This window comes from Aegilops tauschii, chromosome 2 (genome assembly GCF_002575655.3).
Source record: "Aegilops tauschii subsp. strangulata cultivar AL8/78 chromosome 2, Aet v6.0, whole genome shotgun sequence".
Taxonomy (NCBI): domain Eukaryota; kingdom Viridiplantae; phylum Streptophyta; class Magnoliopsida; order Poales; family Poaceae; genus Aegilops; species Aegilops tauschii.
In genome coordinates this window covers 405,891,015-405,962,918 of record NC_053036.3, presented here as the reverse complement: position 1 = coordinate 405,962,918, position 71,904 = coordinate 405,891,015, and the positions used below count along the sequence as shown (strand labels likewise).

Here is a 71,904-nt window from a genome sequence, read left to right as displayed (position 1 = left end):
GGGGATTGTTTGTAGAGCGGTTGGGGGCATATGGCTTTGGTTGGCGAAGAGTTGGCATCTGACACAGCGTTGGACAAGGTCCTGTGCGTCTGCCCGGGCCGTAGGCCAGTAAAATCCTGTACGGAAGGCCTTGCTGACAAGTGCCCGGGCTGCGGCATGGTGCCCACCGGGACCGGCGTGAATTTCTGCCAAGAGTTGCCGCCCCTCCTCCTCGGAGATACACCTTTGAAGGACTCCGGTAGTGCTTTTCTTGTAGAGCTCTCCTTCGTGAACTTTATAGGCCTTCGAGCGCCGGACTATGCGGCGAGCCTCGTTCTGATCTTCTGGGAGCTCCTTCCTATTAAAGTAGGCCAAGAATGGTTCGGTCCAAGGGGCAATTACTGCCATGATGAGGTGGGTCGATGGTGTTACTTTGGTGGTTGAGCCTCCGATGATATCGGCGTGTTCGTTATCTGTGTTTGTGTTCGGAGCGGGATTGTCGTTGCTATCTCCCCCTTGCCATTCCACGGATGGCTTAAAGAGCCTTTCGAGGAAGATGTTAGGTGGGACGGGGTCGCGCTTAGCGTCGATGCGAGCAAGGACGTCTGCCGCCTGGTTACTTTCGCGGGCGATGTGATGAAATTCGAGTCCCTCGAACCGAGCCGACACCTTCAAAACGGCATTGCGATAAGCTGCCATCTTTGGATCTTTGGCATCAAAGTCTCCATTGATTTGGGATATTGCGAGGTTTGAGTCCCCGCGCACCTCCAGGCGTTGTATGCCCATTAATACGGCCATCCAGAGGCCATGTAGCAAGGCCTCGTATTCGGCTGCGTTGTTGGAGTCTATGTATAATATTTGGAGTACGTACTGGACGGTATCTCTTGTGGGGGACGTTAATACGACGCCCGCCCCTAGCCCTGCCAACATCTTGGAGCCGTCAAAATGCATCACCCAGTTGGAATACACGCCGTACTCTTTAGGGAGTTCGGCTTCTGTCCATTCGGCGACGAAGTCGGCTAGTACCTGGGATTTGATGGCTCTACGTGGTTTGTACATGATGTCGAATGGCAGGAGCTCAATGGCCCATTTGGCAATCCGGCCCATTGCATCCCGGTTGTTAATTATATCATTGAGGGGCACTTCGGAGGCCATCGTGATAGAGCACTCCTGAAAGTAGTGCCGCAATTTTCGAGATGCCATGAAGACTGCATATGCTATTTTTTGATAATGAGGGTACCGGGATTTGCATGGTGTGAGGACGGTGGATACGTAGTATACCGGCTTCTGGAGCGGGAATTTGTGTCCGTCCTGTTCTCGTTCGACGACGAGTACAGTGCTCACCACCTGGTGTGTTGCTGATATGTATAAGGGCATTTGTTCGCCGGCGTTTGGCGCGGCCAGGCTTGGGTTGCTTTCCAGAAGGGCTTTTATTTCTTCCAGTCCGGCCGTCGCCGCGTCTGTCCACTCGAAGTTACCGGTGCGCCGTAGAAGGCAATAGAGCGGCAGCGCCTTTTCTCCCAACCTGGAGATGAAGCGGCTTAAAGCTGCCATGCACCCAGTGAGTTTTTGGACCTGCTTGAGTTCGGTTGGCGTAGCCAGTTGTGACAGAGCTCGGATTTTGGCTGGATTTGCTTCAATTCCTCTATTGGAAATGATGAAGCCCAATAGTATACCGGCGGGGACGCCGACGACGCACTTTTCTGGGTTAAGCTTGATGTCGTATGTGCGGAGGTTGTCGAATGTGAGATGCAAGTCGTCTATTAGTGTTTCGACGTGTCTAGTTTTGATTTCGACGTGTCTAGTTTTGATGACGACGTCATCCACGTAGGCCTCCACTGTTTTGCCGATCTGTTTCTCGAGGCATGTTTGGATCATGCGCTGGTAGGTGGCGCCGGCGTTCTTGTGCCCGAAAGGCATGGTGTTGAAGCAAAACGGCCCGTATGGTGTAATGAATGCTGTTGCGGCTTGATCGGACTCCTTCATTTTGATTTGATGGTATCCGGAATATGCATCAAGGAAGCACAGCGAGTCGTGACCTGTGGTAGCGTCAATGATTTGATCAATGCGGGGAAGAGGGAAGGGATCCTTAGGGCAAGCCTTGTTAAGGTCTTTAAAATCGACGCATAGGCGCCAGGATTTATCCTTCTTTGGTACCATTACCAAGTTTGCCAGCCAGTCCGGATGTTTAATGTCTTTGATGAATCCGGCCTCGATGAGTTTGGCTAGCTCCTCCCCCATAGCTTGTCGTTTGGGTTCGGAAAAGCGCCGCAGAGTTTGCTTGACCGGCTTATATCCCTTTAGTATGTTGAGGCTATGTTCGGCCAACTCGCGCGGGATTCCTGGCATATCGGAAGGATGCCAGGCGAATATATCCCAGTTTTCGCGCAGGAAGTCTCGTAGTGCGGCGTCGACTGCAGGGCTGAGTTGTGCTCCGATAGACGCTGTCTTCTTCGGGTCTGTTGGATGGACCTGAAATTTGACTATTTCTTCTGCTGGCTTGAAGGAAGTGCATTTGGGTCGTTTGTCCAGGATCACATCGTCCTTATCCACGGTGGAGCGTAGTGCGCTTAGTTCTTCGGCCGCAAGGGCCTCAGACAATGCCTCGAGGGCCAAGGATGCGCTTTTATTCTCGGCGCAGAGGGCTATGTCTGGATCGCTGACTAGGGTGATTATTCCATTAGGCCCGGGAATTTTTAGCTTCATATACCCATAATGAGGTATGGCTTGAAAGCGCATGAAGGCCTCTCGCCCTAGCAGGGCGTGGTACCCACTGTTGAAAGGGGCCACCTGGAAAGTTATTTCTTCGGACCGATAATTCTCCGGCGTGTCGAACACCACATCCAGTGTAATTTTTCCTGCACACCGAGCTTCCCGGCTAGGAATGATACCTCGAAAGGTTGTGCTGCTTTTCTCGATGCGGCTCCTGTCTATTTCCATCTTGTGGAGTGTGTCCTCGTAAATGAGGTTTAGTCCGCTGCCGCTGTCCATGAGGACTTTTGTGAGTCGAAAGTTGTCCACGATGGGACTGAGGACTAGGGCAGCTGGCGCTCGGACTATTCTGTATTTAGGTTCGTCACTGGCGTTGAAGGTTATGGCCGTGTCGTTACAGGGGTCAATTGCAACGACCTGGCAAACTTCGGCGAGATCGCGCATGGCCCTTTTACGCTTATTGTTTGAAGCGAATGTCTCGAAGACTGCCAATACTCTATTGTCGTCGTTTTCTGGAGGGTGTTGTTCTGGGGTGTCCTTGGTAAGGATGTCCTCGCCGCTCTTGGCTACCTGCCGAAGTATCCAACATGCTCTAAGGCTGTGGGTTGCCACGGTATCCGGCGTCGTGTGTATTTTGCATGGGCCACTGAGCCATCCCTCCAGAACGGTGCCGTGCAACGTAATAGGTTTATGTTTTTTGACTGTTCGGCTGGGCGAGCCACGGGGGCGCGTCCTTTTTGTCTGTAGGGGGAGCCGGGATGGTTCCCAGCAAGCTGCCTAAGTTTTCCAGACGCTTCCCATCGCGCTGTACTTTTGTATGATAGTCGCTAGGTCAGCGAACTTTGGTATGCGGCGGCGATTGATGGTGTTAAGGATACCTTCGTCCGCGCAGTTGTTGGAGAATGCTGTTATCGCGTCTTCGTCGCGGCAGTCTTTTACCTTGTTTTTAACAAGGAGGAATCTAGCCCAGAAGTGGTGGACCGTTTCCTGAGACTGTTGTTTGATGCTCCTGAGAGCATATATGTCCGGGTGGGTGGGTGGAATTGAATCCGAACCCTGACCCGATTTTGGATCCGGAGTTTGGACGTCTACCGGGCCGGACAGTTCGGGCTCCGGGATATCGACTGATTTTTTAGGCTCGTCATCCGACTCTATGTTCGGAGGAAGAGACATGCTCTTCTGCCGAAAAATATCTGGCTCTTCGAGATCGACGATCCGAACATAGTTCGTCTTCAATATAGTGGAAGAGTTGCTCCGCTCCTCGACTACCGCTATCTGATGGGTGGTCGGTGGAGTTTTAATTTCTCTCTGGTCGGGTTTAAGCTCGACCCGATCGTAGTCTGTAGCGACCCCCAAGGCGGCCATGTGATCCAGGAGTTCGTTCAACGACGATAACTCCCTTGGATCCATGCGAGCGGAGTATTCGGGATCAACGTGGAGGCGATTTTCGATGACTTGAGAGGTCATCGTTGGCTTAAGGGCCGAGCCGGCGGTCATGACGAAGCCGCCGAGTCGGAGGGTCTGGCCTGGGGCCAGGGCTCCTCCGGAGATGATATTATCCTTGACAACAAGGCGAGCCATCAACCCTCTTGGCGACGGCACAGTGGAACTCTCAATGAAAGCACCAATGTCGGTGTCAAAACCGGCGGATCTCGGGTAGGGGGTCCCGAACTGTGCGTCTAGGATCGATGGTAACAGGAGACGGGGGACACAATGTTTACCCAGGTTCAGGCCCTCTCTATGGAGGTAATACCCTACTTCCTGCTTGATTGATCTTGATGAATATGAGTGTTACAAGAGTTGATCTACCACGAGATCGTAATGGCTAAACCCTAGAAGTCTAGCCTATGAGTATATGGTAATGAATCTGTCCTATCCGGACTATGCTCTCTGATTTATATAGACACCGGAGAGATCTAGGGTTACATGAGGTCGGTTACATAGGAGGGAATCTTCATAATAGGTCGCCTAGCTTGCCTTCCACGCCAAGTAGAGTCCAATCGGACACGGGTATAGTCTTCGGTCTTCGTGTCTTCGCAGCCCATCAGTCTGGCCCATGGATAACAGGCCGGAGGCCCGAGGACCCCTTAGTCCAGGACTCCTTCAGTGGGCCCCTGGCCTTGATTCTTTCGCCAGTATTTTTTATTATTTCCAAAAATAATCTTCGTGAAGTTTCAGGTCATTCCGAGAACTTTTGTTTCTGCACAAAAATAACACCATAGCAATTCTGCTGAAAACAGCGTCAGTCCGGGTTAGTTCCGTTCAAATCATGCAAGTTAGGGTCCAAAACAAGGGCAAAAGTGTTTGGAAAAGTAGATACGACGGAGACGTATCAACTCCCCAAAGCTTAAACCTTTGCTTGTCCTCGAGCAATTCAGTTGATAAATTGAAAGATAAAGAAAAACTTTTACAAACTCTGTTTGCTCTTGTTGTTGTAAATATGTAAAGCCAGCATTCAAGTTTTCAGCAAAGATTATGAACTAACCATATTCACAATAACACTTAGGTCTCATGTTTACTCATGTCTATGGCATAATCAACTAGCGAGCAATAATAATAAATCTCGGATGACAACACTTTCTCAAAACAATCATGATATGATATAACAAGATGGTATCTCACTAGCCCTTTCTGAGACCGCAAAACATAAATGCAGAGCACCTTTAAAGATCAAGGACTGACTAAACATTGAATTCATGGTAAAAGAGATCCAGTCATAGTCATACCCAATATAAATTAATAGTAATGGATGCAAATGACAGCGGTGCTCTCCAGCTGGTGCTTTTTAATAAGAGGGTGATGACTCAACATAAAAGTAAATAGATAGGCCCTTCGCAGAGGGAAGCAGGGATTTGTAGAGGTGCCAGAGCTCGATTTTAAAGAAGAGATAAATAATATTTTGAGCGGCATACTTTCATTGTCAACATAACAACCAAGAGATGGCGATATCTTCCATGCTACTCACATTATAGGCGGTTCCCAAACAGAATGGTAAAGTTTATACTCCCCCTCCACCAACAAGCATCAATCCATGGCTTGCTCGAAACAACGAGTGCCTCCAACTAACAACAGCCCTAGGGGACTTTTGTTTGCAATTATTTCAATTTGATTTGCATAAAGCATGGGACTGGGCATCCCGGTGACCAGCCATTTTCTCGTGAGTGAGGAGCGGAGTCCACTCCTCTTAAGAATAACCCGTCTAGCATGGAAGATACAGACAGCCCTAGTTGATACATGAGCTATTCGAGCATGCAAAACAGAATTTCATTTCAAGGTTTAGAGTTTGGAACATACACATTTACTTGGAACGGCAGGTAGATACCGCATATATAGGAAGGTATAGTGGACTCATATGGAATAACTTTGGAGTTTAAGGGATTGGATGCACAAGCAGTATTCCCGCTTAGTACAAGTGAAGGCTAGCAAAAGACTGGGAAGCGACCAACTAGAGAGCGACAACAGTCATGAACATGCATTAAAATTAATAAACATTGAGTGCAAGCATGAGTAGGATATAATCCACCATGAACATAAATATTGTGAAGGCTATGTTGATTTTGTTTCAACTACATGTGTGAACATGTGCCAAGTCAAGTCTCTCGAATCATTCAAAGGAGGATACCACCCTATCATACCACATCACAACCATTTTAATAGCATGTTGGCACGCAAGGTAAACCATTATAAACTCCTAGCTAATTAAGCATGGCATAAGTAACTATAATCTCTAATTGTCATTGCAACATGTTTATTCATAATAGGCTGAATCGGGAACGATGAACTAATCATATTTACAAAAACAAGAGAGGTCGAGTTCATACCAGCTTCTCCCATCTCAATCAATCCATCATATATCGTCATTATTGCCTTTCACTTGCACGACCGAACGATGTGAATAATAATAATAGTGCACGTGCATTGGACTAAGCTGGAATCTGCGAGCATTCAATAAACAGGAGAAGACAAGGCAGTATGGGCTCTTGGTTAAATCAACAATAATGCATATAAGAGCCACTCCAACATTTTTATCATGGTCTTCTCCTATCGACCCCCAAAGAAAAGAAAAGAAGTAAAACTATTTACACGGGAAAGCTCCCAACAAGCAAAAGAAGAACAGGAAATCTTTTTGGGTTTTCTTTTAATTAATACTACTACAGCAAGAAAGTAAACTAGCTAAAAGCTACAACTAATTTTTTTGTTTTCTTAAGGTTTTTCAAACACACAAGAAGAAAGCACAAAAAGGAAAATAAACTAGCATGGATATTACAATGAAAAAGTATGAGCACCGACAACTAGCATGAGTGTGTGAACATGAATGTAATGTCGGTGAGAAATACGTACTCCCCCAAGCTTAGGCTTTTGGCCTAAGTTGGTCTACTGCCACGGCTGGCCTGGCGGATATCCAAAGTTGTAGTTGGGGTCGTACTGAGATGAAGCCTCAGGTTGCCACTGGCTGGCCATCTCCTCCGGATCGCACTGGTAAACAGACTGGCGTGAAGGAACAAATTGTGGTTCCGGATCTGGCTCTGTAGCTGAGGTGGGGTTCCGGTAGGCGTGAATGGCCTCCAGCGGAACTAGGTACTTGCCTGCAGATAAGTCAAACAAGGAAGGAGCAGGCAAAGTAATAGTCTCAGGGTGATTTTTATCAAATAACAAACTATAGTTAAGCTCCTTTTTCTTGTTCTTAACAATGAAATCATGTGCAACCATACTCCTGTAGTCTAGAAAAACTGTAGGCAAAAACTTTTCTTCTTTCTCATAATGCCTAATAGGTATGTTAAAGTATGCAGCGAGGCGCGAGGCGAAGATGCCTCCCAAGATGGGGCCTTTAGTACGGTTAAGATTTAACCGCTTTGCAACAATAGCGCCCATACTAAATGTGTCGTCATGAAACAGGGCATGGCACAAAAGAACAATATCAGGGGCACTTAAGTTGCCACAGTTTCCACGACCAATTAAGCATCTACTAGCAAATATTGCAAAGTAACGTAAAACAGGAAAATGTATGCTAGTAATTCATGCATCGGAAACTTTCCTAGTTTCCCCTACAGCAATTGTATCAATAAACCCCTCCACATCGTCACGATGTGGTTCCTCTACGCTACCCAAAGAGGGCAATTTGCAAACCTCACAAAATTCAGAGAGGGGCATCTCCTTATACTCATCATATAAATAAAAATCCACCGAAGGTGGTAACCTCCTAGCGTGGAAATGAAAATTTTGCACAAAGATATTAGTGAGTAAGAGATACTGTTCGTGTTGGTCGCGGAGGAAGTCGGTGAGGCCTGCATTATCAGCCAACTCATAAAAATCATCATAAATCCCGGCTGCTCTCAAGAAATCATCACAAGGCCATTCACATGGCCGAACTTCCGCGATGCGAGGGAGATTATATTTGGGCCTCTCTTCTTCTTCACTTTGCTTATCCTTCGAGCTTTGGCTCGAAGAGCCCCTCAAAAATCTCTTCATCATTTTCTGAAAATTTCTGAAATTTATAGTAACTTCAAATAAAAGTGAACCAAACTCAACAAAATTGATAGCAACTACTCCCACATGTGCCTAGAGACTATATCGTGCATTAGAACTACTTGGAACCATATAAATTTGACATGCAAGCTCAAGAACATGGTCACCTAGGCAGCAAAAATTTGCAATGAATAAAGCACTAGAACAAAAACTAATTGGACCATTGGAGGAGTCACATACTAAGGAACAATCCCCAAAGCAGTTTTGTGAGAGGTGCTTTGAGCAAGGAGATCGAAAATCGCAGCAAAATGAGCAAGAACTCGTGCTTGAGCTGGTTGGTGATTTTTTTTTGGGAGGAAGGTGTGTGTGGTTGCTGGAATAAGTGGAGGGGAGCCACCATGGGCCCACGAGGCAGGGGGGGCGCGTAGGGGGTGGGCGCGCCTTGGACCCTCGTGGCCAGGTGCTCGCTCCCCCTGCTATGTTCTCAGTGCCAGATATTCTCAAATATTCTAGAAAAAATCATATTTCATTTTCGGGGCATTTGGAGAACATTTATTTTCGAGGTATTTTTTTAATTGCATGGATAATTCAGAAAACAGACAGAAAATACTATTTTTGCTTTATTTCAACTAAATAACAGAAAGTAAAAGGAGGGTACAGAGAGTTGTGCCTTCTAACTTCATCCATCCCATGCTCATCAAAAGGAATCCACTAACAAGGTTGATCAAGTCTTGTTAACAAACTCATTCTGAATAACATGGAACCGGGGAAATTTTGAATAACACTATGTTACCTCAACGGGGATATGCACGTCCCCAATAATAAGAATATCATATCTCTTTTTGACAATAGGAAGAGGAAATTCAAAACCTCCAAAAATAATCGATAGAATTTTTCCAATAGAATTGATATTGTGGACTTGAGGTTGTTTCCTCGGAAAGTGTACCGTATGCTCATTGCCATTAACATGAAAAGTGACATTGCCTTTGTTGCAATCAATAACAGCCCCTGCAGTATTCAAAAAGGGTCTTCCAAGAATAATAGACATACTATTGTCCTTGGGAATATCAATAATGACAAAGTCCGTTAAAATAGTAACGTTTGTAACCACAACAGGCACATCCTCACAAATACCGACAGGTATAGCAGTTGATTTATTGGCCATTTGCAAAGATATTTCAGTAGGTGGCAACTTATTCAAATCAAGTCTACAATATAAAGAAAGAGGCATAACACTAACACCGGCTCCAAGATCACATAAAGCAGTTCTAACATAATTTCTTTTAACGGAGCATGGTATAGTGGGTACTCCTGGATCTCCTAACTTCTTTGGTATTCCACCTTTAAAAGTATAATTAGCAAGCATGGTGGAAATTTCAGCTTCCGGTATCTTTCTTTTATTAGTAACAATTTCTTTCATATACTTAGCATAAGGATTCATTTTGAGCATATCAATCAAACGCATACGAAAAAAGATAGGTCTAATCATTTCAGCAAAGCGCTCAAAATCCTCATCATCCTTTTTCTTGGATGGTTTGGGAGTAAAAGGCATGGGCTTCTGAACCCATGGTTCTCTTTCTTTACCGTGCTTCCTAGCAACAAAGTCTCTCTTATCATAACGTTGATTCTTTGATTGTGGGTTATCAAGATCAACAACAGGTTCAATTTCTACATCATTATTATTGCTAGGTTGAGCATCAACATGAACATCATCATTAACATTATCACTAGGTTCATGTTCATTACCAGATTCTGTTTCAGCATCAGAAATAGAAATATCATTGGGATTCTCAAGTGTGTCTACAACAGGTTCACTAGAAGCATGCAAAGTCCTATCATTTTTCTTTTTCTTCTTCTTAGAAGGACTAGGTGCATCAACATTATTTCTTTGAGAATCCTGCTCAATTCTCTTAGGGTGGCCCTCAGGATACAAGGGTTCCTGAGTCACTTTACCCCCTCTAGTTGCAACTCTAACAGCAAAGTCATTATTCTTACTATTCAATTCATTGAGCAAATCATTCTGAGCTTTAAGTACTTGTTCTACTTGAGTGGTAACCATAGAAGCATGTTTACTAATGAGTTTAAGTTCACCTTTAACTCTAGACATATAATCACCCAAGTGTTCAATCATATAAGCCTTGCGTTTTAATTCTCTACCAACATAAGCATTGAAGTTTTCTTGTTTGACAATAAAATTATCAAACTCATCTAAGCATTGGCTAGCAGACTTATAATGAGGAATATCACCTTCATCAAATCTATAAAGAGAATTTACCTTTACTACCCGTGTCGGGTTATCAAGACCATGTGTTTCTTCAACAGGTGGTAAATTAAGACCATGTATTTCTTCAACAGGAGGTAAATTCTTAACATCTTCAGCTTTTATACCTTTTTCTTTCATAGATTTCTTTGCCTCTTGCATATCTTCAGGACTGAGAAATAGAACACCCCTTTTCTTCAGAGTTGGCTTAGGAATTGGTTCAGGAAGTGTCCAATTATTTTCATTGGTCAACATATTATTCAATAGAATTTCAGCTTGATCAACAGTTCTTTCCCTGAAAACACAACCAGCACAACTATCCAGGTGGTCTCTGGAAGCATCGGTTAGTCCATTATAAAAGATATCAAGTATTTCATTTTTCTTGCGAGGATGATCAGGCAAAGCATTAAGTAATTGGAGAAGCCTCCCCAAGCTTGTGGGAGACTCTCTTCTTCAATTTGCACAAAATTATATATTTCCCTTAAAGCAGCTTGTTTCTTATGAGCAGGGAAATATTTAGCAGAGAAGTAATAAATCATATCCTGGGGACTACGCACACAACCAGGATCAAGAGAATTAAACCATATCTTAGCATCACCCTTTAATGAGAACGGAAATAATTTAAGGATATAATAGTAGCGAGTTTTCTCATCATTAGTGAACAGGGTGGCTATATCATTTAATTTAGTAAGATGTGCCACAACAGTTTCAAATTCATAGCCATAGAAAGGATCAGATTCAACCAAAGTAATTATATCAGGATCAACAGAGAATTCATAATCCTTATCAGTAACAAAGATAGGTGAAGTAGCATAAGCAGGATCATATTTCATTCTAGCATTCAGAGATTTTTCTTTTAGCTTAGCTAATAATTTCTTCAGATCACTTCTATCATTGCAAGCAAGAAAGTCTCTAGCAGTTTCTTCATCCATAACATAACCCTCAGGCACAACAGGCAATTCATATCTAGGGGAGAATCTTCATCATCACTTTCATCAATATTATCAGTTTCAATAATTTCATTCTCTCTAGCCCTAGCAAGTTGTTCATCAAGAAATTCACCAAGTGGCGCAGTAGTATCAAGCATAGAAGTAGTTTCATCATAAGTATCATGCATAGCAGAAGTGGCATCATCAATAACATGCGACATATCAGAATTAATAGCAGAAGCAGGTTTAGGTGTCACAAGTTTACTCAAAACAGAAGGTGAATCAAGTGCAAAGCTAGATGGCAGTTCCTTACCTCCCCTCGTAGTTGAGGGATAAATTTTGGTTTTCTCGTCTTTCAAGTTCCTCATAGTGATCAGCAGATATAAATCCCAAGTGACTCAAAGAATAGAGCTATGCTCCCCGACAATGGCGCCGGAAAATAGTCTTGATAACCCACAAGTATAGGGGATCGCAACAGTTTTCGAGGGTAGAGTATTCAACCCAAATTTATTGATTCGACACAAGGGGAGCCAAAGAATATTCTCAAGTATTAGCAGTTGAGTTGTCAATTCAACCACACCTGGATAACTTAATATCTGCAGCAAAGTATTTAGTAGCAAAGTAGTATGGAAGTAATGGTAACGGTGGCAAAAGTAACGGTGGCAAAAGTAACGGTAGCAGTTTTGTAGTGATTGTAACAGCAGCAACGGAAAAGTAAATAAGCGAAGAACAATATGTGAAAAGCTCGTAGGCATTGGATCAGTGATGGAGAATTATGCCGGATGCGATTATTCATGCAACAGTTATAACATAGGGTGACACAGAACTAGCTCCAATTCATCAATGTAATGTAGGCATGTATTCCGAATATAGTCATACGTGCTTATGGAAAAGAACTTGCATGACATCTTTTGTCCTACCCTCCCGTGGCAGCGGGGTCCTATTGGAAACTAAGGGATATTAAGGCCTCCTTTTAATAGAGTACCGGACCAAAGCATTAACACATAGTGAACACATGAACTCCTCAAACTACGGTCATCACCGGGAGTGGTCCCGATTATTGTCACTTCGGGGTTGCCGGATCATAACACATAGTAGGTGACTATAGACTTGCAAGATAGGATCAAGAACACATATATATTCATGAAAACATAATAGGTGCAGATCTGAAATCATGGCACTCGGGCCCTAGTGACAAGCATTGAGCATAGCAAAGTCATAGCAATATCAATCTCAGAACATAATGGATACTAGGGATCAAACCCTAACAAAACTAACTCGATTACATGATAAATCTCATCCAACCCATCACCGTCCAGCAAGCCTACGATGGAATTACTCACGCACGGCGGTGAGCATCATGAAATTGGTGATGGAGGATGGTTAATGATGACGATGGCGATGGATTCCCCTCTCCGGAGCCCCGAACGGACTCCAAATCAGCCTTCCCGAGAGAGATTAGGGCTTGGCGGCGGCTCCATATCGTAAAACACGATGAATCCTTCTCTCTGATTTTTTTCTCCCCAAACACGAATATATAGAGTTGGAGTTGAGGTCGGTGGAGCACCAGGGGGCCCACGAGGCAGGGGGCGCGCCCCCACCCTCGTGGATAGGGTGTGGGCCCCCTGGCCTTGATTCTGTCACCAGTATTTTTTATTATTTCCAAAAATAATATCCGTGAAGTTTCAAGTCATTCCGAGAACTTTTGTTTCTGCACAGAAATAACACAATAGCAATTCTGCTGAAAACAGCGTCAGTCCGGGTTAGTTCCATTCAAATCATGCAAGTTAGGGTCCAAAACAAGGGCAAAAGTGTTTGAAAAGTAGAAACGACGGAGACGTATCACACGCCGTCGTGCTGACGAAGCTCTCCCTCGACACTTAGCTGGATCGAGAGTTCGTGGGACGCCACCGAGCTGAACGTGTGCAGATCGCGGAGGTGCCGTACTTTCGGTACTAGGATCGGTCGGATCATGAAGACGTACGACTACATCAACTGCGTTGTCATAACGCTTCCGCTTTCGGTCTACAAGGGTACGTAGACAACACTCTCCCCTCTCGCTGCTATGCATCACCTAGATGGATCTTGCGTGTGCGTAGGATTTTTTTTTGAAATTACTGCGTTCCCCAACAGTGGCATCCGAGCCAGGTCTATGCGTAGATGTTATATGCATGAGTAGAACACAAAGAGTTGTGGGCGATAATAGTCATACTGCTTACCAGCATGTCATACTTTGATTCGGCGGTATTGTTGGATGAAGCGGCCCGGACCGACATTACGCGTACGCTTACGCGAGACTGGTTCTACCGACGTGCTTCGCACACAGGTGGCTGGCGGGCGTCAGTTTCTCCAACTTTAGTTGAATCGAGTGTGGCTACGCCCAATCCTTGTTGAAGGTTAAAACATCACACTTGACGAAAAATCGTTGTGGTTTTGATGCGTAGGTAAGAATGGTTCTTGCTCAACCCGTAGCAGCCACGTAAAACTTGCAACAACAAAGTAGAGGACATCTAACTTGTTTTTGCATGGCATGTTGTGATGTGATATGGTCAAGACATGATGCTAAATTTTATTGTATGAGATGATCATGTTTTGTAACAGAGTTATCGGCAACTGGCAGGAGCCATATGGTTGTCGCCTTATTGTATGAAATGCAATGGCCATGTAATTGCTTTACTTTATCACTAAACGATAGCGATGGTCGTAGAAGCAATAGTTGGCGAGATGACAATGATGCTTCGATGGAGATCAAGGTGTCAAGCCGGTGACGATGGTGATCATGACGGTGCTTTGGAGATGGAGATCAAAGGCACAAGATGATGATGGCCATATCATATCACTTATATTGATTGCATGTGATGTTTATCCTTTATGCATCTTATTTTTGCTTAGTTCGGCGGTAGCATTATAAGATGATCTCTCACTAAATTTCAAGGTACAAGTGTTCTCCCTGAGTATGCACCGTTGCGAAAGTTCGTCGCGCCGAGACACCACGTGATGATCGGGTGTGATAAGCTCTACGTTCACATACAACGGGGGCAAGCCAGTTTTGCACACGCAGAATACTCGGGTTGAACTTGACGAGCCTAGCATATGAAGATATGGCCTCGGAACACTGAGACCGAAAGGTCGAGCGTGAATCATATAGTAGATATGATCAACATAGTGATGTTCACCATTGAAAACTACTCCATCTCACGTGATGATCGGACATGGTTTAGTTGATTTGGATCACGTGATCACTTAGATGATTAGTGGGATGTCTATCTAAGTGGGAGTTCTTAAGTAATATGATTAATTGAACTTTAATTTATCATCAACTTAGTACCTGATAGTATTTTGCATGTCTATGTTGTTGTAGATAAATGGCCCGTGCTGTTGTTCCATTGAATTTTAATGCGTTCCTAGAGAAAGCTAAGTTGAAAGATGATGGTGGCAATTACACGGACTGGGTTCGTAACTTGAGGATTATCCTCATTGCTGCACAGAAGAATTACGTCCTGGAAGCACCGCTAGGTGCCAAACCTGCTGCAGGAGCAACGCCAGATGTTATGAACGCCTGGCAGAGCAAAGCTGATGACTACTCGATAGTTCAGTGTGCCATGCTTTATGGCTTAGAACCGGGACTTCAACGATGTTTTGAACATCATGGAGCATATGAGATGTTCCAGGAGTTGAAGTTAATATTTCAAGCAAATGCCCGGATTGAGAGATATGAAGTCTCCAATAAGTTCTACAGCTGCAAGATGGAGGAGAATAGTTCTGTCAGTGAGCATATACTCAAAATGTCTGGGTATAACAATCACTTGATTCAACTGGGAGTTAATCTTCCTAATCATAGTGTCATTGACAGAATTCTTCAATCACTGCCACCAAGCTACAAGAGCTTCGTGATGAACTATAATATGCAAGGGGTGGATAAGACAATTCCCGAGCTCTTCGCAATGCTAAAGGCTGCCGAGGTAGAAATCAAGAAAGAGCATCAAGTGTTGATGGTCAACAAGACCACCAGTTTCAAGAAAAAGGGTAAAGGGAAGAAGGGGAACTTCAAGAAGAACGGCAAGCAAGTTGCTCAAGTGAAGAAGCCCAAGTCTGGACCTAAGCCTGAGACTAAGTGCTTCTACCGCAAAGGGACTGGTCACTAGAAGCGGAACTGCCCCAAGTATTTGGCGGATAAGAAGGATGGCAAGGTGAACAAAGGTATATGTGATATACATGTTATTAATGTGTACCTTACTAATGATCGCAGTAGTGCTTGGGTACTTGATACTGGTTCTGTTGCTAATATTTGCAACTCGAAACAAGGACTACGGATTAAGCGAAGATTGGCTAAGGACGAGGTGACAATGCGAGTGGGAAATGGTTCCAAAGTCGATGTGATCGCCGTCGGCACGCTGCCTCTACATCTACCTTCAGGATTAGTTTAGACCTGAATAATTGTTATTTGGTGCCAGCGTTAAGCATGAACATTATATCTGGATCTTGTTTGATGCGAGACGGTTATTCATTTAAATCAGAGAATAATGGTTGTTCTATTTATATGAGTAATATCTTTTATGGTCATGCACCCTTGAAGAGTGGTCTATTTTTGTTGAATCTTGATAGTAGTGACACACATATTCATAATATTGAAGCCAAAAGATGCAGAGTTGATAATGATAGTGCAACTTATTTGTGGCACTGCCGTTTAGGTCATATTGGTGTAAAGCGCATGAAGAAACTCCATTCTGATGGACTTTTGGAATCACTTGGTACTTGCGAACCATGCCTCATGGGCAAGATGACTAAAACTCCGTTCTCCGGAAGAATGGAGCGAGCAACGGATTTGTTGGAAATCATACACACTGATGTATGTGGTCCGATGAATATTGAAGCTCGCGGCGGGTATCGTTATTTTCTCACCTTCACAGATGATTTGAGCAGATATGGGTATATCTACTTAATGAAACATAAGTCTGAAACATTTGAAAAGTTCAAAGAATTTCAGAGTGAAGTGGAAAATCATCGTAACAAGAAAATAAAGTTTCTACGATCTGATCATGGAGGAGAATATTTGAGTTATGAGTTTGGTCTTCATTTGAAACAATGCGGAATAGTTTCGCAACTCATGCCACCTGGAACACTGCAACGTAATGGTGTGTCCGAATGTCGTAATCGTACTTTACTAGATATGGTGCGATCTATGATGTCTCTTACTAATTTACCGCTATCGTTTTGGGGTTATGCTTTAGAGACGGCTACATTCACGTTAAATAGGGCACCATCTAAATCCGTTGAGACGACACCTTATGAACTGTGGTTTGGCAAGAAACCCAAGTTGTCGTTTCTTAAAGTTTGGGGCTGCGATGCTTATGTGAAAAAGCTTCAACCTGATAAGCTCGAACCCAAATCGGAGAAATGTGTCTTCATAGGATACCCAAAGGAGACTGTTGGGTACACCTTCTATCACAGATCCGAAGGCAAGACATTCGTTGCTAAGAATGGATCCTTCCTAGAGAAGGAGTTTCTCTCGAAAGAAGTGAGTGAGAGGAAAGAAGAACTTGATGAGGTAACTATACCTACTCCCTTATTGGAAAGTAGTTCATCACAGAAATCAGTTCTTGTGACTCCTACACCAATTAGTGAGGAAGCAAATGATGATGATCATATAACTTCAGATCAAGTTACTACCAAACCTCGTAGGTCAACCAGAGTAAGATCCGCACCAGAGTGGTACGATAATCCAGTTCTGGAGGTCATGTTACTTGACCATGACGAACCTACGAACTATGAGGAAGCGATGATGAGCCCAGATTCCGTGAAATGGCTTGAGGCCATGAAATCTGAGATGGGATCCATGTATGAGAACAAAGTGTGGACTCTGGTTGACTTGCCCGATGATCGGCAAGCCATCGAGAATAAATGGATCTTCAAGAAGAAGACTGACGCTGACGGTAATGTTACTGTCTACAAAGCTCGACTTGTTGCGAAAGGTTTTCGACAAGTTCAAGGAGTTGACTACGATGAGACCTTCTCGCCCGTAGCGATGCTTAAGTCCGTCCGGATCATGTTAGCAATTGCTGCATTTTATGATTATGAAATTTGGCAAATGGATGTAAAGACTGCATTCCTGAATGGATTTCTGGAAGAAGAGTTGTATATGATGCAACCTGAAGGTTTTATCAATCCAAAGGATGCTAACAAAGTGTGCAAGCTCCAGCGATCCATTTATGGACTGGTCCAAGCATCTCGGAGTTGGAATAAACGTTTTGATAGTGTGATCAAAGCATATGGTTTTATACAGACTTTTGGAGAAGCCTGTATTTACAAGAAAGTGAGTGGGAGCTCTGTAGAATTTCTAATATTATATGTGGATGACATATTGTTGATTGGAAATGATATAGAATTTCTGAATAGCGTAAAACGATACTTGAATAAAAGTTTTTCAATGAAAGACCTCGGTGAAGCTGCTTATATATTAGGCATCAAGATCTATAGAGATAGATCAAGACGCTTAATTGGACTTCACAAAGCACATACCTTGATAAAGTTTTGAACAAATTCAAAATGGATCAAGCAAAGAAAGGGTTCTTGCCTGTGTTACAAGGTATGAAATTGAGTCAGACTCAATGCCCGACCACTGCAGAAGATAGAGAGAAAATGAAAGTCATTCCCTATGCTTCAACCATAGGTTCTATCATGTATGCAATGCTGTGTACCAGACCTGATGTGTGCCTTGCTATTAGTTTAGCAGGGAGGTACCAAAGTAATCCAGGAGTGGATCACTGGACAGCGGTCAAGAACATCCTGAAATACCTGAAAAGGACTAAGGATATGTTTCTCGTTTATGGAGGTGACAAAGAGCTCGCCGTAAATGGTTACGTTGATGCAAGCTTTGACACTGATCCAGATGACTCTAAGTCACAAACCGGATACATGTTTATATTGAACGGTGGAGCTGTCAGTTGGTGCAGTTCTAAGCAAAGCGTCGTGGCGGGATCAACGTGTGAAGCGGAGTACATAGCTGCTTCAGAAGCAGCAAATGAAGGAGTCTGGATGAAGGAGTTCATATCCGATCTAGGTGTCATACCTAGTGCATCGGGTCCAATGAAAATCTTTTGTGACAATACTGGTGCAATTTCCTTGGCAAAGGAATCCAGGTTTCACAAGAGAACCAAGCACATCAAAAGACGCTTCAATTCCATCCGCGATCAAGTCAAGGAGGGATACATAGAGATTTGCAAGATACATCCTGATCTGAATGTTGTAGACCTGTTGACTAAGCCTCTCTCACGAGCAAAACATGATCAGCACCAAGACTCCATGGGTGTTAGAATCATTACTGTGTAATCTAGATTATTGACTCTAGTGCAAGTGGGAGACTGAAGGAAATATGCCCTAGAGGCAATAATAAAGTTGTTATTTATATTTCCTTGTATCATGATAAATGTTTATTATTCATGCTAGAATTGTATTAACCGGAAACTTAGTACATGTGTGAATACATAGACAAACAGAGTGTCACTAGTATGCCTCTACTTGACTAGCTCGTTGAATCAAAGATGGTTAAGTTTCCTAGCCATGGGCATGAGTTGTCATTTGGTTAATGGGATCACATCATTAGAGAATGATGTGGTTGACTTGACCCATTCCGTTAGCCTAGAACTTGATCGTTTAGTTTATTTGCTATTGCTTTCTTCATGACTTATACATGTTCCTATGACTATGAGATTATGCAACTCCCGAATACCGGAGGAACACTTAGTGTGCTACCAAACGTCACAACATAACTGGGTGATTATAAAGGTGCTCTACAGGTGTCTCCAATGATGTTTGTTGAGTTGGCATAGATCGAGATTAGGATTTGTCACTCCGATTGTCGGAGAGGTATCTCTGGGCCCTCTCGGTAATGCACATCACTACAAGCCTTGCAAGCAATGTGACTAATGACTTAGTTGCGAGATGATGCATTACAGAACGAGTAAAGAGACTTGCCGGTAACGAGATTGAACTAGGTATTGAGATACCGACGATCGAATCTCGGGCAAGTAACATACCGATGACAAAGGGAACAACGTATGTTGTTATGCGGTTTGACCGATAAAGATCTTCGTAGAATATGTGGGAGCCAATATGAACATACAGGTTCCGCTATTGGTTATTGACCGGAGACGTGTCTCGGTCATGTCTACATAGTTCTCGAACCCGTAGGGTCCGCATGCTTAACGGGTGACGATCGGTATTATGAGTTTATGTGTTTTGATGTACCGAAGGTAGTTCAGAGTCCCGGATATGATCACGGACATGACGAGGAGTCTCTAAATGGTCGAGACATAAAGATTGATATATTGGACGGATATATTCGGACACCGGAAGTGTTCCGGATGATTTCGGAGAATACTGGAGTGTCGGAGGGTTACCGGACCCCCCCCCCCCCCGGGAACTAGTGGGCCTAGATGGGCCTTAGTGGAGAGAGAGAGGGAGGGGCTGCCAGGGCAGGCCGCGCGCCCCCTCCCCCTTGAGTCCGAATTGGACTAGGAGGGGGGTGGCGCCCCCCTTTCCTTCCCCTCTCCCACTCCTTCCTTCCCCATCCTAGTAGGACTAGGAAAGGAGGAATCCTACTCATACTAGGAGGAGGATTCCTCCCCTCCTTGGCGCGCCCTAGGGTCGGCCGGCCTCCCACTTGCTCCTTTATATACGGGGGCAGGGGGCACCCTAGAACACACAACAGACAACTGTCTTAGCCGTGTGCGGTGCCCCCCTCCACCATAATCCACCTCGGTCATATCGTCGTAGTGCTTAGGCGAAGCCCTGCGCCGGTAACTTAATCATCACCGTTTCTACCTCTTAAGCACTGCGTTGGTTTTCCCTTGAAGAGGAAAGGGTGATGCAGCAAAGTAGCGTAAGTATTTCCCTCAGTTTTCAAGAACCAAGGTATCAATCCAGTAGGAGACTACACGCAAGTCGCCTCGTACCTACACAAACAAATAAGAACCTTGCAACCAACGCGATAAAGGGGTTGTCAATCCCTTCACGGCCACTTGCAAAAGTGAGATCTGATAGAGATAATAAGATAAATATTTTTGGTATTTTTATGATAAATATTGAAAGTAAAGATTGCAAAGTAAAATAGATTGGAAACTTATATGATGGAAAGTAGACCCGGGGGCCATAGGTTTCACTAGTGGCTTCTCTCAAGATAGCATAAGTATTATAATGGGTGAACAAATTACTGTCGAGCAATTGATAGAAAAGTGCATAGTTATGAGAATATCTAGGCATGATCATGTATATAGGCATCATGTCCGCGACAAGTAGACCGAAACAATTCTGCATCTACTACTATTACTCCACACATCGACCGCTATCCAGCATGCATCTAGAGTATTAAGTTCATAAGAACAGAGTAACGCGTTAGGCAAGATGACATGATGTAGAGGGATAAACTCAAGCAATATGATATAAACCCCATCTTTTTATCCTCGATGGCAACAATACAATACGTGTCGTTTCCCTTTCTGTCACTAGGATCGAGCAACGCAAGATTGAACCCAAAGCTAAGCACTTCTCCTATTGCAAGAAAGATCAATCTAGTAGGCCAAACCAAACTGATAATTCGAGGAGACTTGCAAAGATATTAAATCATACATAAAAGAATTCAGAGGAGACTCAAATATTATTCATAGATAATCTTGATCATAAACCCACAATTCATCGGATCTCGACAAACACACCACAAAAAGAATTACATCGAATAGACCTCCAAGAAGATCGAAGAGAACTTTGTATTGAGATCCAAAAAGAGAGAAGAAGCCATCTAGCTAATAAATATGGACCCGAAGGTCTATGGTAAACTACTCACACATCATCGGAGAGGCTATGGTGCTGATGTAGAAGCCCTCCGTGATCGATTCCCCCTCCGACGAAGCACCGGAAAAGGCCCAAGATGGGATCTCACGGGTAAAGAAGGTTGCGGCGGTGGAAATAGGGTTTCGTGGTGCTCTCTGATGTTTTCGGGGTATAAGAGTATATATAGGTGAAAGAAGTCGGTCAGGGGAGCCACGAGGGTGGGGGGCGCGCCTACCCCCCTGGGCGCGCCCTTCTGCCTCGTGGCCTCCTCGTTCCTTTCTTGACGTCCACTACAAGTCTCCTGGATTGTGTTTGTTCAAAAAAATCACTCTCCCGAAGGTTTCATTCCGTTTGGATTCCGTTTGATATTCCTTTTCTGCGAAACACTGAAATAGGCAAAAAAAACAGCAATTTGCACTGGGCCTTTGGTTAGTAGGTTAGTCCCAAAAATAATATAAAAGTGTATAATAAAGCCCATTAAACATCCAAAACAGATAATATAATAGCATCGAACAATCAAAAATTATAGATACGTTGGAGACGTATCAAGCATCCCCAAGCTTAATTCCTACTCGTCCTTGAGTAGGTAAGTGGTAAAAACAGAATTTTTGATGTGGAATGCTACCTAACATATTTTCCAATGTAGTTTTCTTTATTGTGGCATGAATGTTCAGATCAGAAAGATTCAAGATAAAAAATTAATGTTGACATAAAAATAATAATACTTCAAGCATACTAACTAAGCAATTATGTCTTCTCAAAACATGGCCAAATAAAGTTCATCCCTACAAAATCATATAGTTTGGTCATGCTCCATTTTCGTCACACAAGAATGCTCTCATCATGCACAACCCCGATGCCAAGCCAAGCAATTGTTTCATACTTTAGTAATCTCAAACTTTTTCAACCTTCACGCAATACATGAGCGTGAGCCATGGATATAGCACTATGGGTGGAATAGAATATAATGATGGGGGTTATGTGGAGAAGACAAAAAATGAGAAAGTATCACATTGACGCGGCTAATCAACGGGCTAGGGAGATGCCCATCAATTGATGTCAATGCAAGGAGTAGGGATTGTCATGCAACGGATGCACTAGAGCTATAAATATATGAAAGCTCAACAAAAGAAACTAAGTGGGTGTCCATCCAACTTGCTTGCTCACGAAGACCTAGGGCATTTGAGGAAGCCCATTGTTGGAATATACAAGCCAAGTTCTATAATGAAAAATTCCCACTAGTATATGAAAGTGACAAAACAAGAGACTCTCTATCATAAAGATCATGGTGCTACTTTGAAGCACAAGTGTGGAAAAAGGATAGTAGCATTGTCCCTTTTTATTTCTTTTTGGGGGGGGGCTCCCTTTTTTTTATTTGGCCTTTCTTCTTCTTTTTTTATTTTTTTATTTGGGACAATGCTCTATTAATGATGATCATCACACTTCTATTCATTTACAACTCAATGATTACAACTCGATACTAGAACAAAATATGACTCTATATAAATGCCTCCGGCGGTGTACCGGGATGGGCAATGAATCAAGAGTGACATGTATGAAAAATTATGCATGGTGGCTTTGCCACAAATACGATGTCAACTACATGATCATGCAAAGCAATATGACAATGATGAAGCGTGTCATAATAAAGGAAACGGTGGAAAGTTGCATGGCAATATATCTCGGAATGGCTATGGAAATGCCATAATAGGTAGGTATGGTGGCTGTTTTGAGGAAGATATAAGGAGGTTTATGTGCGATAGAGCGTATCATATCATGGGGTTTGGATGCACCGGCGAAGTTTGCACCAACTCTCAAGGTGAGAAAGGGCAATGCAGGGTACCGAAGAGGCTAGCAATGATGGAAAGGTGAGAGTGCGTATAATCCATGGACTCAACATTAGTTATAAAGAACTTACATATTTATTGCAAAAATCTACGAGTCATCAAAAACCAAGCACTACGCGCATGCTCCTAGGGGGATAGATTGGTAGGAAAAGACCATCGCTCGTCCCCGACCGCCACTCATAAGGATGACAATCAAAGAACACCTCATGCTTCAAATTTGTTACACAACGGTTACCATACGTGCATGCTACGGGACTTGCAAACCTCAACACAAGTATTTATCAAATTCACAATTACCCAACTAGCACAACTTTAATATCACCACCTTCATATCTCAAAACAATTATCAAGTATCAAACTTCTCATAGTATTCAATGCACTCTATATGAAAGTTTTTATTATATCCATCTTGGATGCCTATCATATTAGGACTAATTTTATAGCCAAAGCAAATTACCATGTTGTTATAAAGGACTCTCAAAATAATATAAGTGAATCATGAGAGATCAATAATTTCTATAAAATAAAACCACCACCGTGCTCTAAAAGATATAAGTGAAGCACTAGAGCAAAATTATCTAGCTCAAAAGATATAAGTGAAGCACATAGAGTATTCTAATAAATTCTGATTCGTGTGTGTCTCTCCCAAAAGGTGTGTATAGCAAGGATGATTGTGGTAGACTAAAAAGCAAAGAATCAAATCATACAAGACGCTCCAAGCAAAACACATATCATGCGGTGAATAAAAATATAGCATCAAGTAAAGTTACCGATGGACGAAGACGAAAGAGGGGATGCCTTCCGGGGCATCCCCGAGCTTAGGCTTTTGGTTGTCCTTGAATTTTACCTTGGGGTGCCTTGGGCATCCCCAAGCTTAGGCTCTTGCCCCTCCTTATTCCATAATCCATCAAATCTTTACCCAAAAACTTGAAAACTTCACAACACAAAACTCAACAGAAAATCTCATGAGCTCCGTTAGCAAAAGAAAACAAACTACCACTTCAAGGTACTGTAATGAACTCATTATTTATTTATATTGGTGTTAAACCTACTGTATTCCAACTTCTCTATGGTTCATACCCCCCGATACTAGCCATAGATTCATCAAAATAAGCAAACAACACACGAAAAATAAAATCTGTCAAAAACAGAACAGTCTGTAGTAATCTGTATCTAACGCAAACTTCTGTAACTCGTAAAAATCTACCAAAATAGGACGACCTAGATAATTTGTTTATTGATCTACTGCAATTGGAATCAGTATTTTATCACGTTCTGGTGATTTTTAACAATTGTTTTCGTGAGCAGAAAGTTTCTGACTTTTTCAGCAAGATCAAATAACTATCATCCAAGAAGATCCTATAGGTTTCACTTGGCACAAACACTAATAAAAACATAAAACCACATATAACCAGAGGCTAGATCAATTATTTATTACTAAACAGAACCAAAAAACAAGAAACAAAAATAAAATTGGGTTGCCTCCCAACAAGCGCTATCGTTTAACGCCCCTAGCTAGGCATAAAAGCGAGAATAGATCTAAGTATCATCATCTTTGGTATGCAATCCATAAGTGGCTCTCATAATAGATTAATAAGGCAATTTAATTTTCTTTCTATAAAAGTGTTCCATGCCTTTCCTTAATGAAAATTGGAATCTAATATTCCCCTCTTTCATATCAATAATTGCACCAATCGTTTTAAGGAAAGGTCTACCAAGAATAATAGGACATGTAGGATTGCAATCTATGTCAAGAACAATGAAATCTACGGGCACATAATTCCTATTTGCAAAAATAAGAACATCATTAATCCTTCCCATAGGTTTCTTAATGGTGGAATCCGCAAGGTGCAAGTTTAAAGAACAATCATCAAATCCACGGAAACCTAACACATCACACAAAGTTTTTGGAATCGTGGAAACACTAGCACCCAAATCACATAAAGCATAGCATTCATGATCTTTAATCTTAATTTTAATAGTTGGTTCCCACTCATCATAAAGTTTTCTAGGGATAGAAACTTCTAATTCAAGCTTTTCCTCATAAGATTGCATTAAAGCATCAACGATATGTTTGGTAAAAGCTTTATTTTGACTATAAGCATGAGGAGAATTTAACACGAATTGCAACAAGGAAATACAATCTATTAAAGAACAATTATCATAATTAAATTCCTTGAAATCCAGAATAGTGGGTTCATTGCTATGTAAAATTTTGACCTCTTCAATCCCACTTTTACCAATTTTTGCATCAAGATCTAAAAACTCCGAATCATTGGGACACCTTCTAACTAAAGTTGACTCATCTCCAGTCCCATCATTATCAAGATTCATATTGCAAAACAAATATTTAATAGGAGACACATCAATCACTTTTAGATCTTCATCCTTATTATCATGAAAACTAGAAGAACACGCTTTCACAAAGCAATCTTTTTTAGCACACATCTTAGCGATTCTTTCTTTGCACTCATCAATGGAAATTCTCATAGCTTTGAGAGACTCATTGATATCATGCTTAGGTGGAATAGATCTAAGTTTCAAAGAATCAACATCAAGGGAAATTCTATCCACGTTCCTAGCCAACTCATCGATATTAGGCAATTTTTCTTCAAGCAAAGCATTGAAATTCTTTTGAGAAATCATAAATTCTTTAACACTAGTCTCAAAATCAGAGGGTAACTTATTAAAATTTCCATAAGAGTTGTTGTAGGAATTACCATAATTATTAGAGGAATTACTAGGATACGTCCTAGGATTAAAGTTTCCTCTATACGCATTGTTACCAAAATTGTTCCTACCAATAAAATTCACATCCATAGATTCATTATTATTATCAATCAAAGTAGACAAAGGCATGTCATTAGGATCAGAAGAAACACTCTTATTAGCAAACAATTTCATAAGTTCATCCATCTTTCCACTCAAAACATTAATCTCTTCAATTGCATGAACCTTTTTACTAGTAGATCTTTCGGTGTGCCATTCAGAATAATTAACCATAATATTATCTAGGAGTTTAGTAGCTTCTCCTAAAGTGATTTCCATAAAAGTGCCTCCCGCGGCCGAATCTAAAAGATTTATAGAAGAAAAATTCAATCCAGCATAATTTTTTTGTATAATCATCCATAAATTCAAAACCATGTGTAGGGCAATTACGTATCATTAATTTCATCCTCTCCCAAGCTTGTGCAACATGCTCATGATCAAGTTGCTTAAAATTCATAATATCGTTTCTAAGAGAGATGATCTTAGCGGGAGGAAACTACTTAGAGATAAAATCATCTTTGCACTTATTCCAAGAATCAATACTATTTTTGGGCAAAGACGAAAACCAAGTTTTAGCATGATCTCTAAGTGAAAACGGAAATAGCTTCAATTTAACAATATCATTATCCACGTCTTTCTTCTTTTGCATATCACACAAATCAACAAAGTTGTTTAGATGGGTAGCGACATCTTCACTAGGAAGGCCAGAGAATTGATCTTTCATGACAAGATTCAACAAGGCAGCATTAATTTCACAAGATTCAACATCGGTGATAGGAGCAATCGGAGTGTTAAGAAAATCATTGTTGTTGGTATTGGAAAAGTCACACAATTTAGTATTGTCTTGAGCCATCATGACAAACAATCCAACACACAAGCACACAAGGAGCAAGCGAAAAAGAGGCGAACGGAAAAATAGGGCGAATAAAACGGCAAGGGTGAAGTGGGGGAGAGGAAAACAAGAGGCAAATGGCGAATAATGTAATGCGAGGGATAAGAGTTTGTGATGGGTACTTGGTATGTCTTGACTTGACTTGACTTGGTAGATCTCCCCGGCAACGGCGCCAGAAATCGCACGTTGGCGGGAGATCAAATCTTGACTTGACTTGGTGTAAGCCTCCCCGGCAATGACGCCAGAAATCCTTCTTGCTACCTCTTGAGCACTGCGTTGGTTTTCCCTTGAAGAGGAAAGGATGATGTGGCAAAGTAGCGTAAGTATTTCCCTCAGTTTTTGAGAACCAAGGTATCAATCCAGTAGGATACTACACGCAAGTCGCCTCATACCTACACAAACAAATAAGAACCTTGCAACCAACGCGATAAAAGGGGTTGTCAATCCCTTCACGGCCACTTGCAAAAGTGAGATCTGATAGAGATAATAAGATAAATATTTTTGGTATTTTTATGATAAAGATTGAAAGTAAAGATTGCAAAGTAAAATAGATTGGAAACTTATATGATGGAAAGTAGACCCGGGGGCCATAGGTTTCACTAGTGGCTTCTCTCAAGATAGCATAAATATTACAGTGGGTGAACAAATTACTGTCGAGCAATTGATAGAAAAGTGCATAGTTATGAGAATATCTAGGCATGATCATGTATATAGGCATCACGTCCGCGACAAGTAGACCGAAACGATTCTGCATCTACTACTATTACTCCACACATCAACCGCTATCCAGCATGCATCTAGAGTATTAAGTTCATAAGAACAGAGTAACGCATTAGGCAAGATGACATGATGTAGAGGGATAAACTCAAGCAATATGATATAAACCCTATCTTTTTATCCTTGATGGTAACAATACAATACGTGTCGTTTCCCTTTCTGTCACTAGGATCGAGCAACGCAAGATTGACCCAAAGCTAAGCACTTCTTCTATTGCAAGAAAGATCAATCTAGTAGGCCAAACCAAACTGATAATTCGAAGAGACTTGCAAAGATATTAAATCATACATAAAAGAATTCGGAGGAGTCAAATATTATTCATAGATAATCTTGATCATAAACCCACAATTCATCGGATCTCGACAAACACACCGCAAAAAGAATTATATCGAATAGATCTCCAAGAAAATCGAGGAGAACTTTGTATTGAGATTCAAAAAGAGAGAAGAAGTCATCTAGCTAATAACTATGGACCCGAAGGTCTGTGGTAAACTACTCACACATCATTGGAGAGGCTATGGTGTTGATGTAGAAGCCCTCCGTGATCGATTCCTCCTCCGACGGAGCGCCGAAAAAGGCCCCAAGATGGGATCTCATGGGTACAGAAGGTTGCGGCAGTGGAAATAGGGTTTCGTGGTGCTCTCTGATGTTTTCGGGGTATAAGAGTATATATAGGCGAAAGAAGTCGGTCAGGGGAGCCACGAGGGGCCCACGAGGGTGGGGGCGCGCCCTCCTGCCTCGTGGCCTCCTCGTTCCTTTCTTGACGTCCACTCCAAGTCTCCTGGATTGCGTTTGTTCCAAAAATCACTGTCCCGAATGTTTCATTCCGCTTGGATTCCGTTTGATATTCATTTTCTGCGAAACACTAAAATAGGCAAAAAAATAGCAATTTGCACTAGGCCTTTGGTTAGTAGGTTAGTCCCAAAAATAATATAAAAGTGTATAATAAGCCCATTAAACATCCAAAACAGATAATATAATAGCATGGAACAATCAAAAATTATAGATACGTTGGAGACGTATCAACCGTCATCACGCCTTTGTGCCGACGAAGCTCTCCCTCGACACTTAGCTGGATCGAGAGTTCGTGGGATGTCACCGAGCTGAACGTGTGCAGATCGCGGAGGTGCCATACTTTCGGTACTAGGATCGGTCGGAACGTGAAGACGTACGATTACATCAACCGCGTTGTGATAACGCTTCCGCTTTCGGTCTACAAGGGTACGTAGACAACACTCTCTCCTCTCGTTGCTATGCATCACCTAGATGGATGTTGCGTGTGCGTAGGATTTTTTTTAAATTATTGCGTTCCCCAACAACGTGAGCGTAGGATTTTTTTTGAAATTGCATGCTACGTTCCCCAACAGTAGAGAACGTACGTGAGCTTGTACCCCCTCCTTGGCCGCCTAGAGCCGCGCGGCGGCGGCGTCTTTTCTGGTCATGACGGCTTCCTTCGCCTCGTGGAGCTCGATCTCCGCCTCCTGGAGACCCTTGGTGGTGGGCCAAAGCATGTCCCCGATCTCGTCGAACTTGCTCCACGCCTTTCGGCCGCCACTGCAGGAGAGGGCGCCGCACTATCTGGCCTGCTTCGAGCGCCATGGCTTGACCCGAGGGTTGCTGGAGCTGCCGGCCTCGGCGTCTTGGCAGGCGTGCGACGGTGACCCGCAACAGCCCCCACGACCACTATGCCCGCAACCGCTGCTCAACATGGATATGCTCGAAATAGGTATGCCCGCGAGAAAAACGGTCACCGAGGTAGGGGATTTGACGCCGGAGTGAGTGGATTTGCGGCAGAGGCGGGTGGAAGAAATGACGGATATGAACCCTAAATTGGCCTATATCCGGTAAATATAGGGGTGAAATCAAGATTTTACGGGTTGAACATATATTTTTTTAATGAGCCTTTTTACCGTATCTGCTCGGGTGGAAAATTTACCGAATCATGAAAAACGTCCGGTATTCTAAGAGCATGGTTAATAATACAGCCAACGGTCGGTTATAAAAAGTTGCCATGTCATCTATAATCAACCTCTTAGCTGGCATGTACAATAGTGAGTTTTATGTATGTACTATAGTTTATTAATAGTTGGCCCACCTTACATCCTCACAAAGCGTCTTGAGTCTCGCGTTGCAGCTGGCTACTAACCAAGAGCCCGCTTCTCTTCTCACTTCTCTTCTCTCTCCTCCAACTAAGCAAAGATATATTATTCTATTTCTTATAGCCTGCTTATATTACCCTATTGTACTTACTTTAAGGGCCGGCGAGGTTTTACTTGATCCCTAGAAAAAAAAACTAGACCTTTTGCACCGCTCAAAAAAATAGACCGTTTGTGGTTCTTTCAGTGATGACATGGCACTCTGGTGACGCCGCTCCTTCTCTCCCATTGGCCCAGCCCACCACGATTTACGTGGCAAACCAGGTCCAACTATCAGCAAAATAAGCACGCCACTGACAAGCGGGTCCCAGTACAAAGCGCGCCCACCCGTCATCGACACATCCCGCATATACTGACAGGCCCGCGCCTCCGCATCCCGCTCATCCGTATTGATCCGCACCGGCCCATCTCCTCGCCCTCGACGACGGAGCAGATGGCGAGCGACGGCGCGGTGGCCACGCCGGCGAAGGTGACCCCGAAGAAGGCCAACCTCCTTGACCCCCACTCCATCAAACACCTCCTCGACGAGACCGTCGCCGAGGTACTGCAAGATACACACTAAACCCTACCCCCCATCTCCTGTTCGAGATCTGTATCCATCTCCCCCATTTGGTTCCTCTAGATTTGGTCACTCATGATTCAGTCCCGCGGTGCGATCAGGTCGTGAAGGGGAAGGGCTATGTGGAGAACACGCGGCTGGGCAATTGGAAGCTCCTGATCGGGACGGCGGTGATCGCCATCGCGCTCCTCGCGCAGTTCTACCCGAAGAAGTTCCCGCAGAACCGCGAGTTCCTGCTCGGTTGCATCGCGCTATATCCTTTGCAGTGATTATTTTCTTGTTCTGATGGATTGGTGTTAGATCTGATTTTGTTGGGAATTGTTTGGAATTTGTTGTTTGTTACTGTTGGTCCTTGACTTCATGGTGGATACGTATGTGGTGATGAATGTGGTGCTGCTGATCCTTAGCTACACCAAGGAGAAGGATGCCATCATCTTCACCCACCCTCCTGCTGTGAGTTCTATATTCATCTTCATTTTTTGGTCCTGAATTCCAATTGTAGATCTCATCGATTACTCTAGACATGATTTATGCGTTTCAGATAAAAATCGAACTAATATGTCATCTTGTGTAGCACGGTTCGGAAGCAGTTTTGACACCGAGTTAAATGAAATTTCTACGAGTTACATGCGATATATACTGAATTATGACCATGTAGATTGCATTTTAATAAAATATGATTCCCTCCCACCTCCGCTGAAGACGTTGCAGTTAAATTTTTATGTGGTAAAATTCTTTACTGGTGTCAAAGCTGATCAATGTTTAAGAATTTCCCCACATTGCAATTTCTGAAGAGCCACCCCCCTAGAGCAGTTTCTACACTTTGTATGTTGTGTTGCATCACGCTGGAATGCATGCTCAAAAGTCTGAACCGTGTTATTCAATTCTCTGTGATACATCATGTTGACCTGTTTAGTTGCAGTTTACTCTGATACACTATGCTGAGTAGTTGCATTGTTTTGTACTTGCTACCAATTTTTATTGAATGCTCGAGCACCAGTGTGTGATGTTACAATCACAATGTATATGCGGTCAATAATAGAAGAAATAAAAATAGCATTTGAAATAACTGAAATGGCAAGGTGTTCAACCATTTTGCTTCTTGATCATAATGACAAAGCACCTGGCTGTTCAGTTATTTCTAGTCGATGAAGCATATATTTCATCAAGTACTTGTAGTGTTGTTGGTCCAGAAAGATCCTCTTTTGCCATTGCCTTTCTTATTAAGATGGATGCGGTTTTGATGCCTTACTCATTGGACTATGAGTACATCTTATATTAGAATAGGCCTAATGGTGAACGGATGTTATTTGTGATTCACGCTCATGTTCATTACATTTGCTGTCATGGTTTTAATAGCTTTGTTAACTTATGATTATAAATACTTTCCACAGGGTTCTTTCAATAACACTGGCCTTGTTATATCTTCAAAGTTACCAAGATTCTCAGACATGTACAATCTTTCAATAGCCAGCGCGGATCCAGAGTCTATCTCTGCTCACAAGCCTGTCCACTTCACTAAGAGTGTTACAAAATGGTATGTTTGCCCTATGTTTACTGAGCTAATATAAGCCATCAATATGTTTTATCTTGTTTAAATGATTAAATCTGAACGACACCGAAGGTCTTCTTTTACTTAGCACTGTTCACGCTTTTCAAGTTTATTTAATTCTGACTGTTATTCTAACCATAAAGCATGCAATCGATTGATGCTTCTACCACGCTGTTCAGATTACTTGTGCAATCAATTATCAATGCGTATCTGCTCCAAACATGCTTTGGTTTATCTTTGTATGGTTTATATTACCTGGCATATATACACTAGAAACACTTAGGCAGATGTCCTTGAAAAACATACAAGCTTCATTGCGTGCAGTAGAACCTCTGACTATACATCTCGATATCACACAGTACGCCGATACTAGATGCTCATTGCACGTGACTTGGCAAAATACACAAGCTTAAGGGTGTGTACATAGTTGTGAAATGTTTGTCTTTTGTTGGTGTCATAATTATTCTTTTTTTATCTCCATTACTTACAGTGTTCTTGCCTTCTTGGGCAGGTTTACGAAGGAAGGTGTTCTTGTGGAGGGCCTGTTCTGGAAGGATGTTGAGAGACTGATTGATGACTACAACAATGAGCGCAAGAGCAAATGAATTACTGACCCTTGTCATCATTATCAGGATGAAGCTTAGTAATCGAAATAGACAATGTTTTTTATAGCAGTATACTGTTTGAACCGGCGAATGAAGGATTGTTAAGATAATATACATCATTGCAGTCTTTTTTCCCTTGGTATACAGGTCTATCTATGCGAGCTGTGTAGTCGGTTATTTTGGAATGGTAATGTGTTAGAATACAACATGTACAAGCACCCCATCAGATGTAGCCTAGGTTATTGCCGTTTTTTTAGATGTACTGCCAGTGTATGTTGGTAGTCACGTTAGGTCATTGCGGCCGTGAAATCTAATGAGCAAGGTGAGATTCAGAGCCTGAACTCTGGTAGTGGCTAGCAATATGAGATTCAGAGCCCGAACTAGTTTTATGTGCCAACTACAAGCAGCAAGAGCATTATTCATTATGCTCTTCAAAACAAAGCGACGAAAAACGGTCCAGATAAACTCGAAAATACTCCTTTATGTTGGTAAAACAATGTTTGCTCATTTCTGTACATCAGATGCAAAGCCTCAAAAGACATGAGTAAACCATCGGATTTTGCAGAGGAAATTGTAGCCAAAGAACTCCCTTGCTTCGCCGACCATAACATCATCAACGTCCTGGTCTGCTCATCCTAGGAGGTTCAGTGCCGATCTGATTGGGTCACAATAGCCTCAACCCGGTCTATGGATGCTTGCAATCGTCCATAGTTCATACTGAAGGCAGGTTCTCCTGTGCCAACAGCCCTGCATAGAGCAAATATAAAAATAAGTTGAATTGTAGTGATATCCTGCTTGCAATTGCAAGTATGTCTCGCAAGAATATTTTGGTGTTGACCAAGACTTACCCATGAATCTCAGGAAGCACATATTCAGCTTTCCAACCGAGCCTCAGATCAAACCCTGGAAACACGTTGAGTTTTGATTTGTTTCTTATCTGAGAAACACCATCTCCCCCCAAGCAAGTAGAGAGCTTCCACTTCCATCCAGTTGCCTTCAGTTGGAAATTGTGACCAATGCCGACCTGTATTACCAATGTTATTAGAAATCTCATGTAATCGAAGTGAACTCTGAAAAAAGGGCATTTTGTCTCTTCAACTTTGGCCTTCACAAGTTTGGCCATGTGGTGCGGCCACCTAATCTGGTGTACCAGGGATGCAAAGCGTCTATATTTGCTATATGCGGATGGGGATTACAAGTCATTTGCAACCAAGTAACGGTAAAGCTGACATTCTTGCCAAGTCAAATGGTGTAAAGTCTCATCCTGATGTTTACATTTGAAGAAATGCAGCACAATCTTTCGTGTACCATTTTGAAGGACCAATTTGCCGCTGTGATTGAAAACTGATGAAAATAGCAATCGGTAATCACCAGAGGATACTGTTATAACCCCAGAAACAGTATCGTTTTAGTGACCCAAAATTTGGCATGTGTGACTAAGCGCCATATTTCCCCATGGATGTTACAAACTAACGCATAGAGCAGGGAAATTGTATCCTTACCAACACCCAAGAACATCTCTATATCACAAAAGAGGGCAACATAGCACTTCTAGTTTCTTGTAATAAAGTTGATGTATACCAGTGAAAAATACTCAGATCAAAGCAGTCACATATATAAGCAACACTTTCTATAGAAAACAAGTAGGTTTAATAGTGTTGTAACAAAAATATTTGTCTTTAACATTTCATTATCAGAACCATCATAGAAGTACATAAAGATGATAATCTTTTAGTATTCCAAAACTGATATATGAACTGATCCAACTTCTATTCTCATTTCTCAATTCTGCTTACATTCATTCCATGCATCAAGCAAGCAGATACCTAGTGCATGCATAAACTGGCATGTCTTCCATGAGAAAAACTAATACCAATCATCAAAAATATAATTAGTACATTCATGGGTAATTTAACATATCTAATTGCGCCATAACATGCCATATTGCAAGAAGTAGTGCGGACTAGCTGGCAGTTGCCTCACCACAAAGCCGTGCCAAATATGTAATCACTTCTTGCTCTCACATAAACGATATACATGAATAGAAAGATTGAATTAAGCAAAGAACCTGAAGGTTGAGATATTTTGTGACTGGTATCTTCTTGGAAAGCAGCTGTATGTCACCACTGATGGGCTTGTACTGGAACTTCCACTTCCGGTCAAAGTCCAGGGGCTTCAGAACTACCTTTGCCTCAAAATCATTCACCTCTAGGTTGTAGAACTGAAAATGATATATGGCATTAGACACTCAGATCACAGGTGAACTGGTTACACACATCACAGAGAGTGACAATGGCCACTGTGGCAAATTGGCAGCATAACCCTATAACTCCAACTGACAAGACTGTGGGCGGGTGGATACTGTCCCAGTGTACACCAGGGGCAAGGAGGCAGCAACATCAGCAGAGTAAGTAGGCGCATACCACCAACGTTTGGCCTAACGGAATCTTGCGAGATACATTGGACTACTGGAGCGAAATAACTGGGGGACAAATCTACGGGCAGCCCAACACTCGGGAATTAGGGTTTAAGCAGGGTTACTGACCTCGAAGTTGAGGCCCACGCGGAGGCCCTGGAGCTCCTTGCGGAACTTGAAGTGCAGCTCGGCCGGCACGACGTTGATGTGGTACAGCTCGTCGAGCGTCGTCGGTCCATCCCCTCCGCCGCCGTCCGCCCCTCCGCCGCCGACGCCCGGGCTCGAGGCCATCGGACGCGAGAGAGGAAGAGAAGAGGCCCCTCTTTTCTTCTTCCCAGGTGGATTTTGGGCGGCGGCAGCGAGGCGGAAAGGCCGAATGAGCGATCGGCCGGCCCACCCCGGCCGCAATCTACTAGAGCAGTGCTTTTGCGCGTCGCACCCTCGCGTTTCTGTATACAGCGTACGAGGACAAAAAAGTCTTTTGTCCCCTTTGCCTTCCCCGTGTGCTAAATTCATCCAGCTTAGAGCATCTACAAACATAAGAATATCACAACAGAGTTAAATAATTTCATAATTTAAACATGGTTCATATTTGAAATACATAGTTCAAACAGAAAATGTATTTGAGAAGTGCATGATGCAAACATTAAACTCCTTGATTTTCTCCTAGGTTTTCACTGTGGATCCACATAGCTCCACAAAATCATTAGTAGCTGCACGTGTACCTGTTCATCTCGGAGATTTTGATGTATCTGCAGAAAATTAATAATCTGATCTGCATCTGGATACAAGATGTGGACTTGTTCTCTGGGTTTATCAAAATCATGGGTTCGGATAGCCCCTTCATCCTTGTCCTCGACAATCACATTGTGCAAAATGACACAACATGTCATCAATTGCCACAAAGTCTCGGATTCCCACGTCATTGCAGCTCGATGAACAATTCCTTAATGAGTTTGGAGCACTCTGAATGCCCTCCCCGCATCCTTCCTATCTCGTTTTTGCATCCCTGCAAAAGTGGCTCTATTTGTTGGCATGGGGATCAGATATGGTCTTCACAAACAACGCCTGTTGAGTATAAATATTGTTTGCAAGGGAGTACCCATATCATAGTTAGCGCCCGTTGACAGTGTAGCTGTACGGCGGCACTTCCCCCATTTGCAAAGTCTCCTGAACACGGAAGATCGTTGGAGGATAGTGATGTCATTGTGAGAATCAAGCATGTCAACGATAGCATGCCAAATCCACAAGTCTTTTTGATATCACTGCTTTGAGTATGATGGTGGCCTCTTTGGTGTGACCTTGGTGCATCCCACGCAAAACTTTGAGTCAATGCATGCGATAGAACCGATCATACCTGGAAAGCCTCTTGACGCTCCAATAGCCATCAACTTTTCTATGTCATGTGGTTCTCTCACATACTCTGCTCCAAACACCTGCACCATGATGCGTGCAAATCTAAAAACGGTCTTCAAGCATGTGCTCTCCCCTGCCTGGACCATCTCACCAACGGCATCAGCGGCGGGACCTAGTGCAAGCATCATCATAGAAGTCGTGCACTTCTGCTTAGCAGAAAACAAGAGTTGTCTTCATCAATCCCTGATGAGCTTGCAGTAGGAATCATGTGCCTCCACTCCCTCCACAACACGCAATAACAAGGGGTTGCACATACGGAAGCATTGACGAAGCCATGTATCAGGGAATGTTCGTAAGGGGTGGAACTAGTCCTTGTAGAGGAGCCGCACTCTAGCGGCCCTGTCCCAGCTCAAAATTCTTCACCCTTTGATCGAACCTTTGAAGTTCAGAATGTGCTCCACCTCCATGTACATTTCCTCCTGGATGCTCATGATCATCAACATCTCAATATCTTCGTCTGACTCATACGCATCAAACAATTCCTTTTGCATTAACTCATCAAGCTCCGTCCTTCCATACTCCTCATTCGACAAATCATCAGAATCCATAATTTTTCGAGAAAGGAATAAAACATTTTGGTAGGACAATTTGTCAAACACATAGAGGGCAAGTTGTAGTCCAAGAATAGTGTGATGTAACGCGGCGGTGTCCGGAGCGGCGAGACGGACGAGAGGAGGTTGGTGGCAGTGGTGGCGGTGTTGAGGGGTCGAGACGGCGGCAGAGCTAGGTTGGCGGCGCGGCTAGTCGAGGGACTGGGTGGGAGAGGGAGAAGAGGCAAATAGCTCTCAACAAGGTCGGAGCGGGAGGAATTGGTGCAATTTGTGATGGGTCCTTCATGTCGAATCCAACGCGACGAACGCGTCCATACCTCCCCCGAGCGCGTCCGGGCCTCCTTATATCCACCTAAAATTTGGGCTGGATATGAGGGGTGCCGGTCAGCCTGGACGTCTAGAGCCAGTTCGAGAAGCCTAACTGGATATGGACACAATTTTGTGATATGTGTATCTTCATGTACGGTTAACACAGATCTTTCTCGAAACGTGCATGGTTCATTATTTGTATACCTATGCAAACCCTGCTTCATTGCCATCTTTATGTGCAAATCATAGTGTCGCAAGTTTATCGAGATGATATAATAGTTTGTATTGGTATTCAATATGTGAATTCTGTTTGGGTAACGTAGTAATTTCAAAAAAAAATCCTACGCACACGCAAGATCATGGTGATGCATAGCAACGAGAGGGGAGAGTGTGTCCACATACCCTTGTAGACCGAAAGCGGAAGCATTAGCACAACGCGGTTGATGTAGTCGTACGTCTTCACGATCCGACCGATCAAGTACCGAACGCACGGCACCTCCGAGTTCAGCACACGTTCAGCCCGATGACGTCCCTCGAACTCCGATCCAGCCGAGTGTTGAGGGAGAGTTTCGTCAGCACGACGGCGTGGTGACGATGATGATGTTCTACCGACGCAGAGCTTCGCCTAAGCACCGCTACGATATTATCGAGGTGGACTATGGTGGACGGGGCACCGCACACGGCTAAAAGATTAATGATCAATTGTTGTGTCTTTGGGGTGCCCCCCTGCCCCCGTATATAAAGGAGCAAGGGGGGAAAGGCGGCCAGCCAGGAGAGGGGCGCGCCAGGAGGAGTCCTACTCCCACCGGGAGTAGGACTCCCTCCCTCCTTGTTGGATTAGGAGAAGGGGGGAAAGAGGAGGAGGAGAAGAAGGAAAGGGGGGCGCCGCCCCCCCTCCTTGTCCAATTCGGACTAGAGGGGGAGGGGGCGCGCGACCTGCCCTGGCCGCCCCTCCTCTTCTCCACTAAGGCCCATGTAGGCCCATTAATCCCCCTCGGGGGTTCCGGTAACCCCCCGGTACTCCGGTATATATCCGATAACCCCCGGAACCATTCCGGTGTCCGAATATAGTCGTCCAATTATCAATCTTCATGTCTCGACCATTTCGAGATTCCTCGTCATGTCCGTGATCACATCCGGGACTCTGAACAACCTTCGGTACATCAAAACATATAAAGTCATAATATAACTGTCATCGAAACTTTAAGCGTGCGGACCCTACGGGTTCGAGGACTATGTAGACATGACCGAGACACGTCTCCGGTCAATAACCAATAGCGGAACCTGGATGCTCATATTGGCTCTCACATATTCTACGAAGATCTTTATCGGTCAGACGGCATAACAACATATGTTGTTCCCTTTGTCATCGGTATGTTACTTGCCCGAGATTCGATCGTCGGTATCTCAATACCTAGTTCAATCTCGTTACCGACAAGTCTCCTTACTCGTTCTATAATACATCATTCCGCAACTAACTCATTAGTTGCAATGCTTGCAAGGCTTAAGTGATGTGCATTACCGAGTGGGCCCAGAGATACCTCTCCGACAATCGGAGTGACAAATCCTAATCTTGAAATACGCCAACCCAACAAGTACCTTCGGAGACACCTGTAGAGCACCTTTATAATCACCCAGTTACGTTGTGACGTTTGGTAGCACACAAAGTGTTCCTCCGGTAAACGGGAGTTGCATAATCTCATAGTCATAGGAACATGTATAAGTCATGAAGAAAGCAATAGCGGAATACTAAACGATCGTGTGCTAAGCTAACGGAATGGGTCAAGTCAAGCAGATCATTCTCCTAATGATGTGATCCCATTAATCAAATGACAACTCGTGTCAATGGCTAGGAAACTTAACCATCTTTGATCAACGAGCTAGTCAAGTAGAGGCATACTAGTGACACTCTGTTTGTCTATGTATTCACACAAGTATTATATTTCCGGTTAATACAATTCTAGCATGAATAATAAACATTTATCATGATATAAGGAAATAAATAATAACTTTATTATTGCCTCTAGGGCATATTTCCTTCAGTATCCCACTTGCACTAGAGTCAATAATCTAGATTACACAGTAATGATTCTAACACCCATGGAGCCTTGGTGCTGATCATGTTTTGCTCGTGGAAGAGGCTTAGTCAACGGGTCTGCAACATTCAGATCCGTATGTATCTTGCAAATTTTTATGTCTCCGACCTGGACTAGATCCCGGATGGAATTGAAGCGTCTTTTGATGTGCTTGGTTCTCTTGTGAAATCTGGATTCCTTCGCCAAGGCAATTGCACCAGTATTGTCACAAAAGATTTTCATTGGACCCGATGCACTAGGTATGACACCTAGATCGGATATGAACTCCTTCATCCAGACTCCTTCATTTGCTGCTTCCGAAGCAGCTATGTACTCCACTTCACACGTAGATCTCGCCACGACGCTTTGTTTAGAACTGCACCAACTGACAGCTCCACCGTTCAATGTAAACATGTATCCGGTTTGCGATTTAGAATCGTCCGGATCAGTGTCAAAGCTTGCATCAACGTAACCATTTACGATGAGCTCTTTGTCACCTCCATAAACGAGAAACATATCCTTAGTTCTTTTCAGGTATTTCAGGATGTTCTTGACCGCTGTCCAGTGATCCACTCCTGGATTACTTTGGTACCTCCCTGCTAAACTTATAGCAAGGCACACACCAGGTCTGGTACACAGCATTGCATACATGATAGAGCCTATGGCTGAAGCATAGGGAACATATTTCATCTTCTCTCTATCTTCTGCAGTGGTCGGGCATTGAGTCTTACTCAACTTCACACCTTGTAACACAGGCAAGAACCCTTTCTTTGCTTGATCCATTTTGAACTTATTCAAAACTTTATCAAGGTATGTGCTTTGTGAAGTCCAATTAAGCGTCTTGATCTATCTCTATAGATCTTGATGCCTAATATATAAGCAGCTTCACCGAGGTCTTTCATTGAAAAACTTTTATTCAAGTATCGTTTTACGCTATTCAGAAATTCTATATCATTTCCAATCAGCAATATGTCATCCACATATAATATTAGAAATTCTACAGAGCTCCCACTCACTTTCTTGTAAATACAGGCTTCTCCAAAAGTCTGTATAAAACCATATGCTTTGATCACACTATCAAAACGTTAATTCCAACTCCGAGATGCTTGCACCAGTCCATAAATGGATCGCTGGAGCTTGCACACTTTGTTAGCATCCTTTGGATTGATAAAACCTTCAGGTTGCATCATATACAACTCTTCTTCCAGAAATCCATTCAGGAATGCAGTTTCTACATCCATTTGCCAAATTTCATAATCATAAAATGCGGCAATTGCTAAAATGATTCAGACAGACTTAAGCATCGCTACGGGTGAGAAGGTCTCATCGTAGCCAACCCCTTGAACTTGTCGAAAACCTTTTGCAACAAGTCGAGCTTTATAGACAGTAACATTACCGTCAGCGTCAGTCTTCTTCTTGAAGATCCATTTATTCTCAATGGCTTGCCGATCATCGGGCAAGTCAACCAAAGTGCACACTTTGTTCTCATACATGGATCCCATCTCAGATTTCATGGACTCAAGCCATTTTGCGGAATCTGGGCTCACCATCGCTTCTTCATAGTTCGTAGGTTCGTCATGGTCTAGTAACATAACTTCCAGAACAGGATTACCGTACCACTCTGGTGCGGATCTTACTCTGGTTGACCTATGAGGTTCAGCAACAACTTGATCTGAAGTTTCATGATCATCATCATTAACGTCCTCACTAATTGGTGTAGGTGCCACAAGAACCGGTTTCTGTGATGAACTACTTTCCAATAAGGGAGCAGGTACAGTTACCTCATCAAGTTCTACTTTCCTCCCACTCACTTCTTTCGAGAGAAACTCATTCTCTAGAAATATTCCAAATTTAGCAACAAAAGTCTTGCCTTCGGATTTGTGATAGAAGGTGTACCCAATAGTCTCTTTTGGGTATCCTATGAAGACACATTTTTCCGATTTGGGTTTGAGCTTATCAGGTTGAAGCTTTTTCACATAAGCATTGCAGCCCCAAACTTTAAGAAACGTCAACTTTGGTTTCTTGCCAAACCACAGTTCATAAGGCGTCGTCTCAACGGATTTCGATGGTGTCCTATTTAACGTGAATGCAGCCATCTCTAAAGCATAACCCCAAAACAATAGCGGTAAATCAGTAAGAGACATCATAGATTGCAGCATATCAAGTAAAGTACGATTACGACGTTCGGACACGCCATTACGCTGTGGTGTTCCGGGTGGCGTGCGCTGCGAAACTATTCCGCATTATTTCAAATGAAGACCAAACTCGTAACTCAAATATTCTCCTCCACGATCAGATCGTAGAAACTTTATTTTCTTGTTACGATGATTTTCAACTTCACTCTGAAATTCTTTGAACTTTTCAAATGTTTCAGACTTATGTTTCATCAAGTAGATATACCCATATCTGCTCAAATCATCTGTGAAGGTGGAAAAATAACGATATCCGCCACGAGCCTCAATATTCATCGGACCACATACATCTGTATGTATGATTTCCAATAAATCTGTTGCTCGCTCCATAGTACCGGAGAACGGCGTTTTAGTCATGTTGCCCATGAGGCACGGTTCGCAAGTACCAAGTGATTCATAATCAAGTGGTTCCAAAAGTCCATCAGTATGGAGTTTCTTCATGCGCTTTACACCGATATGACCTAAACGGCAGTCCACAAATAAGTTGCACTATCATTATCAACTCTGCATCTTTTGGCTTCAATATTATGAATATGTGTATCACTACTATCGAGATTCAACAAAAATAGACCACTCTTCAAGGGTGCATGACCATAAAAGATATTACTCATATAAATAGAACAACCATTATTCTCTGATTTAAATGAATAAACGTCTCGCATCAAACAAGATCCAGATATAATGTTCATGCTCAACGCTGGCACCAAATAACAATTTTTCAGGTCTAAAACTAATCCCGAAGGTAGATGTAGAGGTAGCGTGCCGACCGCGATCACATCGACTTTGGAACCATTTCCCACGCGCATCGTCACCTCGTCCTTAGCCAATCTTCGCTTAATCCGTAGTCCCTGTTTCGAGTTGCAAATATTAGCAACAGAACCACTATCAAATACCCCAGGTGCTACTGCGAGCATTAGTAAGGTACACATCAATAACATGTATATCACATATACCTTTGTTCACCTTGCCATCCTTCTTATCCGCCAAATACTTGGGGCAGTTCCGCTTCTAGTGACCAGTCTTCTTGCAGTAGAAGCACTCAGTCTCAGGCTTAGGTCCAGACTTGGGTTTCTTCTCTTGAGCAGCAACTTGCTTGCTGTTCTTCTTGAAGTTCCCCTTCTTCTTCCCTTTGCCCTTTTTCTTGAAACTGGTGGTCTTATCGACCATCAACACTTGATGCTCCTTCTTGATTTCTACCTCTGCAGCCTTTAGCATTGCGAAGAGCTCGGGAATCGTCTTATCCATCCCTTGCATGTTATAGTTCATCACGAAGCTCTTGTAGCTTGGTGGCAGTGATTGAAGAATTCTGTCAATGATGCTATCATCCAGAAGATTAACTCCCAGTTGAATCAAGTGATTGTTATACCCAGACATTTTGAGTATATGCTCACTGACAGAACTATTCTCCTCCATCTTACAGCTGTAGAACTTATTGTAGACTTCATATCTCTCAATCCGGGCATTTGCTTGAAATATTAACTTCAACTCCTGGAACATCTCATATGCTCCATGACGTTCAAAACATCGTTGAAGACCCGGTTCTAAGCCGTAAAGCATGTCACACTAAACTATCGAGTAGTCATCAGCTTTGCTCTGTCAGACGTTCATAACATCTGGTGTTGCTCCTGCAACAGGTCTGGCACCCAGCGGTGCTTCCAGGACGTAATTCTTCTGTGCAGCAATGAGGATCATTCTCAAGTTACGGACCCAGTCCATGTAATTGCTATCATCATATTTCAACTTTGCTTTCTCAAGGAACGCATTAAAATTCAACGGAACAACAGCACGGGCCATCTATCTACAATCAACATAGACAAGCAAAATACTTTCAGGTACTAAGTTCATGATAAATTTAAGTTCAATTAATCATATTACTTAAGAACTCCCACTTAGATAGACATCCCTCCAATCCTCTAAGTGATCACGTGATCCAAATCAACTAAACCATGTCCGATCATCACGTGAGATGGAGTAGTTTCAATGGTGAACATCACTATGTTGATCATATCTACTATATGATTCACGCTCGACCTTTCGGTCTCCGTGTTCCGAGGCCGTATCTGTTATATGCTAGGCTCGTCAAGTTTAACCTGAGTATTCCGCGTGTGCAACTGTTTTGCACCCGTTGTATTTGAACGTAGAGCCTATCACACCCGATCATCATGTGGTGTCTCAGCACGAAGAACTTTCGCAACGGTGCATACTCAGGGAGAACACTTATACTTTGATAATTTAGTGAGAGGTCATCTTATAATGCTACCGTCAATCAAAGCAAGATAAGATGCATAAAAGATAAACATCACATGCAATCAATATAAGTGATATGATATGGCCATCATCATCTTGTGCTTATGATCTCCATCTCCGAAGCACCGTCATGACCACCATCGTCACCGGCGCGACACCTTGATCTCCATCGTAGCATCGTTGTCGTCTCGCCAATCTTATGCTTCTACGACTATCGCTACCGCTTAGTGATAAAGTAAAGCATTATAGGGCGATTGCATTGCATACAATAAAGCGACAACCATATGGCTCCTGCCAGTTGCCGATAACTCGGTTACAAAACATGATCATCTCATACAATAAAATTTAGCATCATGCCTTGACCATATCACATCACAACATGCCTTGCAAAAAACAAGTTAGATGTCCTCTACTTTGTTGTTGCAAATTTTACGTGGCTGCTACGGGCTTAGCAAGAACCGTTCTTACCTACGCATCAAAACCACAACGATAGTTTGTCAAGTTGGTGTTGTTTTAACCTTCGCAAGGACCGGGCGTAGCCACACTCGGTTCAACTAAAGTTGGAGAAACTGACACCCGCCAGCCACCTGTGTGCAAAGCACGTCGGTAGAACCAGTCTCGCTAAGCGTACGCGTAATGTCAGTCCGGGCCGCTTCATCCAACAATACCGCCGAACCAAAGTATGACATGCTGGTAAGCAGTATGACTTATATCGCCCACAACTCACTTGTGTTCTACTCGTGCATATGACATCTACGCATAAAACCAGGCTCGGATGCCACTGTTTGGGTAACGTAGTAATTTCAAAAAATTTCCTACGCACACGCAAGATCATGGTGATGCATAGCAACGAGAGGGGAGAGTGTGTCCACGTACCCTCGTAGACCGAAAGCGGAAGCGTTAGCACAACACGGTTGATGTAGTCGTACGTCTTCACGATCCGACCGATCAAGTACCGAACGCACGGCACCTCCGAGTTCAGCACACGTTCAGCCCGATGACGTCCCTCGAACTCCGATCCAGCTGAGTGTTGAGGGAGAGTTTCGTTAGCACGACGGCGTGGTGACGATGATGATGTTCTACCGACGCAGGGCTTCGCCTAAGCATCGCTACGATATTATCGAGGTGGACTATGGTGGAGGGGGACACCGCACACGGCTAAAAGATCAATGAGCAATTGTTGTGTCTTTAGGGTGCCCCCTGCCCCCGTATATAAAGGAGCAAGGGGGGGAGAGGCGGCCGGCCAGGAGAGGGGCGCGCCAGGAGGAGTCCTACTCCCACCGGGAGTAGGACTCCCTCCCTTCCTTGTTGGATTAGGAGAAGGGGGGAAAGAGGAGGAGGAGAAGAAGGAAAGGGGGGCGCCGCCCCCCCTCCTTGTCCAATTCGGACTAGAGAGGGAGGGGGCGTGCGACCTGCCCTGGCCGCCCCTCCTCTTCTCCACTAAGGCCCATGTAGGCCCATTAATCCCCCGGGGGGGTTCCGGTAACCCCCCGGTACTCCGGTATATATCCGATAACCCCCGGAACCATTCCGGTGTCCGAATATAGTCGTCCAATATATCAATCTTCATGTCTCGACCATTTCGAGACTCCTCGTCATGTCCGTGATCACATCCGGGACTCCGACAACCTTCGGTACATCAAAACATATAAACTCATAATATAACTGTCATCGAAACTTTAAGCGTGCGGACCCTACGGGTTCGAGAACTATGTAGACATGACCGAGACACGTCTCCGGTCAATAACCAATAGCGGAACCTGGATGCTCATATTGGCTCCCACATATTCTACGAAGATCTTTATCGGTCAGACGACATAACAACATATGTTGTTCCCTTTGTCATCGGTATGTTACTTGCCCGAGATTCGATCGTCGGTATCTCAATACCTAGTTCAATCTCGTTACCGGCAAGTCTCTTTACTCGTTCTGTAATACATCATTCCGCAACTGTAACACCCCGCATGTAACTTGCCATATTTGTAACTCCGACTCTTGCCATTTCCGGCTATGTGATATGTTTTTCCCTCCGTTGTCGGGTTTTGTCTTTCGTTTTGTATTTTGTCATGTCATGCATTTTCATATCATGTCATCATGTGCATTGCATTCGCATACGTGTTCGTCTCATGCATCCGAGCATTTTCCCCGGTGTCCGTTTTCCAATCCGGCGCTCCTATCTCCTCCGGTGCACCCCTCTTGTTGTCTTTCGTGTGCGTGTGTCAAACTTTCTCGGAATGGACCGAGGCTTGTCAAGTGGTCTTAATATACCACCCGGAGACTACCGGTCAAGTTTCGTTCCATTCGGAGGTCGTTTGGTACTCCAACGGTTAACCGGACATCCGCAAAGTCCATTTGAGTGTTCAGCAAAACCCCCCTCCAAAACCAGCCCAAAACCCACCAAACTCTCTTCCATGCTCTAGGTCGTTCGATCACGATCGTGTGGGCGAAAACCGCACCTCATTTGGAGTCTCCTAGCTCCCTCTACCTATTTATATGTGGACATCCCGAAAAACGGATTCGCAGACGAACCCTAGAGTTTTTCCCACCGCGCCGCCGGACGCGTCCGTCCGTGCCGGACAACGTCCAACCGCCCCGCCGCCGGCCCGCGAAGCCCGCAGCGGGCCCGCCCGAGCCCGCCGCCGCCTCCTCCGCGCCCGCGCGCGCCCGCCACCGCCGCCTCCGCCGCCGCCGGCCGGCTCCGCCGCGGTCACTGCCGCCGCTCGGCCATCGCCGCCGCCGCGCCTTCGGCGACCGCCGCCCCCGCCGGCGACCGCCGCCTCCGGCCGGCGCCTCCTCCGTCGCCGCCTCCTCCCTCCGCCCGAGCCCGCCGGCCTCTCCTCTCCTCCCGCCGGTGAGCCACCCACCGGAGTCCCGAGCCCCGTCGAGGAGCTCCCCGATCTGGATCTCGCTCGGCGTGAGTTGACTTTTTCCCCAAGCCCGTTTTTTTCTAAGTCCTAATTTTTCTCAGCATATGCTCCTGTTCCCGATGCGATAACTTCTTGCATGTAGCTCCGATTTGCGCGTGTAATATGTCAAATTGTTCGTCTCGTGATGCTCTTCATTTTGTTCAATTGCACCATTTTCTTTAGAGGTTATCTTGATGCCCAAATCTTCGTTGGAAGAGGGCTAGTTGCTGTTAATCTCTGGTTCTTATCAGAACTTGGAGATTTGTCATTTTTGTATCATTTATTCTGTGCATCTTTTGAGCATGAGCTCTACATGTGTTTTGAAGTATGACATGCCATCTTTCCAGTGGTATAGTCCATGTATTTTTTTGATCTCTATGGTGACTAGCACAAGCATGCAAATTAGGCCCCGTAATATTTCTGATTTCAGGGACTTGGTGATTTCTCTAAGTCCTTGTCTGCTGTAACTTTGTTGCCATGTAAACTTGATGTTACAGAGAGATCCATGCATATTTTGGAGATGTTCAGTAAAGATGTTTTGTAGCTATAGTTGTAATTGATCCATTCCTGCAATTGTTTGCAATTTTAGAGTGCCATAGCATGACTCAATCTTGCTCTACTTTTGCTATAAAATATTTCTGGCAGATTCTTAACATGATATGCATTTTTGCCAAGCTTATTGTAGTTGATCCATACATGCTATGTAATTGTTCTTGCCATGGATAGCTTCATAAACATGCCATCTTGCTGTAGGTATGCTTGGTTTGTCATGCATTGCTCTGTAGTGAGTGCATCAAGCTCACAAAGAGGCCTACATATTAATATTTCTGCCATGCTCTGTTTTCTGCTAAGTCTGAAACCTGATAACGAAACTTGTTATGTTTACATGCTTGCCATCATATCTTCTGGTCCTTTTTGGCTTATGGTCAGTAAGGGACTTTTGTCATGTGCATTTAGTAGAACACTGCCATGCCATGTTTTGCTATGTTAAGTTCCTGTAGCATGTTGATTTCGTGCTCTGAACATTGCTACCTGATGCTGATTTCGGCCATGTCGAGTTTTTCACTGTCTGTGAGCCTGTAATCTTTTGCACTTTTTCCATGCTTGTTTGAGATTGATATGTTGTGAACTAGCCGTAGCTCAGTGTTCATCTTTTGTCAAGCATCTCCTGTAGTTTACTGCCATGTGCTTTGTTGCTATGTTGGGGTGTTGTAGCATTGTTACTTGTTGTATTTTAAGTGCTATCTTGCTGTTTATCGCAGATTAGTGTCATTCTTGTTTCGCTTGCCATTTGCAAACCGTGCATCCGATTCCGGCGATCTTTATATCGATTTCGACCAAAATCATCTCATCTTTCCAGTGGCATGCTTGGTTTGCCAAGTTACTGCCATGTTCATCATTTTCCTTCCGGAGCACGCATACGCATCGCATATCATACATGTTCTGCATCATGTTGCTCGCGCATTCCTCGTGATTGATTGTGGTTCCGTTTGCTTGTGTTCTTGTCTTGGGTAGAGCCGGGAGACGAGTTCGTGAACGAGGAACCTGTCGAGTACGCTTACGAGGATCAAACTTTCGACAACTCTGAGAACCTTGCAGGCAAGATGACCACCCCTCGAAATCACTTCTATCTTTGCTATGCTAGTTGTTCGCTCTATTGCCATGCTCCGCTACCTATCACTTGCTATATCATGTCTCCCATTTTAGCCATGTCAGCCCCTAACCATCCTTTCCTAGCAAACCGTTGTTTGGCTATGTTACCGCTTTTGCTCAGCCCCTCTTATAGCGTTGCTAGTTGCAGGTGAAGTTGAAGTTTGTTCCATATCGGAACATGGAGATGTTGGGATATCACAATATCTCTTATTTAATTAATGCATCTATAATATTTTGGTAAAGGGTGGAAGGCTCGGCCTTATGCCTGGTGTTTTGTTCCACTCTTGCCGCCCTAGTTACTGTTATACCGGGATTATGTTCCTTGAGTTTGTGTTCCTTACGCGGTCGGGTGATTTATGGGACCCCCTTGACAGTTCGCCTTGAATAAAACTCCTCCAGCAAGGCCCAACCTTGGTTTTACTATTTGCTACCTAAGCCTTTTCACCCGGGTTTTCGCGAGCCCGAGGGTCATCTTATTTTAACCCCCCCGGGCCAGTGCTCCTTCGAGTGTTGGTCCGAACTGAGTAGACTGCGGGGCCCCCTCCTGAAAACTCGAGGTCTGGTTTTACTCGTAGGATGTCTCATCCGGTGTGCCCTGAGAACGAGATATGTGCAGCTCCTATCGGGATTTGTCGGCACATTCGGGTGGCTTTGCTGGTCTTGTTTTACCATTGTCGAGATGTCTTGTAAACCGGGATTCCGAGACTGGTCGGGTCTTTCCGGGAGAAGGTTTATCCTTCGTTGACCGTGAGAGCTTATGATGGGCTAAGTTGGGACACCCTTGCAGGGTATTATCTTTCGAAAGCCGTGCCCGCGGTTATGAGGCAGATGGGAATTTGTTAATGTCCGGTTGTAGATAACTTGTCACTTGACCCAATTAAAATACACCAAGTGCGTGTGTAGCCGTGATGGTCTCTTCTCGGTGGAGTCCGGGAAGTGAACACGGTCTGTGTTATGCATGACGTAAGTAGGTGTTCAGGACCTCTTCTTGGTCATTGCTAGATGACGTCCGTTCCGTTGCTTCTCTTCTCGCTCTCATTTGCGCAAGCTAGCCACCATATATGCTTTTGCCGCTGCAGCTCCACCTCTTTGCACCTCTTTGTCCTACAAGCTTAAATAGTCTTGATCTCGCGGGTGTGAGATTGTTGAGTCCCCGTGACTCACAGATACTTCCAAAACAGTTGCAGGTGCCGACGATGCCAGTGCAGATGACGGCGTCGATCTCAAGTGGGAGTTCGACGAGGAACGTGGTCGTTACTATGTGTCTTTTCCTGATGATCAGTAGTGGAGCCCAGTTGGGACGATCGGGGATCTAGCATTTGGGGTTGTCTTATTTTTCATCTGGATTTTGACCGTAGTCGGTCTATATGATTGTATTTTGGATGATGTATGAATGATATTTATGTATTGTGTGAAGTGGCGATTGTAAGCCAACTCTTTATCCCATTCTTGTTCATTACATGGGATTGTGTGAAGATGACCCTTCTTGCGACAAAACCACTATGCGGTTATGCCTCTAAGTCGTGCCTCGACACGTGGGATATATAGCCGCATCGTGGGCGTTACAGCAACTAACTCATTAGTTGCAATGCTTGCAAGGCTTAAGTGATGTGCATTACCGAGTGGGCCCAGAGATACCTCTCCGACAATCGGAGTGACAAATCCTAATCTTGAAATACGCCAACCCAACAAGTACCTTCGGAGACACCTGTAGAGCACCTTTATAATCACCCAGTTACGTTGTGACGTTTGGTAGCACACAAAGTGTTCCTCCGATAAACGGGAGTTGCATAATCTCATAGTCATAGGAACATGTATAAGTCATGAAGAAAGCAATAGCATAATACTAAACGATCGTGTGCTAAGCTAACGGAATGGGTCAAGTCAATCACATCATTCTCCTAATGATGCGATCACGTTAATCAAATGACAACTCATGTCAATGGCTAGGAAACTTAACCATCTTTGATCAACGAGCTAGTCAAGTAGAGGCATACTAGTGACACTCTGTTTGTCTATGTATTCACACAAGTATTATGTTTCCGGTTAATACAATTCTAGCATGAATAATAAACATTTATCATGATATAAGGAAATAACTAATAACTTTATTATTGCCTCTAGGGCATATTTCCTTCAAATTTGGTTTGATTTTGATCGTATTAATATTAATGAGTTTTATCCATTTTCTTTTTGAAAGTTCGTTGGAATCCATGTTCACGTCATTAGCAAACAATTTGTACAGGAACAACACACCCTCGTGCGAACTCGCATCTAGGGTTTCCTGCTCCTCGATGCCGGTGATCCGCCTCATCTCCTATGGTCTTTGGACCATGGAGGCGTGGTGGATCCCGGCCCTTGCCGGTGAGAGGGCTTCGTTTTTAGGTCCTTTTCTGACTTTTTGTTAGGGTTTGTGCCATGCTCAAGAAGATGAGGCGACGACGATTTCTTGCATATGGAATAAGATTCTTCTTGCCTAGCCTCCGTCCCAGTGATGCTTCAAGCGTCGTCGAAGAGCATGTGGAGGTGTGTATCCGGCAGATCTCGAGGGATTCGGTCGGCGTTTGTCTTCGGTGGACCCAGTCTTCATTCATCTACGTTCGTGTGTCTGTAGATTGGATCCTTCCGATCTACACTTCTCTTCATGGGCGACAGTTGCTGTTCTGGTGCATTGGTCCTGTGGGGTTGACCTTTCGACTGTCTACTACAATAAATTTTGCTTGACTTCAGGGGGGGATGACGGTGGTGCGCCTTCGGTTCGCTCCAGTATTTGTAGTTGTCGCTAGGTGGTCTATGAATCTAAATGTAAATTTTACTTCTTGTGTTGTTTTGACGGCGGTGCGCCTTCAGTTCGCTCCAGTGCTTCTAGTCGTCGGTAGGCGGTCTATGGATCTGGATGTAAATTTTACTTCTCGTGTTTTCTGTATTACCTTAACAGTTGATGAATATATTGAAAGTTGTCTCGCAAAAACAACAACAACACATTCCAAATAATCTGCTGTTTCATAAGTTCTTCAAAACCATTTAAGTAACACAGACTCGAATTCAAGCGAAACAAGTGGATCTGTGCTTCAAATCAAAATCATATTCATACGAGTTATTGTTGGACCGCTGCGCACAGTACAGATTTACAGAAAAGCCCCAACCGGGCCAAACCCTCTTCTCCCTCCCACACGCACCACCATGCGGCCTACGCCGCCTCCCCCCATCGCCGTGATTCCATGACCGCCGCCGCGCCGTCTCCTCCTCTCAAGCGACCATCCGCCGCCGCCTTCTCCGATGCCTCCCCAGCTCCTCATACACAGCCTCCTCCAGCTCCGGATCCCCCCTCGCCACCCCCTCCTCCGCCTCCTCCACTCCTACAACCCCATCGACCGCCCGCCGCCGCAGGACCCGCCCCTGCACGACGCTGAGCTTTGGATCGCCAAGGCGCTCGCGACTGCCGCCTTACTCCTGCCACACTACCTCCCGGCATTCCGCCGCCTCGCACCCTCCCAGGCCGCCGCCGCCGCCGCGCTCCGCCACGCGCCGTGCGCCTCCTCGACGCTCCACCTCTTCTCTGCGCTGCATTCCGCCCACTCCCAGCTCGCCATCCCCCCGTCCGCTCATTCCTACCGCTACGTCATCTCGTTGATGTGCCAGTCCGGCCGCCACACTGATGCCCTCCAACTGTTCGACCAAATGACGGACCAGTCTGGTTACTTTCCCAATGCTCGTTTTCTCTCGTTCCTGTCCGGTTCCTGCGCCACTGCAGGCCTTCTTGATGCTGCTGCAGCATTGCTCTCAAAGGCATCCCAATTTGGTTGTTCCATTGAAGCGTATGCATATAACAAGCTCATGGGCTTGTTCATTGGCCGTGGCCGGGTGCAGGACGCTGTGGCATTGTTTGAGGGGTGGATCCAGGGGAGAGTGTATTCCCCGGACGTCTGGAGCTTTAATGTCGTCATCAAGGGGGTTTGCAAGGTGGGGGATGTTCAAAAGGCGCTCGAGTTGGTCGAAAGGATGGATGAGTTTGGTTGCTCGCCAGATACTGTCACACATAATATTCTTGTGAATGGGCTATGCAGGGCAAAGGAGGTGAGTAAGGGTCGTGAGGTGTTGAGGAGGCTTCAGAGAGATGGTGTTTGCATGCCCAATGTAGTGACATACACCTCAGTAATCTCAGGTTACTGTAAGACTGGCAGGATGGAGGATGCAATGGCAGTATACGATGACATGGTTGCGTGTGGGACATCACCCAATTTGGTCACATACAATGTGCTAATCAATGGATATGGCAAGGCTGGGAATATGGGGTCTGCGGTGGCAGTGTATCAGCAAATGATACTTCGTCGCTGCCTTCCTGATGTTGTGACATTTAGTTCATTGATTGATGGATATTGTCGGTGCGGACAGCTTGATGATGCAATGAAGATTTGGGCTGAGATGTCTCAGTACCATATTCAACCAAATGCACACACGTTCTGTATCATAATACACACATTTTGTAAGCAGAACAGATCAGGGGAAGCGCTTCATTTTTTGAAAAAAATGAACATGAGAACAGACATTGCACCACAAGTGTTTATATATAACCCTGTGATTGATGTACTGTGCAAGGGTGGAAAGGTGGACGAAGCAAACATGATTCTAATGGAGATGGAAGAGAAAGGATGTCGTCCCGACAAGTATACATATACTATTTTGATAATTGGGCACTGCATGAAGGGTAGGATAGCAGAAGCCATCACATTTTTCCATAAAATGGTAGAGACTGGGTGTTCCCCTGACAGTATAGTAGTCAATTCTTTTATTAGCTGCCTTTTAAAGTCTGGGATGCCTGGTGAGGTGGATCACATAATGCGTATTGCAGCAGGGGGTGCTTCATCGAGTTGGAAAGATCCTTCTCCTGTTACCCAAAGCGTAGACATTTCAGTAGCTGTATAGCTGAATGATACAATGGAGAATGTAAGGAACAGCATCTTGACTGTTTTCGGTGCGAATTACGGGGCATCTGGCGCTTGTCCAAATAAGAAGAACAAGCTCTGGTGAGTCGTTGTTTTGAATCAAAGGCCTCTTGCATCAACTATACTAACTACTACATTTTGCACATTTGAACTACTTCCATACAAAATTGTATAACTTCATAATTATCATGTTAACTCTCCAAAATGTGTTTGATTTAATAGGTTGAGTGGCCTGTTTAATGTTTACTTCACATTTTAGTTCAGCATAGATATATAGCAGCGTTAATCAGTGGTGGTGATTGTGATTAATAGTCTGTTCGAGTCCGTAGAAAATGTGAGCAATATTTTACTGCCCACACGCTAATCTTATTCTATAGACATTAGAGAGCTGACTTGCGAAATTCCTGATTTTTATATACATGTCTAGTCATGTGAACTGTACTGCACTTGTATTCCATTGAAACACGATTGAATATTGGAAGGCATTATACTGACATTTTATTTTTACATTAGTGGTTTTGCAGAACATTCAGTCAAAAGGAACTCAAATGTAACCAATGACATCTTGGTTACACCAAGGGTATGGAACTATTGAGAGACTAATCCAAAGTTTCATGCTAAGAAAGAAAAGGACAAGCAGCTTGGTGCTCCGTGTATACGTTGAAGTGATTCGATGAATTCCATAAAGGGAAGCAAATGGTGGAGCTGTAAATTTCAAGGGGCCTGCTGATCAGCTGCAGTAGTGCTACATCACTTGCTCAATGGACCCTTGACACACTCCTCAACACCTCATGTATGATTTGTCGACTCCCTGGGTAGATGATAAGATCATCCAGTCACTTGGACCTGCCTGTCAAGAACCTTCTTCGTTTTGGAGGAGCTGTTACCTAAATGAGGGGGAATCAGCAGTTGAAGAACACGATGGAAGTAATTTACCCTCTAGCAGAGGTACTTAACTTGTATTGTGCCTTGTTCATTGTTCACTCCAGTATAGAAAATATTTTAGGAAAGGGAAGTTGATCATTTCAACTGTCATGCACATTGTGCGCATTTTTCCTACAACCATGCCTACAGAATAACAAGTCTGAGCATACAGTTTTAACAGTTACACCTTCTTTGTTTTTTGAGTAAGTTACACCTTCTGCTGTGATGCTTGTTATGTTGTTTCTTAAACATATTTGTTACTTAGTACTAGCAACTTTCTAGTTTTTGCGACATAATGTATGGCATGTTGAGGCGCGTAGCAGTCTGGCTTAGAAGTCTTATAAACTGAGTACCAGAAAAGCTAACGCGGGTTTACCTATTTTAATGAAAACATTGTGTTTATCTGCTAGAACTTTGCGAAACACCTTGTTTCGTAGGACGTCAGTGTTAAGATCATGATAGCCTGCTAATTAAGCATAATATGCTCCATTGAGCGAAGTTCAATGGGTAAATACTTCGTTATTCAGTGACCTGTTATTTCAATACATAGAGTAGTCAATATAGATTCATAAAGCTGTCTCAGGAATGTTATGTGCGCCTGTGTTTTTGTGTGCTCCTTTTGCTTTGTTGTGTGAACCACTGTTTGTCAAAGAAATAATTGAGCAGCACACATGTTAAGCTCATATAATAAACTCTTGGCACTACTACATCATCAATTAATCACTTGCCAACTTCTAAAACTGGCTAAATCTAATATGCAGTGTAGCTGATAGCCTGATACAGTGGGATGTTGTCACTTGCCAGTGGACATACATTCGTTTGACCTCTACTTCAAGACTAAAGTAGGTGGCTGTAAGTGAGCATATTCACCCATTCATTTTATTAACATCTGGTGGATTCTCCATGGATGTTGTCAAGAACTGCCATCACCCCAATGATAAAAGCCTGGTCACATCCTGACTGCACTGTCACGTGGTAGAAGTCATTACTTTCTATCAGCTCTTTCTTCCCCATCTACAGTTTGAAGAATATATTTGTTAGTTCTCTATCTTTTTTGTAATGCACATATGCTTGTGGCATGCACTGAAATTCTTATACACTTTACCAGACACACTTGCACAGACATGTAGAACAACAATCAAACAAAATAACTGGAAATAATCAAACACCATTCCTTTACTAAGTAACTAACATCTCACTTTAGATAGCATATTTGTTCTTCCCTGATGTCATGGAATAATTCTTGTTAATTATAATCCATGACAGAATGATATGCATGTACTCAATAATTTTGTGATAACACAGTAGAACTCTACAAATGAGTTCCGTCCTTGGATGGATCAAGCGTTGATGTGTCGCACCCACACACACATGTGTGTTATGTGGTAATCCGCGTGTCTGGCAGTCCATGAGGTAGAGGATGAACTGTGGATTTATCTAAGCAACCTTGGCTCTAGATCAAGCTTGTGTTTCAGTAGGACGTGCATCTAGTAACTTTGTGATAACACAAATGTATACTTTTACTTACGAAGCCTTTTATCCCAAACAAGTTGGGGTAGGCTAGATATGAAACCCTTTCACGAGGACTTCCCAGGAGGTCACCCATCCTAGTACTACTCTCGCCCAAATGGGTTTCATACCCAAAAGACTGGCTAGTTTTTACGTTGGCTCGCCAAGCCTATCACAACCCTTAGATATGAAACCCTTTCACGAGGACTTCCCAGGAGGTCACCCATCCTAGTACTACTCTCGCTCAAATGGGTTTCATACCTATGGGACTGGCTAGTTTTTACGTTGGCTCGCCAAGCCTATCACAACCCTCCTCCTTTACCCGGGCTTGGGACCGGCTATGCCTAGAAGACATAGGCGGAGTTGATACAAATGTATCTTACAAAATAAATATAACTTGCTGAAAAAGCACATGTAGAAACTTTTTCTTGCAGGGGATTATGAAGGTATGTGTGGCATACCTGCACTACTATTTTGCTGGTACAATCAATTATCGTGCAGTATCTATCTGCAAAAGATATGTATGTTCTTGTGGCATGCATGGAAATTCTTCTAAACTTTACTAGACACACTTGCATAGACATTTATAATAACTGTTGAGGCCCTGTTTGGTTCAGCTTTTATCGACGGATTCCGCTGCCGCGCATCAGAATCTGAACCAAAGGGCGAACCCAGCAGAATCCGATTCCAGAAATCCGCTGCCAAAATCTGAACCAAAAGCGGAAGCAGCCCAGGACGTGCTTTCCAAAATCTGATTCCGCTGCGGGCCAAAATCTAAAAAAGCTGTATCAGCTGGTTTGCCAAATGACCTACATCTTTTTCACATCAGATTTTCCACAGCTGGTTTTCCACAGCAGATTTTTCACAGCTGCTTTTAAAAATCCACAGCCGAACCAAACAGGGCCTGAACTGGTATGGGCCCAAGCCCATCAAGCTTTGTCACTTAGGGCCCAAGCCCATGTGAGCGTGCTGACCTAGAAGGGGGCATTCAGTCCTCAAGTTTCTGTCCGCCACACACACACAGAACTCGCATGGGCAACCAGACAAGAGAGCTCGAGCTGTCTGAAGGGACTGCTCTCCCTCTCGATCTCAACAATATCAATCAAGCAAAACCACTGGAAATAAACACCATCCCTTTACCAACATCTCACTTTAGGATAGCCTTTGCTTATCCTTTCCCGTGTTGTCATGGAGTAATTCTGTTAATTATGACTCATGGGGAATCTGTAGTTCACAACTAATTTGGCCATATTGAAGCAAATATATGCACATGCTTTGTAATTTAGTGATGACACAAAGGAACTCTACAAAAGAATACAATTCACTGCAATTACATATGTAGAATGTATTGCTTGCAGAAGAATTATCAAGGTATGGATGGCATACCTGCGCCACTATTTTTCCAGTGCAATCAATTATTGTGCAGTTCCTATCTGCAAAAGATCCACAGACCTCGAAATCCCAATTATTGCAGTGCCTCTTTGGTTCAATGTGAATTCTAACCGGTGCACCTTTTGCTATGCATGATTTGGGATCAGTTAGGCTAAAGACCAACTTGTTTTTCCCTTGGTAATCCATTGAGTACCCATTCCATTTGTTCCGCGTGCTTAGAACCTGTACAATTCCTCCCTGTAATGGAGCACATAGAGAGTTTCATTCTGGTGATATTCAAAGAAATACAGGGTATACGGACATGAGCGAGAGATCGTTTGTGTTTATCTTCTTGGCTGTCGACAGTTAAGTTTTCACTGTCTCAAGAGAACTGCGTTGAAGTTACTTGTGCCCTTGTTTATTTTTGTTTGTTCAATGTTCACCCCCCCCCCCCCCCCCCCCCCTCACAAAAAAAAGAGCTAGACTGGGCACGGTAGAATAACATAAATAAGTACATAGGTATCACAATAAATGCATGGAGCAAATAGTTCCACTCCTAATCGATTAGCTTTTAATTCAGGTGAAGCACTTCAAACAACTGGTAATAGAGAAAATAAGCCTATCTACGAGTTACTATTCAGCAACTTATGATGTATTACCTTTCTAGAAATGAATAGTATCTGTTGTCCATCACTGTCTTTCACCATGAGCTCTCCCTTAGATCCAAGTATACCACAACCATCCACGATGAAAACAACATTATGACTAAAGTCAGTAACAACAAAACCACCGCCATTCACTACCATGGGTCTTCTCCTGATCATCAGCGCCGCTGGAGTGCTTGTGCAATACATCTTACTGACTACAGGCATGCTGTTGTCCATTTCGCTTGATACTGCACACAGAAGAGAGGTGGCCCTATTACTCAGCTCAAACTCCTGTTTCAGTGTCTACCTGGCTTCTAGCATCTTGTGTGGCCAGCAGGTGAGTACTTATATTGGGGGGCAGAGCATGGTTGTTTTAGAGAAGATGGTAAGCCAAGCTAAGAAGCAAGGAGAAGGATGCAGTAGGTGTGGTGGTTCAAGAGTTTCTTTACAATGGAATCACTGCAGGCTCTCTCCACATAAAGTTATTCCTGAAAGCCTGGTCTGGTTGAATAGACTTTCTCCAACTTTCCTGAAGCATCATCATTGGTGTCAGTTCTCACAAGTTTCTTGCTCAAGTAATGTCCATTTTTATGCGGTTTTCTTTTTGTGGGCGCTTCTCATGTATATACACTCTAATGCAGATTATCGAGTACACCACTTTTTGTTCCTTTTAGCTCGAACTATTATATATGTTGCCTGAACTTTGTACAAATCTAGGGGCCAGTGTACCATTTTCCAGTGGTCTTTCCTGTGAGTGTTGAATTGAGTAGTGACTATGTCTGAAAGGACCATGCAAGCGTATGGCCAAGTTAATACTCCCTCCGTAACTTAATATTAGGCGTTTTTTGACACTGTCATAGTGTTAAAAACATCTTATATTAAGTTACAGAGGTAGTATTTGACTACTCCCTCCGTTCCTAAATACTCCCTCCGTTCCTAAATATTTGTCTTTCTAGAGATTTCAATAAGCGACTACATACGGAGCAAAATGAGCGAATCTACACTCTAAAATATGTATATATACATCCGTATGTGGTAGTCCCATTTGAAATATCTAGAAAGACAAATATTTAGGAACGGAGGGACTATTTGTCTTTCTAGAGATTTCAACAAGTTACTACATATGGAGCAAAATGAGTGAATCTACACTCTAAAATATGTCTATATACATCCGTATGTGGTAGTTCATTTGAAATCTATAAAAAGACAAATATTTAGGAATGGAGGGAGTAGAAAGCATGATATTAGTTTACGCTTCTGGACGAAATTTGTCTTGTGTTATCCATGTACATGGAAAAGTACTTGGCCTCTGGGCACATGCACCTGTATTCTACTACTAGAGTAGCAATCATAATCCCAAGTGACCAATAATTATGCTTTTATTTTCCTGAGCTTTATCCATGGCTAATGTTAATCTGATTGCATCATTGTATGAGTAATATATCTTGTTCAGCAATTAACAATCTGTCAGGAATTTTTGCAATCTCTGGATTGGTGAAAGCATTGCGTATACAATGAGAAGAAGCTAACATGTGGATTAGGATGCAAGCTGACACGTGTTGGGTGGTCAGTAGGAAGAAAAGTTTGTATGAAGGTCATGAATATAGGCAACCAGGTCTTTCTGGTAAGGTAATGCACAATTGGCAGAAGTATGGTTGATCAAGATATAACCTATACAAGGAAAACTGCCAAATGAAGCATGAGAGGGATGGCATAGCGAACAGTATACGGGAAGCTTCACATCTTGTTACTGTCAAATTGTTGATGCCCATCTTTCTGCTTATATTATTGTAAACTTATGAGGGTTCGTCCCTTTCTAGCATTGGTCCCTTGAGCACGACTGGTAGATGTGCAGTGAATTCATTTTCTTATTTCTGTCGCACTTACAGTTTTATATCTTTGCATGTTCTCATTGTGTGCTCCGTATGCTGAGATTTTTATTTTATTTATTTGGCCGCTGTTTGCATTATGCCCTTTTATTGTTGTTGACTGTTTTCCTTCGACTGAAGGTCCCTTTCATGCAATCAGTCATGCTGTGACTGGAGCTGTAGAATCTCAGGATCCTTGACTTCTGAGGTGTGAATCTAAAAAAAAAGGTACACTATATATCCTGTTCTTGATGCATATCTAACTTGAGGTGAAAAGGATTCGCCATAATATATTGCTGGTTCACCGGTAATTTCTGGTGGCCTATTGAAGTTTTGTGCAATGGTGGAATATATTTGGTCTTCCTTTTCTTCAATGGCCAACCATTGTTAAATAACAGGGACCATTAGTTGTTGGATCTTGTTCTCTGTACCTGGATCATTGGTGAAGCATAAGGCGAGGCCGCTCTGTGCTTTTGTTGGAACTTGAACATGTACAAATATTTGGTACGAAGTGCCTAACCTAAAGGTTCTCTTGCCTAACCCGGACCACTTGTGGCCAGGAAAGGTGAACAGGGGGGCGGTAGCACGTTGTCAACCATTTCTGTTAAGTGAAGGCGTGAAGCTGTAGGCAAGAGTTCCCAAGAGGAATGGTTGATGAACTCTACTCACCGAGCCTTTGGGGCTAAGCAACCACCTGCTAAAGGAAACTTAAGAGTCTTTTCGTCCTTCATCCGCCTGGTGTCTCGCTGACAGTGTGAGTCTGGATTGGTGACGAATGGAGTTTATGAGAACGGGCTCAGCTTAACGTGGATACTAGACGAGAACTCTAGAAGCAGTTCATGAGCTTAATCTTTAACTACAGTCGTTGGACAATATGCTAAGCCATAGGAGTTAGGTTCAGGAGAGACTCACATTCAGCTATTACACAGGATTCTCTTTCCTCTTTTTTTCCCTCAAGTCTAAACAGTACTCCCTCTGTAAACTAATATAAAAGCGTTGAGATCACTAAAGTAGTAATCTAAACACTCTTATATTAGTTTACGGAGGGAGTATATGATAAAATGGATTACATTTACACGTGCCGGTTAGTGCTTTTCAAAAACGGGCTCTCGGAGAGACATGCATAGAATCTCCTTTTTTGCGTTCTTTTTTCGGTGATCGTTTCAGGGAAATCACTAGTTAAGGGTTATTATTTTGTTCGGCGGGGAGTTAAAGGTTATCCTTTGTGTGGGTCATTCTGGATCGCTTCCATGCGTGGCGCAGATTCTATGCCGCGAAGACAGCCTCTACCTTTTCCCTCGCGGATGGCATTGATTTCTCATCCCACGGCTGGTTTTTTTAGACAGAATCCCATGGCTGTTTTCTTTTTTGAGATTTGCCAACATTTTATTGACCACCGATGATGTTTAAGGGAATACAAGTTAGGTCATGAGGAGAAATAAGCCACACATGTCCACCCTGATCAAGCATAACTGCTAAACGAGAGTCCCTAATCGACGCCCGTTAGCCTAAATATCCGTTTCTTTTTTCAAAGTTTCAACATTTCTTAAAAAAATGATTTTTTCATAATGTATGAAAATCTTGAACAAATTTAGAAATTCGATCAAACTTTAAAAACGTGAAAATTATTGAAAACATGACAAAAAAATTGAAATTTCAAATGATGAACAATTTTCAAATATACATTGAACATTTTGTGATATATGCTGAACAAACTTTAAATACACACTGAACATTTTGTGATTTACGCTGATTGTATATTTAAATAGACATTAAACGTTTTAGTGATATACGCTGAAAAATATTTAAATACACATTACATTTTAGTGATATACGCTGAACAATATTTAAGTACACATTGAATTTTTTGTGAATATATGTTGAACAATTTTAAAGTACACAATTAACATTTCTGAAAAATATGCTGAGCCTTTTCTTAATATAGTGCAAACATTTTCTTAAATATATGAAGAACATTTTTTTACGCTGGCAATGAACTGTGTATAAAACAAGAAAAAAGAAACAAAAGCAAAAAAATGAAAAGAACAGAAATAGAAATAGAAATAGAAACAGAAACAGAAAAAATAAATGAAAGAAACAAGAAAAAGAGAAAAAGCAGAGAAACCGTGGGCCGGCCCAAAACTGGAGCGAGGGTGGCCAGGCTTCAGCGAAGCCACGTCCTTTTGACGCCTGCGCGCGTTATCTGCCCGGGAGCTCCTACGTTCAGGGTATTGGCGCTCGCAGCCGCACCTGATGGGCCGGCCCAAAACCACGAAGTGCAGCGAAAAATGAATTTATTGCGGGAAAACCCTCGGAAAAAGTTGCTGCCGAGAGGAATCCAGCTCGCGCCGTTTACCTCATAGGCACTTGTGAAACGGTTCAGCGCGAGCCATTTAAGAACAAAATGTGGCGCGCTATTTACTGCACATACATATTAGAAAAACGTGAACTGTTTTGAAAAAGGTGTGAACGAAATTTGAAAGTTCACAGATTTAAGAAAATCACGAATTAGAAAAAGTTCACCGATTTTGAAAAAGAGTTCATTGATGTTGAAAAAAAGTTTATCGATTTTCAAAAAGGTTCACAAATTTTTAAAAAGTTCATCGATTCAAAAAAGTTCACAAATTCAAAAAAATATTAACCACTTTGGAAAAAGTTCATCGATTTTCAAAAAGAGTTCACAAATTCAGAAAAAGTCATCAATTTTGAAAAAGTTCATCAATTCTCGAAAAAATTCACAAATTTGAAAAAAAATAGTTCATCTATTTTGAAAAAAAAATCAACGACTTGAAGAAGGTTCACGGATTTAAGAGCAAATAAAAAATAAAAATAAAAGGAAGAGGAAGGAAAAAGGAAAAAAACAGAACAAGACAAGAGGAGTAAATGGAAGAAGTTATCACAAGTGGCCTTGTGGTCTGGTGGCTACTGCATGTTATCTAGTTCAGTGAGATTGCGGGTTCGAATTACCCCAAACGCACCTTCGGTTCTCGTTTTTACAGTTTTCGCAAGAAAAAAAAAAAGCTAAACGGGTCGGCTTTGCTCGAAGTGAAGGTGTGCGCCGCTTTGCGTTTAACACATTAACGGGCGCCAAATAGGAAACGCCCTGCTGAACCACCCACCTTTTCTTTGTGCACAACTTTGCCAACCTGCGCGATTCCTTGGCCCAACTAAGGCCCAGTTCGAGAGAAACAAAAACCAGCTCGGCGGAGAGAGGAGATCCGCTAAAAAACAGGCAGAGAGAGGAGAAATGCATCGACTCAGGTTTAGAAATGAACTTGCCCTTAAAAAAAAGGTTTAGAAACCAATTCGGTTCAGTTCAGGAACAAGTACATAATCGATTCAGTTCACTACACACACATATATAGGCATGATTCAGTTTTGGCACTGCAGTACAGTACACAAAAAATTAAACAAGCATTTCACTTGAGTATTTGAATAATTTGTATATCCAAAATAATACATACCAAAAGCCATCAATCAAGGCATTTTTTTAAAATAAGTGCTCAACACATTCACCCCAAAGAACCAAATAGGATGTCATGTAGCAGCAGCTACTAAAATAAGGCCCCAAAGAAGATCATGAGGATTCATATAATCAACTTCACCAGTACCCTACAAAGATAGAGGAAAATTTGAAGCATGGCGGCAGTGAAACTAGTTTGAAGAAGTTGAAACAGGGCAATATTGAAAGTACTGTCAACAGTTCTGTGAAGTTAGTGAAGGCATTACACTCCTTGTAGGCATTATCCTTTAGTACTTGAGTTTCTGCACCACTATAATTCTCTTGTTGCTACATAAAGCAACCAACCTCATTATTTAGCATGTAGAATGAATAAGAAAGATATATTACAAGGGTTTTCAGCAACATATGCTAGACTTGCACTTCTTATGAGCAACATCGATTGCTACAAGTTTCTACAGCACCACCATTTTTTCCCTATTGCATTTTGATACGTCTCCAACGTATCTATAATTTTTTATTGTTTCATGCTATTATATTACCATCTTGGATGTTGTATATGCATTAATATGCTATTTTAGATCATTTTTTGTGACTAACCTATTAACCTAGAGCCCAGTGTCAGTTGCTGTTTTTTTCCTTGTTTTTGTCTTTTACAGAAAATCAATACCAAACAGAACAAAACTTTTTGAGGATTTTTCTTGGACCAGAAGACAACCACGGAGCTTCGGGAAGAGGCCAGAAGACCCATGAGGGGGCCACAAGCCCTAGGGGCGAGCCCCCCTCCCCCCGGGGGCGGGGGGGGGGGGGGGGGCTAGGCTTGTGGCTCCACCGCAGACCTCCTAACCCCAATCTTGGCTCTATAAATACCCAAATATTCCCCTTACGTCAGAGGGCACACCAAAAATACTTTTCCGTCGTCACAAGCTTCTGTTCTCGTGAGATCCCATCTTGGGGCCTTTTCCAGCACTCTGCCAGAGGGTGATTCGATCATGGAGGGCCTCTACACCAACCTTGCTGCCCTTCCAATGACGTGAGTAGTTTATCACAGACCTACAGGTCCATAGCTAGTAGCTAGATGGCTTCTTCTCTCTCTTTGATCTTCAATACAATGTTCTCCTCGATGTTCTTGGAGATCTATTCGAAGTAATCTTCTTTTGCGGTGCGTTTGTTGAGATCCGATGAATTATGGATTTATGACCAGATTATCTATGATATTATTTGAGTCTTTTCTGAACTCTTTTATGCATGATTAAGATAGCTTTGTATAATTTCTCTCCAATCTATCGATTTGGTTTGGCCAACTAGATTGTTTTTTCTTGCAATGAGAGAGGTGCTTTGTGATGGGTTTAATCTTGCGCTGTCCTCACCCATTGACAGTAGGGGTAGCGAGACACGTATTTGTATTTTTTCCATTAAGGATAAAAAGCTGGGGTTTTTACCATATTGATTGGATCTATCCCTCTACATCATGTCATCTTGCTTAAGGCATTACTATGTTCTTGTTAACTTAATTCACTAGATGCATGCTGGATAGCGGTCGATCTGTGGAGTAATAGTAGTAGATGCAGGCAGAAGTCGGTCTACTTGTCACAGATGTGATGCCTATATTCATGATCATTGCCTTAGATATCGTCATAACCGTATCCGTTCTTTCAAGAGAGAAGCCTCTAGTGAAAACTATGGTCCCCGGGTCTATTTCTCATTATATATTTTGAGATCTATAAAATCAAAAACCCAGAAATACCTTGCTGCAATTTATTTATATCTATTTTATTTTGCCTTTTACTTATCTTTATATCTATCTCTATTAGATCTCACTGTTGCTAGTGACCGTGAAGGGATTGACAACCCCTTTTTCGCGTTGAGTGCAAGTGTTTGTTAGTTTGTGCAGGTGCACCTATTAGGGACTTGCTTGTACCTCCTACTGCATTGAACCTTGGTTCTTAACTGAGGGAAATACTTATCTCTACTTTGCTGCATCACCCTTTCCTCTTCAAGGGAAAAATCAACACAAGCTCAAGAAGTAGCAGGAAGAATTTCTGGCGCCATTGCCGGGGAAGTTCTACATCAAGCCTACCAAGTACCTATCATAAACTCTCATCTCTTGCATTACATTATTTGCCATTTGCCTCTCGTTTTCCTTTCCCCCACTTCTAAAACATTTTCAGAAAAACAAAAAAAATATTTGCCTTCTTTTTCGTTTGCCTTTATGTCTTACTTGGTTTGTTTGCGCGTTATCTTGGCATAATTGCATATTTATTCCAAATTAGAAAGCAAAAATTTTTATGGATCCTCATCCACTTGCTAATATTTTTAAAAGATCCAATTATGATGAACCAATTGCTATTGAGTTGAGTGCACTAGATTATCTTTATGAAGTTTTGCTTGAAATTCGTGAATCTGAAATTCGTGATGAGGTGTTAAATGAAGAAATTTATAAAGTGATTCATGATAGACCCTTGAATGAAAAAATCATGATTTCCATGATGTTATTATAAATTCTATTAATGTCAATTGTGTTAATGATACGCAAAACCTCAAGCTTGGGGATGCTGGTTTTGCTATGTCCACTACTTATTGTAATGATCATGATTGGGGTGATGCATCTTATGATCTTGAAAATTTGTTTAAGCCTCGTGATGAATATGATATTGATAACAATGTTTGCAATAATATTGAAAGTGGGTTTGGAAGAGTGTCAACTTTAGGAAATAATGATTCCACTACTTTGTAGATTGATCAATCTTATGAATTTTTTGATAAAAGTGGGCTTGGAGAAGTAATGACTTTATTTTATGTTAATCCCACTATTTTGGAAGAGTGTCAACTTTGCGTGCATGTGGATCATGAAGAGAATATTTTATGTGATAGCTATATTATTGAATTTGATTATGATCCTACATGTAATTATTATAAGAGAGGAAAATATGGTTGTAGAAATCTTCATGTTATTAAATTACCTCTCATTTTGTTGAGATTGCTATTGTTTCTTTCTTCTTCCTTGCATATGCTAGTTTTTGCTTGTCTTGATAAATCTTTTCCCTATAAAATACCTATGAATAGGAAGTATGTTAGACTTAAACTTGTTTTTCACATACTATATGATGCTCTCTTTGTGCTTCAAATTTTTGTCTTTCATGTGAGCATCATTAAAATTATCAACGCCTAGCTAAAAGGCTTTAAAGAAAACCGCTTGTTGGCAGACAACCCAATATTTTTATTTTATGTTTTTATGAGAATATGCAATATTAATTCTGTAATAATTGTGTCTTAGTGTTTTAATTAGTTTTTGAGCCAAGCAAGACCTTTGGGATGCTTTTGTAATATCGTTGATTTGATTTTGCTGAAAAACAGACACTTTTGCGTCCAGTAACAAAATTGTTAAAATTCACCGGAGCGTGGAAAAACTCTGATATTTTTACAAAAGAATGATATATGCATTGCCTCTGTTGTCCTAACTTTTCAGAATTTTTGGAGTTACAGAAGTATGACTAACATTCGGGTCTTTACAGACTGTTCTATTTTTGACAGATTCTGATTTCGATGTGTTGTTTGCTTATTTTGATGAATCTATGGGTAGTATTGGGGGGTATGAACCATGGAGAATATAGAATATAGTAGATATAAACCAATATAAATTTGAATGAGTTCAAAACAGTACCTAAAAGTGGAGATTTGTTTTATCATACTAACGGATCTTATGAGTTTTCTGTTGAGTTTTGTGTTGTGAAGTTTTCAAGTTTTGGGTAAGTTTTGATGGACTACGAAATAAGGAGTGGCAAGAGCCTAAGCTTGGGGATGCCCAAGGCGCCCCAAGGTAATATTCAAGGACAACCAAGCATCTAAGCTTGGGGATGCCCCGGATGGCATCCCCTCTTTTGCCTTCTATCCATCGGTAAATTTACTTGAGGCTATATTTTTATTCACCACATGATATGTGTTTTTGCTTGGAGCGTCTTTTATTATTTGAGTTTTTGCTTTTTAGTTTGCCACAATCATCCTTGCTGTAAACACCTTTTGAGAGGGACACACATTAATCATGAATTTATTAGAATACTCTATGTGCTTCACTTATATCTTTTGAGCTAGGTAGTTGCTCTAGTGCTTCACTTATATATTTTTAGAGCACGACGGTGGTTTCGTTTTGTAGAAATTGATGAACTCTAATGCTTCACTTTATTATTTTGATAGTCTTGAAAATAGTATGGCAATTTGCTTAGGTTATGAATTTTGTCCTAATATGATGGGTATCCAAGAGGGATATAATAAAAACTTTCATAAGGAGCATTGAATATATGAGAAGTTTGATTCCTTGCATTTGTTTTGGGATATAAAGATGTGAAGGAAATATGCCCTAGAGGTGTCGGTGTCAAAACCGGCGGATCTCGGGTAGGGGGTCCCGAACTGTGCGTCTAGGATCAATGGTAACAGGAGACGGGGGACACGACGTTTACCCAGGTTCGGGCCCTCTCTATGGAGGTAATTGTTGGAAATATGCCCTAGAGGCAATAATAAAATGGTTATTATTGTATTTCCTTGTTCATGATAATTGTCTGTTGTTCATGCTATAATTGTATTAACTGGAAACCGTAATACATGTGTGAATACATAGACCACAACATGTCCCTAGTAAGCCTCTAGTTGACTAGCTCGTTGATCAATAGATGGTTATGGTTTCCTGACCATGGACATTGGATGTCATTGATAACGGGATCACATCATTAGGAAATGATGTGATGGACAAGACCCAATCCTAAGCATAGCACAAGATCATGTAGTTCGTTTGCTAGAGCTTTTCTAATGTTAAGTATCATTTCCTTAGACCATGAGATTGTGCAACTCCCGGATACCGTAGGAATGCTTTGGGTGTACCAAACGTCACAACATAACTGGGTGGCTATAAAGGTGCACTACAGGTATCTCCGAAAGTGTATGTTGGGTTGGCACGAATCGAGACTGGGATTTGTCACTCCGTATGACGGAGAGGTATCTCTGGGCCCACTCGGTAATGCATCATCATAATGAGCTCAATGTGACCAAGTGTTTGGTCACGGGATCATGCATTACGGTACGAGTAAAGTGACTTGCCGGTAACGAGATTGAACAAGGTATTGGGATACCGACGATCGAATCTCGGGCAAGTAACGTACCGATTGACAAAGGGAATTGTATACAGGATTGATTGAATCCTCGACATCGTGGTTCATCCGATGAGATCATCGTGGAACATGTGGGAGCCAACATGGGTATCCAGATCCCGCTGTTGGTTATTGACCGGAGAGTCGTCTCGGTCATGTCTGCATGATTCCCGAACCCGTAGGGTCTACACACTTAAGGTTCAGTGACGCTAGGGTTGTAGAGATATTAGTATGCGGAAATCCGAAAGTCGTTAGGAGTCCCGGATGAGATCCCGGACGTCACGAGGAGTTCCGGAATGGTCCGGAGGTAAAGATTTATATATGGGAAGTCCTATTTTGGCCACCGGAAAATGTTCGGGATTTTTCGGTATTGTACCGGGAAGGTTCTAGAAGGTTCCGAAGTGGGGCCCACCTGCATGGGGGGACCCACATGAACGTGGGTAGTGGGGGCAAGGAGCACCAAGATCCCACCTTAGAAGGAATAAGATCATATCCCGAAGGGATAAGATCAAGATCCCTAAAAAAGGGGGATAACAATCGGTGGGGAAGGGAAATGATGGGATTTCTTTCCCCCACCTTTGCCAACGCCCCAATGGACTTGGAGGGCAAGAAACCAGCCCCCTCCACCCCTATATATAGTGGGGGGGGGTGCATGGGAGTAGCACCCCAAGCCCTGGCGCCTCCCTCCCTCCCGTGACACCTCTTCCTCCCCGCTTGCGCTTGGTGAAGCCCTGCCGGGATCCCGCTACTTCCACCACCATGCCGTCGTGCTGCTGGATCTCCATCAACTTCTCCTCCCCTTGCTGAATCAAGAAGGAGGAGACGTCCGCTCCGTACGTGTGTTGAACGCGGAGGTGCCGTCCGTTCGGCGCTAGGATCATCGGTGATTTGGATCACGACGAGTACGACTCCATCAACCCCGTTCTCTTGAACGCTTCCGCGCGCGATCTACAAGGGTATGTAGATGCACTCCCCTCTATCTCGTTGCTAGATGACTCCATAGATTGATCTTGGTGATACGTAGAAAATTTTAAATTTCTGCTACGTTCCCCAACAGTGGCATCATGAGCCAGGTCTATGCGTAGATTCTATGCACGAGTAGAACACAAAGTAGTTGTGGGCGATGATTTGTTCAATTTGCTTGCCATTACTAGTCTTATCTTGATTCGGCGGCATTGTGGGATGAAGCGGCCCGGACCGACCTTACACGTACTCTTACGTGAGACAGGTTCCACCGACTGACATGCACTTGATGCATAAGGTGGCTAGTAGGTGTCTGTCTCTCCCACTTTAGTTGGATCAGATTCGATGAAAAGGGTCCTTATGAAGGGTAAATAGCAATTGGCATATCACCGTTGTGGCTTTTGCGTAGGTAAGAAATGTTCTTGCTAGAAACCCATAGCAGCCACGTAAAACATGCAACAACAATTAGAAGACATCTAACTTGTTTTTGCAGGGTATGCTATGTGATGTGATATGGCCAAAAGGATGTGATGAATTATATATGTGATGTATGAGATTGATCATGTTCTTGTAATAGGAATCACGACTTGCATGTCGATGAGTATGACAACCGGCAGGAGCCATAGGAGTTGTCTTAATTTATTGTATGACCTGCGTGTCAATGAAAACGCATGTAATTACTTTACTTTATTGATAACCGTTAGCCATAGTAGTAGAAGTAATAGTTGGCGAGACAACTTCATGAAGACACGATGATGGAGATCATGATGATAGAGATCATGGTGTCATGCCGGTGACGAAGGTGATCATGCCGTGCCTCGAAGATGGAGATCAAAGGCGCAAGATGATATTGGCCATATCATGTCACTTTATGATTTGCATGTGATGTTTGTCATGTTTACATCTTATTTGCTTAGAACGACGGTAGCATAAATAAGATGATCCCTCACTAAAATTTCAAGAGATGTGTTCCCCCTAACTGTGCACCGTTGCGAAGGTTCGTTGTTTCGAAGCACCACGTGATGATCGGGTGTGATAGATTCTAACGTTCGCATACAACGGGTGTTGACGAGCCTAGCATGTACATACATGGCCTCGGAACACAAGCAAAACACTTAGGTTGACTTGATGAGCCTAGCATGTACAGACATGGCCTCGGAACACAAGAGACCGAAAGGTCGAACATGAGTCGTATAGTAGATACGATCAACATGGAGATGTTCACCGATGATGACTAGTCCGTCTCACGTGATGATCGGACACGGCCTAGTCGATTCGGATCATGTATCACTTAGATGACTAGAGGGATGTCTACCTAAGTGGGAGTTCATTAAATAATCAGATGAACTTAATTATCATGAACATAGTCAAAAGGTCTTTGCAAATAATGTCGTAGCTTACGCTTTAGTTCTACTAAGATATGTTCCTAGAGAAAATTTAGTTGAAAGTTGATAGTAGCAATTATGCGGACTGGGTCCGTAAACTGAGGATTGTCCTCATTGCTGCACAGAAGGCTTATGTCCTTAATGCACCGCTCGCTGTGCTGAACCTCGAGCGTCGTTTGTGGATGTTGCGAACATCTGACATACACGTTTTGATGACTACGTGATAGTTCAGTGCGTAATGTTGAACGGTTTAAAATTGTGGCACCAAAGACGGTTTTGAAACGTCGCAGAACATATGAGATGTTCCAAAGACTGAAATTGGGATTTCAGACTAGTGCCCACGTCAAGAGGTATGAGACCTCTGACAAGTTTCTTAAGCCTGCAAACTAAGGGAGAAAAGCTCAATCGTTGAGCATGTGCTCAGATTGTCTGAGTACTACAATCACTTGAATCGAGTGGGAGTTAATCTTCCAGATGAGATAGTGATGGTTCTCCATAGTCACTGCCACCAAGCTATTAGAGCTTCGTGATGAACTATAACATATCAGGGATAGACATGATGATCCTTGAGCAACTCGCGATGTTTGACACCGCGAAAGTAGAAATCAAGTAGGAGCATCAATTGTTGATGGTTAGTAAAACCACTAGTTTCTAGAAGGGCAAGGGCAAGAAGGGATACTTCATGAAACGGCAAATCAGTTGCTGCTCTAGTGAAGAAACCCAAGGTTGAACCCAAACCCGAGACTAAGTGCTTCTGAAATGAGGGGAACGGTCACTGAAGCAGAACTACCCTAGATACTTCGTAGATGAGAAGGCTGGCAAGGTCGACAGAAGTATATTGGATATACATTATATTAATGTGTACTTTACTAGTACTCCTAGTAGCACCAGGGTATTAGATACCAGTTCGGTTGCTAAGTGTTAGTAACTCGAAATAAAAGCTGCGGAATAAACGGAGACTAGCTAAAGGTGAGATGACGATATGTGTTTCCAAGGTTGGTGTGATCAAGCATCGCATGCTCCCTCTACCATCGAGATTGGGGTTAAACCTGAATAATTGTTATTTGGTGTTTGCGTTAAGCATAGACATGATTGGATTATGTTTATCGCAATACGGTTATTCATTAAAGGAGAATAATGGTTACTCTGTCTATTTGAATAATACCTTCAATGGTCTTGCACCTAAAATGAATGGTTTATTGAATCTCGATCGTAGTGATACACATGTTCATGCCAAAAGATATAAGATAGTAATGATAGTACCACATACTTGTGGCACTGCCACTTGAGTCATATTGGTATAAAACGCATGAAGAAGCTCCATGTTGATGGATCTTTGGACTCACTCGTTTTTGAAAAGATTGAGACATGCGAACCATGTCTATTAGTATATATGCATGAAGAAAGTCCATACAGATGGATCATTTGGACTCATTTGATTTTGAATCACTTGAGACATGCAAATCATACCACATGGGCAAGATGACTGAAAGGCCTCGTTTTCAGTAAGATGGAACAAGAGAGCAACTTGTTGGAAGTAATACATTTGATGTGTGCAGTCCAATGAGTGCTGAGGCACGCAGTGGATATCGTT

At 43.0% G+C, this 71,904-nt stretch overlaps 4 protein-coding genes across 7 annotated transcripts; 2 read left to right on the top strand and 2 right to left on the bottom strand.

Moving 5' to 3' along the window:
* Positions 1-29,949: 29,949 nt before the first annotated feature.
* Positions 29,950-32,473, top strand: LOC109747603 (signal peptidase complex subunit 2). Its single transcript, XM_020306634.3, has 5 exons — positions 29,950-30,156; positions 30,276-30,427; positions 30,546-30,627; positions 31,569-31,711; positions 32,238-32,473. The coding sequence occupies exons 1-5, from the start codon at positions 30,049-30,051 to the stop codon at positions 32,329-32,331; spliced, it is 579 nt and encodes a 192-aa protein (XP_020162223.1). The 5' UTR covers positions 29,950-30,048; the 3' UTR covers positions 32,332-32,473.
* Positions 32,474-32,792: 319 nt separating this feature from the next.
* On the bottom strand, positions 32,793-35,158 carry LOC109747602 (uncharacterized). Its single transcript, XM_020306633.4, has 4 exons — positions 34,877-35,158; positions 34,400-34,552; positions 33,180-33,355; positions 32,793-33,078 (listed from the first exon to the last, which is right to left on the bottom strand). The coding sequence occupies exons 1-4, from the start codon at positions 35,036-35,038 to the stop codon at positions 32,976-32,978; spliced, it is 594 nt and encodes a 197-aa protein (XP_020162222.1). The 5' UTR covers positions 35,039-35,158; the 3' UTR covers positions 32,793-32,975.
* A 16,048-nt stretch (positions 35,159-51,206) lies between these two features.
* LOC109747604 (uncharacterized) lies at positions 51,207-60,364 on the top strand. Of its 4 annotated transcripts, XM_073508680.1 has the most exons (4): positions 51,207-53,123; positions 53,556-53,990; positions 59,503-59,589; positions 59,922-60,364. In XM_073508680.1, exon 1 carries the CDS (start codon positions 51,376-51,378, stop codon positions 53,020-53,022), a length of 1,647 nt encoding a protein of 548 aa, XP_073364781.1. In that variant the 5' UTR covers positions 51,207-51,375; the 3' UTR covers positions 53,023-53,123; positions 53,556-53,990; positions 59,503-59,589; positions 59,922-60,364. The 4 variants fall into 4 exon arrangements, with proteins under 4 accessions (XP_073364781.1, XP_073364783.1, XP_073364782.1 ...); XM_073508682.1 differs by lacking the exons at positions 59,503-59,589; positions 59,922-60,364 and adding an exon at positions 58,965-59,339; XM_073508681.1 differs by lacking the exons at positions 59,503-59,589; positions 59,922-60,364 and adding an exon at positions 54,728-54,856.
* On the bottom strand, positions 54,641-58,459 carry LOC109747606 (protein LURP-one-related 6). Its single transcript, XM_020306638.4, has 3 exons — positions 57,506-58,459; positions 56,862-57,104; positions 54,641-54,980 (listed from the first exon to the last, which is right to left on the bottom strand). The coding sequence occupies exons 1-3, from the start codon at positions 57,728-57,730 to the stop codon at positions 54,849-54,851; spliced, it is 600 nt and encodes a 199-aa protein (XP_020162227.1). The 5' UTR covers positions 57,731-58,459; the 3' UTR covers positions 54,641-54,848.
* Positions 60,365-71,904: the final 11,540 nt, after the last annotated feature.

Excerpts from the sequence above, each read along its gene's own strand:
- LOC109747606 (XM_020306638.4), bottom strand. The coding sequence starts at position 57,730 with ATGGACAACAGCATGCCTGTAGTCAGTAAGATGTATTGCACAAGCACT. Across the intron at positions 57,105-57,505 it reads TACTATTCATTTCTAGAAAG|GGAGGAATTGTACAGGTTCT; the intron begins GTAATACATCAT and ends GCTCCATTACAG. Across the intron at positions 54,981-56,861 it reads CTGGAAAAATAGTGGCGCAG|ATGGGGAAGAAAGAGCTGAT; the intron begins GTATGCCATCCA and ends TTCAAACTGTAG.
- LOC109747603 (XM_020306634.3), top strand. The coding sequence starts at position 30,049 with ATGGCGAGCGACGGCGCGGTGGCCACGCCGGCGAAGGTGACCCCGAAG. Across the intron at positions 30,157-30,275 it reads TCGACGAGACCGTCGCCGAG|GTCGTGAAGGGGAAGGGCTA; the intron begins GTACTGCAAGAT and ends CGGTGCGATCAG. Across the intron at positions 30,628-31,568 it reads TCTTCACCCACCCTCCTGCT|GGTTCTTTCAATAACACTGG; the intron begins GTGAGTTCTATA and ends TACTTTCCACAG.
- LOC109747602 (XM_020306633.4), bottom strand. The coding sequence starts at position 35,038 with ATGGCCTCGAGCCCGGGCGTCGGCGGCGGAGGGGCGGACGGCGGCGGA. Across the intron at positions 33,356-34,399 it reads CAAAATATCTCAACCTTCAG|GTCGGCATTGGTCACAATTT; the intron begins GTTCTTTGCTTA and ends TTGGTAATACAG. Across the intron at positions 33,079-33,179 it reads GTGCTTCCTGAGATTCATGG|GGCTGTTGGCACAGGAGAAC; the intron begins GTAAGTCTTGGT and ends TGCTCTATGCAG.
- LOC109747604 (XM_073508680.1), top strand. The coding sequence starts at position 51,376 with ATGCCTCCCCAGCTCCTCATACACAGCCTCCTCCAGCTCCGGATCCCC.